General features: G+C 38.6%; 5 protein-coding genes across 5 annotated transcripts in view; 2 read left to right on the forward strand and 3 right to left on the reverse strand.

The window, feature by feature from the left end:
• Window positions 1–699: 699 nt before the first annotated feature.
• cckbrb (cholecystokinin B receptor b) lies at window positions 700–23,971 on the reverse strand. The gene is made up of 5 exons (XM_062432110.1): window positions 23,815–23,971; window positions 10,086–10,337; window positions 6,208–6,469; window positions 3,766–3,893; window positions 700–1,238 (listed from the first exon to the last, which is right to left on the reverse strand). Exons 1-5 carry the CDS (start codon window positions 23,969–23,971, stop codon window positions 700–702), a joined length of 1,338 nt encoding a protein of 445 aa, XP_062288094.1.
• Window positions 23,972–30,583: 6,612 nt separating this feature from the next.
• On the forward strand, window positions 30,584–34,407 carry pdzk1 (PDZ domain containing 1). The gene is made up of 7 exons (XM_062432102.1): window positions 30,584–30,790; window positions 30,904–31,117; window positions 32,349–32,681; window positions 32,775–32,971; window positions 33,056–33,265; window positions 33,347–33,670; window positions 34,351–34,407. Exons 1-7 carry the CDS (start codon window positions 30,584–30,586, stop codon window positions 34,405–34,407), a joined length of 1,542 nt encoding a protein of 513 aa, XP_062288086.1.
• A 580-nt stretch (window positions 34,408–34,987) lies between these two features.
• Window positions 34,988–41,307, reverse strand: si:ch73-390b10.2 (Golgi pH regulator). The gene is made up of 14 exons (XM_062432103.1): window positions 41,085–41,307; window positions 39,997–40,056; window positions 39,412–39,515; window positions 39,219–39,325; window positions 39,007–39,108; window positions 38,714–38,834; window positions 38,469–38,549; window positions 38,269–38,378; window positions 38,068–38,156; window positions 36,619–36,711; window positions 36,356–36,451; window positions 35,954–36,043; window positions 35,784–35,849; window positions 34,988–35,687 (listed from the first exon to the last, which is right to left on the reverse strand). The coding sequence occupies exons 1-14, from the start codon at window positions 41,124–41,126 to the stop codon at window positions 35,481–35,483; spliced, it is 1,368 nt and encodes a 455-aa protein (XP_062288087.1). The 5' UTR covers window positions 41,127–41,307; the 3' UTR covers window positions 34,988–35,480.
• A 3,098-nt stretch (window positions 41,308–44,405) lies between these two features.
• zgc:113337 (uncharacterized protein LOC503741 homolog) lies at window positions 44,406–56,811 on the forward strand. Its single transcript, XM_062432131.1, has 7 exons — window positions 44,406–44,489; window positions 45,103–45,193; window positions 45,314–45,630; window positions 47,300–47,629; window positions 50,169–50,453; window positions 51,552–51,653; window positions 55,325–56,811. The coding sequence occupies exons 2-7, from the start codon at window positions 45,105–45,107 to the stop codon at window positions 55,330–55,332; spliced, it is 1,131 nt and encodes a 376-aa protein (XP_062288115.1). The 5' UTR covers window positions 44,406–44,489; window positions 45,103–45,104; the 3' UTR covers window positions 55,333–56,811.
• A 5,970-nt stretch (window positions 56,812–62,781) lies between these two features.
• The window catches only part of si:ch211-214p13.8 (B- and T-lymphocyte attenuator), a 1,869-nt gene continuing 1,686 nt past the window's right edge, over window positions 62,782–62,964 (reverse strand). Inside the window, exon 6 of the mRNA XM_062432121.1 lies at window positions 62,782–62,964. This exon is cut by the window's right edge and continues 154 nt beyond it. Coding sequence (XP_062288105.1) covers window positions 62,846–62,964 — 119 coding nt within the window. The 3' untranslated portion in view covers window positions 62,782–62,845.

The following is a 62,964-nucleotide window of genomic DNA, read 5'->3' on the forward strand; positions in this document are numbered from 1 at the left end:
ACTTTCTCATTTATCAGTTCTCATTTGGAGGAAGTTCCTAAGTTCTCTGGAGGATTTTTCATCTTTTCAGTCTTTAAACTCCACTTCCCTCAAACCCCTCAGGTTGCAAGTTGCTGTAATTATGGTACCTTTGATGAATGAGACAAATTGATGGTAGACAAATATGATAAAATTTAGAAGCAGGCACTTAGTCCACAATACAATTGAATAAACATCATTAACACAGATACACACCAACAACTGGCAGCAAAATATAAAACACAATTTGAAAATTACATAGCAAATATTCTTCCTATTTTTATAGCTACATAACGACTAAGTTATAAAGACTGATTCCCTCGCATATCAGATAGCTCACTACTCACATTCTCTGCACTACACAACAAACACACACAGACCTTAAGCAAGCACATTTCCTTGGTCCTGTGACAAGAGATAACTGTATATTCTGTTTTTTTTGTGCTTTTTCAATATAGCTATGGAGGTATTTACACTGTAAGACTGGGGTTCATTAAATAATCCCTATATAATTCTACTCATAGTCATAGGTGAAGCTTTTATACTGCTACATTTTATGGCCTGTTTTTCCACTCCACATTACTGTACCTGTATGAGCACAGAATGGGCCTACAGACAAAGGAGGGGTACCATGTTGCCGTAGTAACTGTCTCTTCTGGATTGTGCGTGAATCCATCTGCTTCAGCAGGTTCCCATGGTGCTGACTGTAGTGTAACTGAACTTGGACATGGATGCACCCGTTACCATAACATCCTCCTCGTTGTCCCGTAGCCCGTGACGACGATGACGATGACAAGGTGCAGCACAGCAAGAGAAAGTGGCAAGCAGGGCTTTGCGGAAACGTGTATTCATGAAGCAGTAAATAATCGGGTTGACGCAGGCAGAAGTGTAGCACAACAAATGGATAAAAGCGATGGGTGACCCTGAGAGGGCATGTTTTGCAGAGATGTCATCGAAAGCCCGCCAGGTGTTGACACAGTACAGTGGCATCCAGCACAGAAAGAATAGGAAAACAATGATCACCAGCATGCGGATAACTCGCTTCTTGGCCTCCAGCTTGGCCTCAGATGTGTTGCTGCGTGGCCGGTCTGCCTTGAGCGCCTTGCCAGATGCCGCCATGGTGGACATCTCCATCGAGTGAGGCCGCTGGACATTCATGTAACAACCATCACCATCCTCACTTCCAACAGAAACAGTGGCGGTTAGACCATTCTTCACATCTGTATGGGAAAGCAGAATACACGTCTGAATACACGGATGCTTTATCAGCGAATACAATCCAGACTCATTTAGCCTTCTGCTTTTGTTTTGTTTGTTGTATTTTTTCTCACTGCAAAGCATAATTTTTGCAGCATGCCAGTCTATATTCTGTTTACATCTGCTTTCATCCACGCAAGATCATGTGAGGTGGTGCCTTGCTCCCTCTGGCACGATAATCATAATATTATCTTGCAGTGTGTGATGCACCATTATTTTCAAATCTTGCAGTGTGTGCATGTTTGAGATTAGAGAGAAGAATATCCTTAAAATGTTTCAATGATGCAACCCAATTTCAAAATCAATTAGGATTTTAAAACTCCTCTAGTCTTAGCCCGGCTTCAGGGGAAAATCATGGTCATGGTTTTTAAAAAGTCAGTGTTGACTTATGGTTGAAAACAGGAAAGGAACTGCATTTTGCCATGTTAAAGTCCAATGTTTTAATGACCCATTCATCACCTCATTTCCCTTTTTGCTGCCGTTTAAATTACTACGGATGCTGGAGGGCTTTGACACTTGAACATAAACACATAATTTTGGCACACTTGCTTACACGACTGACTCATTTTTCTTGGAAGCCTGTCTGCCTTGTGGTAGAGATGGGATATTATTATACAGCATATGAATGGATAGTATGTTGAATATGTGACAATGAAACAATCTCTGTTCCTGCATGAACTACTACAAGGACCTTTTTTATCATGGGAAATTGTATAAATTTGACAATTTGTGCCACTGGATTTAAAAATATACATTTGATTAGATAAATCGTATGCTGTCCAACATCCAGGTGAAAAAAACTTCAACCAAAGCATCATGTCTCACATTTCTGACATTGGCCCCTTTGTATGATTCATTTTAGTGAATCACAGCTCTTTAAAGAGCAGCTGCTCACCTTAATGGAAATAAGAGTGACTAGCAATTCTTCCACTGCCACAGAAATCCTCCATCAGGGGAAATTGCAATTTATTGATAAAATGTAATAGTTGTGCTCTTACAGAAGTTAGAGTGCTTAGGCAAGTAAATCTAAAAAAGGAACTGGTACTGTAGAGAAAGTAGATACTATTTGATAACCAAACCTGGATTATTGAATTAAATTAAAGAGGCAATGCTGATATCTCTGTGGGAGTTTTTTAATCTTTCTTTTTTTTCAGATTTCCTGTTTGTTTATTTTACCCTACGCTATTCGTCTCTCAAGCTCTTTTTTTTAGAGAACCTCTTTCACTCTGAGACCAAACAGATGGTGATGTCCAGGCCCGCAGCTGCCAGCCAATTCCATCCTCTAATGGAGCACCAGCAAACACACTCCATGCTGTTGTCATCCCAAACACACTCTCATGTGCACACAAAAGGTTACGTTTCACTTAACCTGCACACATTACAGTGATTGTACAGTGCTAATGGAATTGATGTGATTAAACACAAATTCCTCATCATTCACATACACAATGTGAAATAAAGTGTGACGAACATCTGAACCTCGAATGGTAGTGTGATGAAATTCATTTAGAGACACAGAAAACCCAATGTTGACTCTCATTATAGTGAATGGTCTACATTTCTATCTCACCTTTGTAGTCTTCCGACCACTCAAAGCGCTTTACACTACATGCCAACATTTACTCATTCACACACGCATCCATACACTGGTGGCAGAGGCTGCCATGCAAGGTGCCACCCTGCACATCAGGAGGAGTTTCTGTTCATTCACACACACTCACACACAAATGGCACAGCCTTCAGGAGCAAATTGAGGTTCATCATCCTGCCTAAGGATAATTCTGATGTTTTGTTGACCCATGCATTTACCCTGACCTTCTCCCTGCACACACTTTGTATGGATGTATTATAGGAACCAGATACCGATTTTCTAGCTTCAGCATTGTGTGGCTCAGCCCACAGACTTTACATTGGTATGTAGTTCACCTTTGATGCAAACACTGATTTTATGTTCAAAGATTTTTCATCATAAGAAACCTTAGAAGTCTGTTAACAAGTCTATTGAAAGTGTTGAAAGTGATACTTCCTGAATTGCATTGTTGGTTTTTTGATTTCAAAAATCTACCGAGTCGCAGGTCACTGCTGTGAATTTCAATGATCTGCGCCACCTGTACCAGGCCAGAGCTATGTGAAAAGCTGAGGTCTTCTTACTGAACTCTCAGCATCACCTACACAGTGAGTCTTATTTATTTCCATTAGGGCAGAGATTTTAGCATCTAAGCAGTAGCAGTAAAAGATAAAAGGGGTCTTTTATTCCATCAAGTAGCTTTAGGTCTGTTGCTGGCTGCGGTTGCCACAGAAGTGATACTTGTGTTAACCTGTGTACCTTTTTTTGTATTTAATATAGTTTTTACTCATTCCATGCTGTTATATTATTCATTGACTGCTGTTTGTAACCCAGTATGAATTAAAACTTTACCCTACTCTAATATTTTACCTTTTCAACATGTTTTTTTTCCTAGATGTTTTCCATAGTGTACATACCCTCACCAGTAGAGTCTTTTTTGTGGCCCATCTCAAACTGAATTCCTCTATAAAGCTCCCTGGAGATGAGTCCGTAGGCCACAATCATCACCACCCCTGGAATAGCGAACAGCACCAGCAGTAGCAGAATGTACCTAAAAGAAAGAAGATACAACGTTCAAGCATACACCTGGACATTCACAGTAGCACAAGGATAAATGTGCATGCAGGGACCCATGTGGCCTCAGTTTGTACCTCTGATTGCCATTATTATTACCATTACCTTTGAGTGACAGAGGAGAACTTTTTTTTTTTGCAGAAAAAGAAATGGAAAAATACCGAACACAGTTACTGCACTTCTGAAGCTATTTCCAATATCCTAGAAGACTCCTCTAACCATAAGATGACAAAATATTTAGTCTGCTTTTTTTCTGTCTGTTTTTTTTAAACGTTTTTTTTAACCCATTTCTCAATTATGTTATTGTATTTGTTTATACCAATCTCACAGTCTCTCTATTAGTCTATTATTTCTACTGTTGTATATTTTCATACACAAATGCACATTTTTCATGCAAGCAAGCAGATGTGAAATATCCATGTGCCTGTAAGTGGAGGTGCAAAATGTATTTCTTTGAGTCTTTGAGTCTTGTAAAAATACTTTTCCACAATGATAAGTGTTCATAAACAGTATTTTTTTCAAAGGTTGTAGGGTATTTATTCTTCATAAAAACAAGTGCTTAGCTCTGTGACTCAAATACAATAATACTGTAATACATGAAGTAACTTGGCCCAGTATGCATGCACTCATTGAAACACACATAAGCAAGCCTAAGGTCAGTTGAAACATAATTTTCACGTGTGCACAAATACGGAGTTATCTGAAATTAGCCCAAAGCCTGCTCCCAATCTGAAATAAAAACACATTAAAACATTTGCCTGTTCTCTTCATCTGCCCTAATGTTTCCATGAAAACACCCAATGGACAGAAAGCGAGAGCTGTTGAAAACTGTCCCCAGGCCCAAACATGGAAGTAAATGAGATGTTTCAGTGTAGCGTGCCTTGCTGAAAGTACACAGACACACACATCCCTCAGACACAGATGCAGTTCATATAAAGTTTATTTGATACAAACAGAACGATGTCCCAATGGTAAGCACTAAGAGAGTAAAAAAGATGGATGATCTGACGGCAGGTTTCATGTTAAGTTTCAATTTATGGGCTGTTGTTGACTGGCTTACTCTGGAAATTGAAATGATTATGCTCAGGTGAAGACAAGACAAACACCAACTGTATATATCTGGTTACATTACAACACATCAGAAAGAAACTCAACAAGTGCCCCACTGGTGGTTCTGGTGAGAATCATGGTTCAATTGGATTATCTGCAGCTGGAAGCTCTCGTTAAAAGCTGGTGTGGCATTATAAAAAATAAAAAAAATAAAAACAACACTCTAGTTATTTGGACACTGTGTGTATTTGTGTGGTTTGGAGATGCTCACTAATCTCTATTTGTTCTTCAATTGATTTTGTGCTTTTTAATCTGTTAATGAAATGTGTTGAGCACTGAATGGTTTGATAGGACCTTGGTAGGAGGAGCTTTACAGTGCCAAGGTGATGGCCTAAAGTATTCCTGCACAGTTGAGTGGAGTTAATTATATTTCTAACTGTGCAAGTGACTATTTCGATATCAATGTGGCTTTGGATATGTGCAAAATGTCCTCTCTGTTGGTAAAAAATGATTTAATTTTAATGCCCTTAGCATGTGTAGCACATGTGAAGAGCAGCTACAGATATTGCTCCGTCTACACTATAGACTCTACAGTATGTGTCAATATAAGATGCATTCAGGCACGGCATTGGGTGTAGGTCACTGTAGTTACACAGGTAAAATGAAAAAAAATCAAGTCAAAGCAATAAAAACATTTTCGGGTCTGTTTGGTTTACAGATGTATAGCTCTAGTGAAGCGTGAGCTGTTGCTAGGCCTGACAGCTTTATTGATTCAAATATAAATGTTTCTGTTCTGTCAGATGTATGGGATGGACAACTGAAAAAAACACAGCTATCTTTGTAGACACGATGTAAAGAACAGTACAATTCTATGTTAATCAATCCAGCTATTTGCACAGCTCATGTGTCACATGTACTATACCCAAACCATATTTTTAGTATTCAACTGTGTTTTTCTTCCATTTTACATGTCATTGTGTTTTGAGCTCTGAGGTCTTCCCAAACACAGATGAACTACGCTCAACACTGTACCTGAACACTGCCAGTGTCAACACACAAACAGAGCACTGCCTGTTGCTGCCTGTCTGCCAAACATGCTGCTCACACTACACTTTCTGTGTAGACACGGTATAAGACAAAGAAACAATTTCTCATTATAATGAAAAGTTTCTTTTTCTCATGGTCACAGATAAACTTAAGTTACCTTAAACGACACACAAATAAAACACAAACAGACTCACCAGGTCTGCTCTGCCATTGCGAGGGGCCACTTGTGGCGACACTGGTGAGCAGTGGTGTTGTCGGGACGCTGAAAAGACTCCAGGTGACTGATTATTGGATAGGGGATCATGATGATGATGGCCAGCACCCATGTAGCGGCAATCACCCTGTAAGCATGGGAGCGGGTCTGCCACACCCGTGACTTCAGGGGATTACAGATGGCACTGTAGCGCTCAATTGCAATGGCAACCAGGCTAAATGTAGAGATACTCACTGATATGCCTGTAGAAACACAAAACATTATTTAAAAAGTTAGTAAAGTTAGTATAAGCTGCCGTCTTTTCTCAGATATCTTTTATTTGATGAGGGAAAAGTTATTGCCGCTCTGTGCTCTGAATAGAGTTTGGGACCATAACAAAAAATAAGAAAAACATGTTTATTGATGTGCACGTAATATCTACAATCAAAACTGAGAACAAAATGTGCGGCTCTGCTGAGACGTGCTTACAAATGAATATAGTGTGAGGGAGTGAAGAGGGGATGGTTATCTGAGTCTTGTGGCAGAGGAAATCATGTTGGCTTAGGCCCCTGACGTGATCTGCCATCTCCCTCCTGACAGGGCAAGACGGGAAATTACTCTTTACCTCTCTCATCCACATCCTCAGCGAGGATACAAGCTGTGTGTGTGTGTGTGTGTGTGTGTGTGTGTGTGTGCGTGTGTGTATACCCTGCACTATGTTGTCTGTACCTATGAGGGCAGCTTTAGACTAGACCCTGCTTAAGAAAAAAGAAAACAATCAGCCAACAGTCTCTCCCCTGGGGTTGTGCACTTCCACATGGCATCCTGATGATGGTTCTCCATTCAAAGGTCCTGTGTTTTACTTAATACGCCTTTCTATTCAACTGTCAGATGGCTTCTCTTGTTAATTTAATTGTCTCTAACTTCCACATATATTCATTATTAATTGATACTCTCTGATGCTTCTATATTTGTATACATGCAAGTGCAGGAGAGGATGAAAGTGTTCTATTACATCTGTTTCTTTCAAGGATCTGAGGCTGTTTGTTATGTATTACTTTTTTCATCCTCAATGTTAGGAGTTTTTCTTCTCTTAACTCGCTCTCTTTAATTTCCTTATGTACAGTAAAAGTTAGTTGTGGAAAACCAAGAGTATTATCTACTCTTCTCCACTCTATTAAATTATGAAGGCTAGTTTCAGGCCCATCAGCAACCACATTAAAATGCTTCTCTACATGTTAATGCACCAATTACAGAGTTAATGCATCAATTACAGAGTATAAAGTACTATACTTTTACTGGAAGAAATAGTTAATATTTTGGGATACAACACTTATTCATTTTCGTTATGAGAAGACTGGTACCACTCAAATCTTAGTACAGTCAATATTGCTGGATCTAGCTGCGGGGGAACTTAAAGACCAGATGCTGGTTGGAGGATGTTGTTACCTTCTGACAGAGCCAGTCTAGCTGTTACCCTTGTGTCCAGTTTTTATGTTAAGCTGACCAGCTGCTGGCAGTTGAACGTTAATATTTAATGTTCAAACATGAAAGTGGTATCAGTCCTCACATCTATCTCTTGGTAAGAAAGCAAATGTCAAACTATTTCTTTAAGTAAAGGGTCTGTAAGAGGACCTCTTGTCAAAGATAAACATTTCATCTGTTAAAAAAACTTGACTCTTAAATGATTGATAGCACATATGACACACAAAAAAGCAAATTAAGTCTTGGGTTGACGGATACAGAAGACGATTCACTTTTTGATGCAGATAACAACAAGGAAGAAAACTCATTACATAGAAACACAGATTTTCCTTGATGTGAAGAAGGAGAATTACAATGTTTTCAATGAGACTGCAAACATGGAAACACTTACAGATAAGAGAGTAAGGCACAAACAAATCCCACTGAGGTTCCACACCAGTAAACCTCCCACAGCTGGGAAACATAAATGAAAATGGTCTCTAGATGTAATTTTCTTCAATGGAAATCTATACCTTTTGTAAACTGACAGACAGTAGCCACAGGAGGTTGGAGAGCTTGTTAACATCCTTATTGCCACTTGTTTCGATGGTTGTTGCAGTTCAGTAAGTAAAATAAATCAATGTGGAAGCTGCATCTGAATGGAGTAAAATAGTGGGCCTCCCTTTTCATTTTGGATACAATGTCAATCGCTTCTCAAGGCAATGTGGGATAATTAGACTAAAATGTCATTGTGTTGTGTCAGAGGTTTGAAATTAGGCTATTATGGGACCGCAAGTGATGCACGATTGGCCTGCGATGTGAGGTAAAGGGAAAGATTTTTTTTTTTGAAAATGTTTTTAAAATGTACCAGCAATTAGGGCAATCATTGCCTAACAGTGCCAGGGCAATTCAACAAAAAGTGTAATAGAGAAAATTATGTCAATATGAATTAAATTTTTCATTCATAAACTAACAGTGCATTCTTTTAGTTATAAGATCTTATAGTTATGGCAGCCCTAATTATAAGAAAATGTCTCTGGATTTTCTTTTCTTTGATTAATTCTTATAGTTTTCTGTCTGTAACCTGCACACTCTGCAAAACATTAGCTGAACTGTTTGGGCTTATTATTCCTGAATAAATATACAATAAATGCGATTTGACAACTTTAAACTTCCATTGAAACCATTTAATAAAAGGGTTGGTGTGGTGACCATTTACTATGTTGCCTGATAAATGAAAGCCTGGTGATGCCTGAAAGAGGATCAAGGCAACTGCGAATAAATGGCTACATTTTTATATCAAATCAAAGAGTGATATCAATAACACAACATTCTCTAAAGTTTTCAAGGACTTTGAGCTGGCATACATTATTCTGTGTCTTACCAATAATTCTGAACCTTTCCCAACATTTCTTTTCATATATTCACTCAAATTCACATCAATAAACTTACTAGATCAGATGAATAGATCTAAGCCTACTGATTTATTAGATCAGATGTAAATGGAATTTCACAGCAAAATCCAATAAAAAAATTCTAAAGGTCACAGAAAAATGATGATTCCTTACATTATACAGAAGATATTGTGTTCTATCAAAAAAGGATTTCAATAGCCATTGCCACAGTACACCTTAATACTATCATATCAAAATTTTATTGAAACAGTTGTATTTGTCTTCTTCAGACAGATTAGTTGTAAATGTAAAGGGCACCATCTTCAGATATTGACTGGTTTTACCTAATAAAAAAAACAAATCCTCTAAAAGACGCCTTTCCCCTAGGTAAAAATTCTCTGTGACTCATTGAATTACCTGCAACATATATATAGTTTAATCAATCTACTAAAATACCCCCAGTTGTATGATTTATCTTTGTACATTTACTACAAATCTTAAATAAATCAATGAATGTAAGAATATCATTAGATGTATAGTGATATTTAGTTTTGCTTTGTTATTTTAATTTTACTAATTTTATTACAGAACTTTATTCAATTCTTCAGTATTTACATCTATGTGAAAGAAAGTAAAACAACACTTGTACTCCCTTTATGAAAACACGTCGATTAAAATTGGTTGTCATGAATATTTTATGGGCAAATAATGCTTTGAAAAAGGTATCTGACTGAGCAATGTGAATTTTGCAGAGATGTACAGAGGCTTACATATACACAGTAATTTACTGCTCTCTATAGAGTAAACCACTGAGTGACTGTTCTATAGTACATGAGTGGATATGAGGGCGATTTTGGACACAGCACAGGTATTAATACCTGAGTGATGGTAATCTTTTGTTCTACATTGTTTTCTCCTTCAAATTTGATAATGTATTCTGCTTTCTCATCACTTGTCATCCCTGGTTCTTGACACCCTCTAAATTCCCCCCTCCTTCCCTCACTACCCTCCCTTCTCTCACCCATGAGGTAAGACACAATCTTGCACATGGCAGCTCCGAAGATGAAGTCCTTGAGGATGCTCGGGATGAGGGTGAAGGGCATGCAGAAAGCAGCCATCATCAGATCACTGACAGCAAGTGACAGCAGGAAGGTGTTGGTAACGGTGCGCATGCGCTTATTGACCGTCAGCACCACGATGATCAGCAGGTTGCCGAACACACTCAGGAAGAAGATGAGCGAGTAGAGCAGGATCCGAAGTGTGTGGTCCTCATCTAGTAAAAAAAAGACAGCAGCAGAGAATATGTTACAGTGTGAAGACCTTTGTTCTTGTTAACCAATTCATCAGTTCTGTTCTACATAATGATCAATACAACCACGCTGTCTTTATTGATCCAAACAGACCTAATAGTGTTATGTATAACCATGCGTGTGTGTGTGTGTGTGTGTGTGTGTGTGTGTGTGTGTGTGTGTGTGTGTGTGTGTGTGTGTGTCTTGCACATAAGTTATACTACAGCTTGATCAGGAACAGCATGTTGTCATGTTCTTACTGCTGCTCTTTAGTCAGCTTGCAGCTGTGGAGCAGCCCAATGTTTTCCTTAAAAATGATGCAATACTAGACTTTGACATAATCATCATAATCATAACCATAACCATGATCATAATCATGATCATAAAGACTAACATTATGCTAGTAAAACAAAAATTACATCAGCTGTTGGTGACGGACTGCACATCACAGCTACGATAAAATCATGAAATAATAATGAAGGAATTGATGCGTTTTATGGAGGTCAGTATCAAATCAGTATCAAATAATCAAATACCAAATAACAAACACTGAGGAGTCCACATACAGTACTAACACAAACACAATACACACAGTACAGTGTCTCCATCTGTCTATCTGCAGTTTAGCAGTGAAAAATAATGTAATATTCCTGTGACCTGGGAAAATTAGCATTCACCAGTGTCTCCTATGTCTGAAATGTGCATTACATGGTCACCTTTCTTAGATATTGTACCTTTGTACATGTAATATTAACAAGTACAGTAAAAAAAAAAAAAAAGAGTGTTGTGAATTCAGCATGGCTATAGTATGAGAGGAACTTGCTGTTCCTAATACACACATGATGTATATGCCTCAACCTGCTGCTAATTTGTGTCCAACTATGTCTCTGTTGTTACCAGCTGGGGACAGAAAGAGCCTAGTTGTATTGATGTTTCTCCATGTTTATTTTTTTAGAGCCATAAAACGCATCAATTCCTTCAAATGTAAATGGTTTCAAGATCTGACAGTATGCTGAATCACACCTGAAAATGTCTGCCTGACAGCAGGTATTTATTTCTACAAACCTTTTAGATTATTTACTTTATTTATAATTCAAGTGCAATCAAGGGAATTCAACATTTACTTTAACCATTCTCAAAGTAGAGTCCTTCAGTCCTACAGTACAAAATACTGTACAGGACAAAATTACTGGTGCCTGTAGCCCAAAGCCTTTCTGTGCCCTCGGCCATTAGCAGCTTCACTGGATCATATCCTGTAAAGTCCATGTTATCTGCTTTCTCCGTTATCTCCACCTCACCCCCTGCTTAGACATAACACTTTTTAACGGGTTACTTACTGTGTAGGTATACTGAGGATTAGAGGCACCATCCACACCCCATCCGCAGTACACAATTGCATCACACACATAAACCCATACTTCATCGACAGTTGTAGTAGCATGCACAACCAAACACACTCAAGCCTTAATCCCCTGAAAATGCACCACAAACAACTCCTCAAAGACACCTATAAATTACCAACACTAAAAACTAAAGATACACCAAGAGACAGTTCAGTTCCCTGCAAAACACAGGCCAAATTGATTGCTATCTTTGTCTTTCTTATTCTCTTTTCACTCACTGAACTTGATCTTTTTTTTTTTATTTTACCATTTTCCATTTCAGGAGTCCTCTGTGGTTTGCCTTCTCTGCTTCTCCTTCCACTCTCAATTAAAAGTTTACAAAACAGAAAGCAGCAGCAAAGTCAGCCACACAGTTTTATTTGTTAAGAATAGGAGGTAATTTCACCATCACTGATTCTAATTCTAATGTTTTCTAAATGATCAGTACCTTTGAGACCACAAAACGTAACATATTCCCTTGGTCTTTGTCATTTCTGTTGGCTGATTGGCTAGGCTGATTTACACTTACACACTGTAAATTCTGCACAGCTGGCAAGAGTACATAATCTGAACTCCACTCATCTGACTGTGTATCAGAAAGCAGTACAAGGTTGAAGTTGAGCCATAAAAATCTAAATACTGGCACGAAGTTAAAGAACATCAAAGATATGATTTGACTTCTCCTAATGCACATGTTAGATACCTCTGCAGATCACTGCCAGCTCTAAGTGGTCTGCACTATAAGCTCCAAATGGGCAAGGCTTGAAATAGGAGTTAGAGAAATTACAGTGTCTGTGATACTTCTTAACTCAAATCGTGGTGAAACATTCATGTGGTCTATTCAAGCAACTGTAAGCAATGCTAATGGTACAAATGCACTCAATCAGATAGACTTGAGTGTGTATCACGTAAATGTAAAGGTTTGCACTAAGCTTATTTAAATGAGTTCAATCACAATCGTTGTTAGCCATGTAAAGAAAATTACTGAAGGGAAATATAGCAGTAGCATTAATGAGACATGTTGAGACATGAGAGAAAAACACCAGTGGTAACAGGAATGAAAAGTTTTTAAATAGTGTAAGTAAGAATAAATAAAGTCAGCTAAAATGAGTTACACTAGTTATTGTGAAATGGAGCTCATGCACCAACAGCAGTATAAAGTTGATGAAGTAGTTGACTAAAACACACAAGCCTTGTTTCCACTGTCTCTTCAATGACAACTTGCTTCCATTGGAGTGTCCCGCATACTTTGCTGCTACTAGCCCCTCCCATTTGGAGCAGCCCGGCCCCAAAACACTTGAAAGGCAACAATCGGCACTCCTTACATGAGAGGTCCTGGCTCCATGAGAGTATGTGGTTCATATATGATGAGTGGAGCCAAGTTGATTTAATGCTGTTGCGTCCACTCAGCCATTGTGAAATGTTTTAGTATCACTTGTAGGTTTAGTGATGGATTCAGGCTACGCTTGGTCAGCAAAAGTCAGTAAGTCAGACTCTCTCTGTCTCTCAGACACAGATACACACACACGCACACACACACACACACACACACACACACACACACACACACACACACACACACACACACACACACACACACACACACACACACACACACACACACACACACACACACACACACACACATACACACAGTGTTCCCATCTAATGACATGTAGCTCCACCATCTGTCTCACATACTCACTATGCAAATATAAAGCAGCATCCTCCAATATGGGGGGAACTGTTCTGCAGACAGAACACCGGGGTTTCTTCATAATCAAAGAAATGGCAGCAACTAAAAGTGTTTCATTAGATGATAGTGCATTCAAGAGAATAATGAAAATGTGCAGCCTGTTGATTGGTGAGAGAAATGAACCAACTCTGCTTAAATAATGTCTCTCTCTCTCCTTCCTAATATTATACTGGCTTCTGTCTAATCGAAGCCAATTAGCTTTCCTGTGTTAGCTGGCTGTGTGGGAAACACTGATAACTCCCTCAGCACATTTACCAGTTTCTTCAGGCAGGTATTTCCAATAGCTGCTCATGAACAGAACAGAAACATTCGTATTACTCACCCCACTCAGATTATTATTTCTGTTTCATAAAGTATAGCACTCTTATATTGTGGTCTTTTGTATCACGGCCTCACTAGACTGATTAATACAGATGTACGAGAAAACATGACTGTTAAATCCTGAAATTAATATTTTTGGCATATGACCCATGTTTGACCTGTTGTTAGACACACAGATGGGTCTGCAGTTTCTCTACAGGCTTTTATAGTGAGCGTACTTAAGCAGGATGCAGTTCATCATCTAGTACTTCTTGTAAATATTTCTTAAAGAGACAAACTAATCTGGGTGGTGAACATTTATAGTGATAGTATAAATATCATTAGTGTGCAGCTAGTATCGGTATTTGATCAATTTGAAAATATGTATATCTGTATCATATCTGTATGTAGATGCAAGTGTTTTGATTTCCATCTAAATTGTTTACCACTGTTACAGGAGAAGCAAGTGGTGTCTCGTGTTTAAGTGGAAGACATAAATAATAACTGTTTTCTCAAAATACACACACACACACACACCGAACACACACACACACACACACACACACACGGGTCATTTCAGAATTGCGGGTACATTTCAAGTTATACTTTCAAGAATACTTTAAATTTAACACTTCCAGCATTTGCCAAGCTTAAACATGTAAGATTTCAAATATTTAATCTGAAAATCATCGTACTAACAGTAACATCAGTCAACTCTGTTACAGACAAATTAGGGTAGATATTTATAGTACTGAAATGTAATACATTTTAAAACTATGTCTTCCCTAAGAGAAATTTTGTCTTTACATCCACTAATTCAACTTTAAGTTTTCTAAAATAAAGACTTTTTTTCAGGAGTAAAAACATTGACACATTTAATTGGAAAGTTGCCATTACAGTTTGCATTTTCTCTAAATATAGCTCCAAAAGTGAATGAAATGCACGGAGAATGTTAGTTATGATACAACTTCTGGTTAATTTGTCAACAATAAAACATATTTAATGATCATTTTTTGAAACAAAACTTCAAAGAAACAGAGTTGACGGTGATGTGAACAGAGTTGACATGAATAACAGAGTTGACAAACCATGCGTAAAAGACCAAAAACAGTAACATTTACAAGCATAGTTTTCTGAAAAGTCAATGTGAATCAAACACTCATGAGATGTCATACTTTTCTTGAGCTCACGGTAGTGGTTGTATTGTGTTTTAATGTTGAATTGATGCCTTGTGAAGACTCTCAGCTGTTTCTGGAACATTTCAATCATATCTCCTAGAGAACTCTCCATCATCTTTTTCACAGTCATTCGGACTGGTTGTGATTCTTTCTGACTTTCTTTTCATTTTCTTTGTTTTTCTTCCTCCTTTCTCCCAGTTCAGTTGTCCACTGAACAAATCTTACTGGAGCCTCAGCATCATAGTCATGGTTGAGGTGATAGACATTGCTTCTGCATTTTGGACATTCGTCGTACATGCATTCTTTGCTTGCAGGATCACAGCATATTGAGTCGGCAATGACTTCCAAGTCAGTCGTCTCAAGAAGTTGAAGTGTATGAAGCCTCTGCACAAGGAAGGATAAGTTTTCATGCACTTTACATAGACAGGTTTCTCTGTCAGATACGGATGGATGAACAACCCAAAAAGGACACATGCATCAGAAAAGTGTGTATGACAGCTGAATTGATGGACATTCAAGAAGAAATTTACGATGAAGATTTTTTAAGGTGTCATTTAGAAATCTTTTCTGCATTTTTACTTTACTCCTAGTTATGGTTTGTTTTTTTCCCGCAGTTAAGCGGCTGACATCATCTCTTATGAAAAATTCCTGTACCTCCTTTTGGAGCTTGCTTTGAGATGATTGGTATTTTCGTCTTTGAAAAGTCAGTCCACTTTTTGTCTGACCACATCGCTTTCTTGAAAAACCAAGTACAGTCTGTGTTGTTTTCTGTAGTTTGTAATGTTTAATGATCTTTCCTGACACAATTCGTGATATCATCTGACGCATTCTCTCGTCTTTAGTGTCTTTTTATTTTTGTCTGATATTACTCGTCAATGCATGATGAAAAAGGAGAGTTCTTTGAATCTCTACAGGGACTCTATGTCTTCCTATCTGTTTTCGTGTTTTTGAGCGAGGGGATTCAGTCACACGTGACAGTCTCTGGAGGCGTTTCTGGTATTTTTGGACAGCAGTCGTTTGTTTTTTCAGCAAAGTCTTTAACCTTTGTGTCGTGTTTGTTTCTCCCCCCCTTACTTTGGTGCTCCCGGTCAAATTTGACCGGCCTGTTTTAACTGCCCTTACATTAACACAAAAACCATTGATCGTCACCAAATTGTATTTAACTCCCTTTTAACCTGTAAACAATGTCTCAGACTACTGGTTACATGAATAACTGCAGTGAATAGACACAGAAATTGAAAGTTGTATTCCAAAATTAACATTTATTGTAGAAAAATCAAAACAGAGACCAAATTCACAGAACATCAGAACATCAACATGAACACAGTGTGTATGTGTGTAGGTGTGTTTGTGTGTGCGTGTGGTGGTGGTGGTGGATTTGCGGTTGTGTACTATCTGATGAATGAACACAATCTAGGGTCACCCATTCATTTCCTATGGCGGTCATTTTTGACCGGGAACACCACAGGTGTTACAAAGTTGACTAAACAACTCAAAATTCAATGAAAGTAGTGATCAGCAATTCTATATGTTCAAATGCCTAGTGTGGAGGATATCATAAGTCCTTGAGACAATAAAATGTAAAACACAATATTTATGATTGATCGAAATGGAAATCAGTCAGATTTGACCCGAACACGACAGGAAGGTTAATCTTTCAATTTCTCTGTATAATTTGGAGTTCTCCCGTTTTATTCTTTTCCTTCCTGACCGCCTTTGTCTGAAATGATAAAAATAAATTGCTTACAAATTACATAGCCTGCCATTATTTTTTATATTAATGAGTTTTTAAAGAAATTAATATTTATTAATATTATTTTATCATATATTACATACTATCATGTTAACCGTTACTAATAATCAAAGAACTACACTTCTCACTGTATCTATAACTTTGCCTACTGAACTGTAATTATAGACTCATTGATCTATGCAGGCACCTAACCATTCACAAATCTAACCTGGATGTCTGTGGTTCAGGGTCTGGTTCAGGACTTGGTGGTGGTGTTTCAAAAGTTCTCTGCCTTCCTGCTCTGCACCTCTGCTGAGCCTCTCTCCAATACCTCTGCTTATGCCTCTGCTCCCTTTCACTCAGATTAGCCACTGTGCTGGTTAACCCTGCATTTCTCCTTTTCTTCCATCTCTCCCTGTCTTTTTCCAAGTTTGCTGCCCTCCTTATAGGGTCAGCATTTCGCTGTGCCCTATACTGCCGTTGCCTTTCTGCTGCTGACACCTTCATCTTCTCCTACCTAGAACAAAAATAATAACATTTTCCTGACCTGGAAAGCAATATCAGAAATCTTACCTTTACAATAAAACTACCTAGAACCCACAATAAATGTATAAACTAAAACAAAATGCTTAGAAGTGATTGGGAACATCTGACTCTGTTAGTCACCGTCAACTCTGTTATCATCAAAATCTTGACACATGTAACAGAGTTGACGATAACAGAGTTGACATTTTCAACCATTTTGTGCCTTAACTCCAAGTGCTAGCTTAAAACCAGATACCACATGTCATGAATAAAACTATAATTTTATGAATTTTCATCATATAATTGTTTTAAAAAAAATGACGGACAGATTCACTAGAATATCATAGTAACAGATTTGACATATAATTAATCTACTGCTGGTGTATTCTCAACATTTTGTACAAATTAATGAGAGAGAAAGTTTAACATACATTAGTTCCCTCCAAATCTTTTCTGCAAGAGGAAGTGACATCACTGGGTACAAGTCACATGTTTTTATTTGAATGCTGTAGGTTTTTTTAATGTGTTTTGTAACAGAGATAACAGAGTTGACCTGTTGATAGGGACAGATAAAAAATATATATTTTTAATGTTGAAATCCTGTGTATTACAGAAAATAAATACTCTGTGCAATTGATTGTATGAGTATTTATAGGATTAGCACAAAAAACTGTGAATTATACTTAATAATTTCATGTTAATTCAAGTTGAACGTGTGAATAACGAGCTGAAGACAATTGGTGGGGTGGGAATCATTTAATGAATATTTTACATATAAAATGTGCCCAAAATACACACCTAACATTATTATTGGTGAACATTCAATATAATTAGCAATCATATTCAAAACAGATCCAGGAAAGATTTTTCTAGGGGGAAATAACCAAAGTTTTTTCTAGGAGACGCGAAATGTACCCACAATTCTGAAATGACACACACACACACACACACACACACACACACACACACACACACACACACAACACACACACACACTGAAAAAACTAAGTGATACACACCCAAGGATGTCTAAAGCTGCTACGATCAACTTGTTTATATTACAACAGATGAATGAATGAATTAAAACAATGTGAAAGACTCGGCTCATAGCAACAAACCCGCAGAGAATTATCACCAACTGTGCCATCCCCTCACCTCTACAGAGATTTTTTAGCATCTTCTGGCTTTTTGTTTTGGGTGGCTGTTTTGGTTCGCTCTTATTAGCATATTTTTTAGACACAGCTATTTTCAGCTAATGAAAACTGTACACCACCTGCTCAGCACTTAACAGCAGGCAGACACAATTAGCAACTAGCAGGTGAAAGTATTGGAGCATTTAGCGGCTGAAGAGTCAGATATTTCCTTCAGGAGTTGGTGGAGACCAAAACAGAGCTAGAAGGAAGGTCAGTATTGGACCAACATTCCACATAAGCACATTTACAAATGAATGCTAGACTTGACACTCAATTGCTGTGTGTGTGTGTGTGTGTGTGTGTGTGTGTGTGTGTGTGTGTGTGTGTGTGTGTGTGTGTGTGTGTGTGTTGTGTGTGTGTGTGTGTGTGTGTGTGTGTGTGTGCAGTGCCCATATCTGACCATTGGCTTTTGCACACAGTCTCCCCCCCCCCCCCCCCCCCCCCCCCCCCCCCCCCAGATATGTTATTTGTCCCTGTAGGAATATTATACAAATATTATACAGCGCCTGACAGGACACGCTATTGTAAGCAAACTACAGCTTTGTATTTTTTTCACTGTATGACAGTAGTTGTTGATAATATTTCTGGTCAACATACTGCTTCCTTCAACAAACTGAGCCAGCAGGTTATAAAGTCTATTTAATATGATTTATCACTCATGTCCTCTTCTTTTTATAGTTGTAAAATTGCTCATTTTTACAAACACACAGTCCAGATCAGGTCAGCTGTTAAGATGAATTTGTCCTGAATAATACCATGCATCTGCTGCCCCTGTTGTGACAGAAAGGAATTGGACATTATCAGACACGCATTTCACTTTGAGGCTGATTGTCCTCACATAATTGGTTAAATAAACCATTGTAAGAAAATACTAATTTGACAGTGTTTGACAATGGAGCGCAAATGTTTCCCTTTGGAGACTGATGGATCTTTAATTTGAAGATTTACCAAAAAAAAGTGATCACGGGTCATGATATTAGTCACTGATATGACTGGTACAGGAGCAATGTGCATGCGTCTGGTGTGTGTGTGTGTGTGTGTGTGTGTGTGTGTGTGTGTGTGTGTGTGTGTGTGTGTGTGTGTGTGTGTGTGTTTGTGTGTGTGTGTGTGTGTGTGTGTGCAGTGCCCATATCTGACCATTGGCTTTTGCACACAGTCTTCTCACTGTTTACAGACTAGAGGCATTGTGAGCATGGTATGTATGGGACAAAATTACTCTGTAGCATCTTCCAAAGGTTTTCTGCTTGTTATTATGTGAAATCATTTTGACAGGTCAGACAAACAAAAAACAAATCACTTACTCGGTTTATATGCCATTTGTATCTTACTAGAGTCAACTAAATATCTATCTCAGTAATGTATTTATGTTTTGATATGTCACATACATACCGAATGATGTATAATGCATGTTACAAATATTCACAGTTTAGTTCAAATGTGTAAATGCAGACTTCATTAGAAACTTTTCGCCGTTTTGTGTAACATGAGTTGCAATACATTATTACTATTATTTTACACACAATTAAAGACTTAGATGTGAAAGGCTGTTATAAGATATGTAGTGAAATGGTAATGAGGTTTGTATTCCATTTTTTTATTCCAACCATGAATGTTTAAGGCTTCATCTGTTTTTCTCATTCAGTAAATCAGACATCATATTGACTATGAATTACCTTCCCCCTCTCTCTGTCAAATACATATGCAGCATGTGTCACTTCCTATCCCAGTTGGCCCTGGTGTTACTGCACCTATCATGGAAAAGCCTTTTCTACTCCTGTAATACTGATGTATTGGTAAATGTCACAGCTAGTGGCTAATCCAGCCCGGTAAATGTCAGCTGCGGTGAGCCTTGCCACTAAGCCAACTGCACTCTAGAACATTTGATGAAGGCACTGAATGCAACTGCTTTCTGTTGACAGACTACAATGCGCGATCAGCGGGGGCCTCTGGTCACGCTGATTGGCGCACAGTACAGGCATTTATTAAACACCTCAGCTCTCAACAGGCAGAGTGAGACGACAGGGTGTGAGCGAGATAGTAAAATATCCACAAACAGCAGAGGTGGGGGCAGATGGTGGGGACATGAAAATCAGCGGATGGTATTCCCTTTTTTTTTTTTGGAAAGTCAGCTATGCGAAAGTGACTAATAACCCTGCTTTTTGTTGCTGTCATCAACGTCTCCAAAATATTGCCATCCTACTGTTGTATGACGAATTGCACTGCAATCAACCAGCATCCTAGATAACTCAAACACATTTTTATTGACTCTAGAAATAGATTCTCACTCACCTGCAGTATACAAGGTGTGACTGGCATCCTGTAAAGCCACTTTAACCCACATCAACACTAGAGCAGGGGTGTCAAGTCATGTGCAGTAGAGCACTCGTATGCAGTCTGCAAGTTATTGTTCCAAATCAAAGACACCTGAGCTGCATTCAGTGTGAGAACATTACATGCAGTCCAGGTTTTTCCTTGCTTTGAGATGTGTTTGTTCCTGTTTGTTGGATTTGTCAAGGGGTGGTTGCCACTATTCATGAAAAATCTCTCAAAGCAGCAAAGCATTTAAACACTGAAATGTTTACATGGGCTGCACGCCACCTGTCTGTAATCCCACCTTTCTGTTATTTAACTAATTGTAGTTTCACATCCTAAGCCTGGTGAAACTTTTAATGTCAGGCTAATTACTCCAATTCAGCAACGCTCCTGCAGAGCCACAGAAAACATTATTCAACAGTTTTCACTGACTTAAAGACTTGTAAACTGATCTTGGTGTATAGAAATGTGTGGGGTTCCCTTTAAACAAACATTTTGCTGTTTTCAACTTGATGAGCTGCACACATTGTCCACCATAGCAACTATCACCCATAGCACATTCAATACATTGTGGCAGACCTGAACATTAGGGGAGAACGGGGTTCGTTGTCACTCGGGTTGGTTGTCACATTCATCAGATCTCGGTCCCTAGAGGGCACTGTTAAAACGTTTTGGTACTGAAAGTTTCAGAATATAGTTGAGCTGTTACTTCAGAGGTAATTGCTGGAGTAAACTGTTTTTCATGTGAAAATGTAAATATCCAACTCTTCAGTGTTTCTCTTCTAGGCTTTTACACAAGTAGTTTATAATAAAACAATAATTACCATTAAAAAGTGTGAAGAGAGAGCGATAGGTAGGTAGGTTTTTTTTCTTAGCTACGCCAAAACATGTGATTGTTAGCTTTGTTGGTATCAAAAAATCCCAGTTGGGGATGCTTGTCACATTCTCTTCGGGGTTGGTTGTCACATATTGGCATATACATATATAGTGTGTGATAAATCTAGTTCTTTCTTTCTTTTAACATAGCAAAATGACCAGGAACTTTGTCAGGAAGACAAACAAGAGCCAGACTCCTCCAGATGTAAAACTCAACAGTCAGAGAGATGAAAATGTGCAATATTGTTATCTAAAGACAAAAAATGCACTTATAGAAATGATTTGTCCTGTTTATGTTCTCTTGGGGCAGGAGATGTGTTAGGTTGTTTTACTTCCATGAAACTAAACATTTTAAATATTTTGTTAGACTGTCAGCATTTTTTATTTTTCTCCATTACAATAACACAGGGACAACCAACCCCACGGTGGGGACGATTATCACAAGCGCACAATACATATTTGACGGTCCATATCTTTAGAACAGATGAAGGAGAGTAAGACCACTCTATTCCTACCTGACACTTTAGGCTTCAATTACAAATTAAAAGGGAATCTATTCAGTATACACTTTATGAGGAATTCAAAGGAAAGTAAAAAGTGACTACCAACCCTGTTCTCCCCTACTCAGGTAATTTCACTGTCAGCCAGAGAGGAAAAATGAATTGGTTAAATCCCCTTGGTAAGAGCAACAACCTGTCTGCTGTGAGAAGTCTGTGGCTTATTGTTTTGACATCTTCAGTCTGGAAAAAAATGAGTGCGACAGAATCTGACTGTGACACAACTCAATCTGCTTCATAAGTACAGAGTGTCAAAGCGATGGACAGAGGAGAGGAGATGAGGACAAATCAGCGAATGTAATGGAGAAGTTTCTGGGGTGAAGGAGGGAGTAATAAAGGTGACAGCTGCTGTAGGGTCTGATGTCCTCATTCTTCTCGTCAGAAGATGGGTGTGTGGTCTTTTTCGAAGATATGGTGGGAACAATAAATACAGAGAAATAATGCCATGAAAAGTCTAGTTGGAAGGAAGCAATAATCTGTGAGTGAAACAGCATGTGGAGCATTATTATTAGTTAATAGTGCAGAATAAAACTGCTTTAACTTCCAATTTAAATATGCTGCTGCAGTTCTATGCAGACACGAGACACGTCGCTCTTTATCTGTGTTTGTCCTGAGTGGCTTTTTCATTTTCAGTGCACCAATTTAGCCCAGTATAATGGGTCATACTCATGCCTACAGGGTGCTTGAAATTACTAATCACAGACATTTGTAGATGTTGTCCGGTAAGGAGTGACTGAAATCATTCTGAATATAATGTAGTATTTGTGAACTGGTTGTGTGAACACTCACCATGATAATGTTCAGTCTCTGTAGAGCCTGTTACACACATGCATCCCCACACACCTCATGAACACACATGGAAACACTGACAAACAACTGTAAAGGGATGAACGTGTTGATGAGTAGGGTTGATTGATAAAGTAGCATGTGGAGACACGACTGAGATATGGAGTGCTGACACACATGTTCTGTCTTGTTCACACATTTGCCTCAGAGGGCTTTTGAAAACTGCACCATATGCAGCCCGCTCCATCCTCAGACCCTCAATTTGCATGAAATGCTTTGAAATGTTCGGAAACCAGAAATAAATATTAAAAATAAAATCAGCAGATTGCAACAGCATGACCATGACATGGTCCAAATATGACACCATTTTAATGGATAAATTCTGGCTGTCTGGCTTAAAATAAAGAAAACCACAACACAGCTTTCTGTTGAAAAGAAAGGTCGATGCATCAGGATATCATAAACCAAGTGAATGATTAAAACCTGATCTGCTCTATATTAACATAAATTGCAATGGTGTAAACCACTTAGTTTATTGCCCTCAGTAAAGTTATTCAACTGTATAAGCCTTTAATTATGATTAATGACTGGGAAATTAAGAGAAAATTAAGAGATTAAAACCATATAATAGAGGGAAAAACATAAATAGTCAGTTTATTTTGCTTTCAGTTTAGAGTTTACATACCAAAAATAATTGGGCATTTGTATTTCAAAGGAATGCTACAATTAACCAGCTGGAGGTCAAGTAATTCAGGTTTATTTGTAACGTCACAAAGTGTTTCACAGTAAAAAGCAACATACAAAATGAGGATATAGTTGCAACTTTGAATGAACCTCTACTTGATATAATAAATGCCCCTCACCTCTCTGTCTCACACGCTGAGGGATGAGAATTGTGGACGTGTTGCTGCAGGTGATGTTTGATGTCCCCATGCTCCCGTTAACGGCTCCTTTTTGCTGCGCAAAAGTCTGCGCTCCGAAGCACTCGGAAGATGTCTCATTTTGCGCATAAAAATCCATGTCTTTGATTTATGTTGTCACTGATGTTACAAAAAGTTCAAATCAGACCTTCTGTCAGTTTTAATCTGAGCAGCCAAAGTGGTAAAATAACAGAACTTTGCATCTATAGTCCATCATGCGAAGGAGGCAATGTATCGCTTCCCAACCTCCAAAACGAAAAAACAGTAGTTGGCTTATTTAGTCGTTAATTGTGTCACCTTTACTCCAGATGTGTGTCTTTCTGTGGCATCAAACGCGTTAATGAAGGGTTGGTGCGCGCCTTTGAGAGGAGGAGTGCGGCGCACTGCTGCGCCTTTGCCAAGTGAACCGCATGGAGAGAGCGAGTGAGCGCAGAGTGGAGAGGGCGAAAGTCATATAGGGTGAGAGAGAGAGAGAGAGAGAGAGAGAGAGAGAGAGAGAGAGAGAGAGAGAGAGAGAGAGAGAGAGAGAGAGAGAGAGAGAGAGAGAGAGAGAGAGAGAGAGAGAGAGAGAGAGAGAGAGAGAGGTGGACAACGACACAACTGTGTGGCATATTTTCCTTGCTTTTTTGGGTGACAGCATCACAACAATCTGCCATGTTATCTGATTCCAAACTATCATCTATTGTGATAGACCTTTATTTTTCAAGAGGTAAACTTATCACAACTATAGCAGGTAACAAAAATAGAGATCCATTTTGGAAACTTAACTGAACAAGACCAGGGAGAAATCTGTTTGAATACAGGGAGAGAGTATAGTGCACTCAGTCTGTGCTCCAGTTTGGAAGAAAAGCGGTCCATGCTTGCTGACAGATTTGTAAGATTTGCAAACAAAATCAGGTGCCACTTTAACTCGGCTTTAATGACTATAGATACAAGCACCCCGCTGATAAAAGCACCTGTGGTGGTTTTAAATGCGCAGCGTCGCCCTCATGTGGTTTGTGAACGCATTCCTTGTTTCTATCAGGTGGTTGAAGCATCAGTATTAAATTAGAAATGTTATATTCATGTCTCATTCCTGTGTAATTATAGGGCCTGAACTTGGTGGGAATCTGTAAATCTACAGTCAGTGAAGGTTACTTGAAACAAATCCTCATCATATCTTGCTCGTTATCATCATCATAATTACCAGCTGTAGGCTACCAACCCTCCCGATGAAGAATCTAATTAAAGCCTGTGATATTACAATGTCTGTAAAGGATCTTCCACATACATGTTCTGTGTATTCCTGTAACTCCCTCCCTCCCTCTGGCTGATTGTAAAACTACTATCTGTCGTCACTTAGCCTTTTTGCCCACGCAGCAACATTTATGGATGATGTTGGACCTTCTGTGTGAGCTATAGAACAGTAGCAACAGTGCTACTATAAAGGAAAGCTTCAAGGAGAGAGGAGTTTAGTTGGCTTTAGTTTTATTCTTTTATTATTTTTTTCAATTTGAGTAATTGTTCTATTTTGAGTAATTATAACAGCTTTAATGCACTTTTTTATACTTACGTAATTCCAGTAGCCCCAATTTTTCAAAACTCTGACTACAGTTAGAACTGGCAGCCTAATTACAGTTTCAGTGACTCACTAAAATCTGTCTAATTTCATCTTGGTGATAAATTGCCCCGACCTCACTGTGCTCGTGTGTTGTCCAAAGACACAACAGAACAGATGGATGTCAATGTGCTTCATTGTTTTGGTGGATGAGCAAACAATGCGTGCAAACATTGCGAGGAAGAGGAGTAAAAATACCAATAAGTTCATAGATGTGCTCCGTGTTCTGATTACAATTTGATTATATCAGTGGAGCTACATCTTCAGACATTCTGACTCCACATTTTTATTATCGTGTATAGAAATGTTCTTAGTAATGTTTAATATATTTCATAATGACAGAATACTAATCTAATCTACTGATTTTATTATTGTCATAATTGTAAAAATCCTTTGGCAAAGTCATCTCCATCAAACTTTATATTAAAGTAATATGTTTTAGTCAGGTTGGGCAGTGGCACCATTCATTTTCTTGTACTGAACTAGAGGTGTGTTATGGAATATGTTCCTCCAGTGGGCCTTCCCTGGACAGGTTCCATGCTTGTTTTGTATAGTACAAGGAATGGAGACACCATTTATTCTGTCGCCTGTACATTTGGGAGGCCGAAATGTCGCTGTTTTCTGAGGCATGTTATTGCTGTGGAGAGCTGGGACCGAACACTTAAATGACTACTACAAAAAAACAGGGGCCATTATTCCGTGGGGCTACCTCTAATCTTTCTCCTGGTCTAATTAGCTGGCTTAGGCAGGTCATGTGCAAAGCCACTTAACGCAGATAAACAAGCCATGTGACGATACCAATCAAGATGAAGAGAGAGAGAGTAGTGCTCCCTGTTGAGAGCGGTAATCACAAACTGGCATGGCATGTTGATTACTGATGCTCCACTGCTGATGAAGGCATGTTGGAGATAAACACTGCTGGTGTGGCACTTTACAGTACTGTGTCTTCTGCTGCTACAGTATATGCATACTTTGTTGCCGTTACCATAAATACCACTAAGATTATGTTTCAGATCAAATAAAAACTAGAGGTTTCATCAATCAAAGCAGTCAGCATCACGGAAATACATTCAGCTATTTTTTTTTTCTCGGCAAACACAAAGTGATGACAGAGGGTAATGGATAGTGAACGCATCAGTGCTAAGCCAAGCTGAAAAGGATTTCTGTTTCCTTCCACTCACTTCATCTCCCCTCTGCTTGTGGCTCCTGGATCCCTGGGATCGATTGTTCAAACATGGCTCCAGACGAGTGAGTGGCTGCAGTGTTAAAAGTGTGTATGTATGTGTTGACATGGGTGAGGGGTTGGAGCAGGGCAGAGTGTACCAGAGTGTGTATACAGGCAGTGAGAATGACGCCCCTCAAACTTGCACAAATTTTTCCATTTGCTGCTGTTATTTCCGATTTGCAACACAGTCCTGCACCCCCATGTTCTTCCCTTAAGTGCTATCTAAAAACACACTGACTGCTGTTCAGTTACTGTATTGTTTGTATCACCAATTCTATGTGCTGTACACCATGAGCGTAGTGTAAAGTGACGTGATACACACTGTAAACCTGTACATGAACAGTTATGCATGATCATGTCGATATATATTACCGCTGGTTGCAGTAAAGCTCTGTTAAAGGCAGCAGTTTGCCAAAAAGAGGAGGGGGCGAAACAGTGATGTACCTAATGCAGGTTTCAAAACACTGACTGAAAGCCTGTGAAAGTGTTTTATGAAGAAGGAAGCTCTCACAGATACTGCAGTTGATCCAAGTGTTGCTAATCTGAATACTTTACATATTATCAGGTAAATCAATATATTGTTGGCTCATATTTGTAAGGTCATCAAATGTTTTTCAACTGAATGTTTATCTGTGATATAGATAGTGACTACACGCATTAGATGAATGCAATTACTTCCTGAAATGTTTTAAAGTAGAAATATAAAGAAAATGGAAATATAAAAATAACACAAAAGTACTTAAAAACTGTGCAAGTATTTGAGTAAATATTCTGTGTTACTGTCTTGTGTACAGTCACTAAAGTTACTGTCATGTTAAAAAAAAGAAGCTTCATCAACATGTCAACATTTCAGAAACTATGAACTATGTTGTCAAACTCAAAATGAAATGTTTTATCAGTGTATCCAGAGTAAATAAACATCACCTGACCAACATAACATATCTTGGATGCATTGTGTGAGACTGTCCAGTGGTCATCTTCAAAACAACAGTAGATGGCAGCATTATGTTTGGCAAAGCCCCACTAGTGCTCCAGCAGACTGACACCTTGTGGGGTTATAATGTGACTTCTTTCTTCTGACCCTGTCTATTTAATGTCAAAATCATTGTTATGAAATAGCTGCTGATGGCTGAGTGTACCAAAACATTACTGTGTCAATTAATGGCTTTCCTCTAATTGATAATTACAGTCTCCTTGGAGACGATTAGAAACTAAAGATAATATAAAAAATCATTTTAATTGAATTCAGAGCAGAATTATTAAACACAGCTACTATACAAAAATCTCTTGCTGTAGACATCAGCATGTCTGAGCACAGTAATGAATCAACCTTTACTGTTTGCTGATTTGTTGAGCCTGGCTTTGCTTGAGTTTTTGTCACCTTTGTCCCATCCCGAGGACAGCAGTATCATAATTAACCTTTTATGACCAAGGGACTCTCCCATAGTTACAGGCCACAGCAGCCATAAACCTGGCAGACTAAACCACACAAACAGAAACCCCTGAAATCTGGTAACTCTATATATGATGTTTTAAAAAGTAAAATTAATCATTTAATTGACCTAGGTAGCAGGGGGTTTTGAGTAGACTTCCATGCAGAGTAAACCACAGTTTGTTTGTTTTTTCATTTTGGTTTGTATCCCTTTTGTTGTTGTGTTATGGTTGTTATGTGTGTTTTAATTGTTTATACCTTGCTGAAAAAACTGTAATAAAGATTTAATGAGGTGAACTGAAACATACAATATAAAAGTATTACAGCATCTAAATAAGAAGTTTTATAATAAATAGTTTTAAGAAAAACTGAACATTATAATCTTCATGAAGGAAGGATCCACTGCAGGGGTGTTGTGTTAGACTGCATACATTTAAGCCACGTACACCTAATAAAATGGTAAGTTATTTTAAAACAGGTGCCAAATATTCCCAAGGTGTGTACATTCCAAAAACACGGTAACAGTCAAGACATTTTTTATTTTTGTTTTGTATACCATTAACACCTAAAAGGTCATTTTTCCTATTTCAAGTGAGTGTAAAGTATTTTTTAATTAAAATGTTACTAATAAGATTTATGCAAATGAGTATTACACAATATGTATTTCCCTTGACGTAGTTCTGACTGTAATGATTCTTGACAGTGCTGATTGCCACCTGCGTCATGTACTTTTGACCACCCAACAGATGACTGCTTCACAGTTGCATCTTCTCCCTCGCAAATGGTCTCTTGAGGAATTCCTGACATGAGCCATAGTTAAATAACTCAGCCTTTAGGCTCACCTTTGGCCTGTCAAAGTCCTCTCAGAGGGAGGGAGAGGGGGATGGGGGAAGGAGCGAGGAGGAGACAGACAGGTTGAAGATACAGGATATATCAGCTAAGCAGTGACAGGTGAGCTCTTCCTTTGGACCAGGACATTAGGCTGAGACGATCTGGTGAGTTTGATTTCAATGATTTCAAATGACATGACTATATAACATATAGAGCCTCTTCAAATAACAGAAATGTGCGGCATCACATACAGCCGTGGTTGGGGTCAAGATTTCCACAAGATCAGAGACCTTTCTAATCTTTTCCATTTTTGAACAATTACCAGATAGTTTTGAAATGTGTTTGTTATCTTAAGTCTATTGTAATTGATACAGGATTCCCTTGCTTGAGTTGCCAAATGTTAAGGATTTGATAAAAACAGTATTAAACCATGCTCTAGTAAAAGATAGTGTTATTATACACACATCACATGAGAACGCAAAGCTGTTGGATAATAGCATCGATGAAAAAGTAACGACTGCACATTCACCCCAAAACACTAATTCCTTCAAGTTTTGGGATCTTATTCAGATGTTTGCTAGATTATTTTCACTTGACTATGGGAATACATTTGTGGCAACCCTGTTGCATCACTGTTGTTGTTGAGGTTCTGTGTCTCTCTCTTCCCCTACCTCTTTCTTTCTCAACCCAACTAGTCAAGATAGATGGCCGCCCACGTAGAGCCTGGTTCTGCTCGAGGTTTCTTCCCATTGAAAGGGAATTTTTCCTTGCATCTGTCAAGTGCTTGTTCATGGGGGAATGTTAGGTCCTTGCAAACTAAAGAGTATGTGTAGACCTTCTCTATAAGAAACATGCCCTGAGATTAGTATTGTTGCAGTAGTGAATATTTGTCATGATGGACACAACTTCTTAAATATAACATTACAAACTGATTTTTTCATATTTTTTCAAGGTCAAAGTGGGTTACAATATTTTGTGCCTTTGCTGTTATTTCCTTGTCATACACACACATCAGAGCACACACACCTGTCCTTACATACACCTCCTTTATGACCTTTCCATATGGAAATAACAGTCTTAAAGAGGATTACAGAGACGTTTCTAACTGTACATTCAAAGTCCAAGATGACTTTTAAAATCACGTCCATCATCATGTTCAGCTTTGACTCACTATTAACCATTAACTTTCACTAGAGCGCTGACATGGAAGATTAACTCTCTATCTGAAGCTATCAGCACTTCTATGGCTATTTAGTATTAAAGGAATATATTTGTGCTGAAGGGGGACAGTTATGACTGACAAAAAGGGGTTCATGCGTGTGGGGGTAGGGGTGGGGTGGGGGGCAGAGAACTTTGAAGGTTATAAATAAATTCAGCAACTGCAGGCTCTGTTTTACTGGAGCATGAACAATCATAGCACGTATTTCTTCCACTTCTCTATCTTTGTCTTTCACAGTCTTATCACACCAAGATTTCTAGGATTGTAGGTTTTTCTGCGTACTTTGTCTGAGTTGATATAAATTAACTTGCAGTATTTAAAAGTAAATGTAAAAACTACAAACTGCAAACTGCGGTCCCAACAGTCAAAAATGCCAAAGGACTCACCACATTTCTTTCATAACAGGAAATGGCCGGGTACAAGCCAAAGGTGATTTCTCTAACCAAGAGGCCAGGTCAGACATTTGGCTTCTACTTAAGGGTGGAGCATGGCGAGGATGGCCATCTGATCCGCAGCCTGGATATGGGAGGTCCAGCTGAACTAGCTGGCATGAAAGATGGAGACCGGATCCTACGAGTTAATGGAGCATTTGTTGATGGACTGTCCCATTCAGAGGTAAGCATGATGTGGAATTGCTGCAGTGCAATAAAAACTCTTACACTGATGGTTTTATCCTGTGACCTGGCCTTTTTAACTCTTCGGCAACTGTATGCATTCCCCTGGGACAGGTGGTGGACCTGGTGAGAAATGGCGGGGCAACCGTCGCCTTCCACACCTTGGATGAAGCTTCCTACAAGCAAGCAAAAGCTCAAGGAGTAAACCTGTCTGATCCTAACAATGCACCTGTTGTCAACGGTGTGGCCAAACACGCACTGAAACCTAAACTCTGCTACTTGGCCAAATCCAGCTCAGGCTACGGGTTTTCTCTTCGCTCGGTCAATGGTGAGTTGATGCATCACAGTTTGGGAAAATGTTTTTTAAAAAGTAAACCTGAAAAAACATACATTACAACATACAAATACGTATTCAACTTATCTACACTGTTAAATTATAAGAGTTTTGTTGCATTTGTCACTGGCAATTGTAATCCTAGATTTACTGTCCTTGAAGCACTAAATTCTTTTGGTATCACTTTTATAAAGACACCCTTTAAAGGGAATTTATACTCATAACTATTGCTGTTTTTGATCATTTATAAAGCAGTAATAGTAGCAGTAGTGCATTAATTCATCAGGAAAACTCCTCCAGTGGACTGTTTGACCTCTGACCTTCTAAAATACACTGCAGTGACACTCTATTTTAAAGTTGTTTAACTGACAGAAAACACTTTGTTTTAAATTGGTGGATTTGTGTGTCAAACTATATACTAGGTTGTTTTCTTAAAAACTCAATAATGAGCACATTTCCTACCAAATGACATAACCCTATCAAAATGCCCAACAATTAACTATTACAAAGCAGCTACTTTTAGGAAATTATTTAAAAACTGAATACATTTATAGTTTGACACAAAAAATATATACAGTGTCAATTAAAGAATCGTTAAAAGTCGAATTCACTAAGATATTTTGCAAATTAACAACTAAAAATGAGGCCAAATACAAGGAATAGCAACTAAATTAAACCAAACCAACTTTTTTTCTTTATTTTCATAATTTGTACCAATTTGCACCAACCTCTCTGCAAAATGTCCCAAAAGTTAATCATTAAATATCTGCAAATGACTCCCCAAAACTCCAGGAAATGTGTACACAATCAAAGAACCTGTAAAATAAAGTGTTACTACTGCTGCTTATTATACATGTATTGACATTTGTAGCAGTAGAGTTGATGGATCATTGTGAAAACCAATTATTGATAACATTAACATTTATAACTACAGACATCCCTACACAAACCCAACAACAATCCATGTATTTTGGTTCAGTTGTTCTGCAGCGTTACTAGAGGTAAGAGGTCAAACCGTCCATTGACCATCCATTGTCATTCTGGAGGATAAATACGGATTTTTCACACCCTGCCAAATGAAAAGTTGTTCTTATTAATGGCTTGTAACTGATCTATAAATAACTATTATTTAATTATATTAAGCAGCCATATGACGAGAACTGCCTCTGAAAACTCTTCTAAAAAACATTGGTTTATGCTTTATCTTCTGTAACATTTCCTTTAGGTCAGCAGGGTTTGTTCATGACAGAGGTGCTGTCAGGAAATGTGGCAGACAGGGCAGGGGTCAAAGCAAACGACCGTCTGCTTGAAGTCAATGGGGAGGACGTGGAGGACTCCACGCACAAACAAGTGGTGGAAAAGATCAAGCAGTCAGGCAGTAGCCTCATGTTCCTATTGATTGACGAAGAAGCAGACAGGTACTACCAGATCAAGCGCATCAAAGTAGGAGCGTCATCAGCTACAGTCAAGTACCTCCCTCACAAGCCACGGATCGTTGACATGACCAAAGGATCTGATGGGTATGGTTTTCTGCTGAGAGAGGAGCCAAACCAAACAGGCAAGGCTATAATCAATTAACTGCTATGTTCGCTAATATTAAACTACAGAGAGGAGGCTGTGTTTTGACAGTGTATTCATTGACACCATGCAGGACATCTCATCAGGGACATAGATAGAGGCAGTCCAGCAGAAAGGGCAGGTCTGAAGGACATGGACAGGCTGGTGGCTGTGGACGGCAAGGAGGTGGATGGCTGCAGCCATGACCAGGTGGTCGACAGAATCAGGCAGAGTGGCAACAAGTGCTGCCTCCTAGTGGTGGATAAGGACACGGACCAAATGTATAAGCAGGTGAGGCTGGGTGCCACAGTCAACCTTTGGTGGTTTCAGTTTAGAGCGAAAACAATCTATAATGTTATGTTTTGTCCCACACAGGGAAGAGTGTCTCCTATGCTTTTCTGGGAGGAAAGGAACGACTCACTCTCTCCACCTAGTTACACAGAGGCTGTCAAATTACCACCCACACCTGTCCAGGAGACAGAAGAAGAGCTCAAGCCTAAACTGTGTAAGATGGAAAAGACCTCAGCTGGCTATGGCTTTCACCTAAACGGCATCCAGGGTGTGTGTGGTCAGTACATTAAAGAGGTGAGACACAAAAATGTCCATTTCATAACCATTTTCATTTTCAATCAACTTGTTAAAGATCTTGGATGTACTTTGTTTCAGGTGGTGAGGGGTGGAATGGCTGAAAAGGCAGGTCTGGAGGACGATGACATTGTGGTGGAAGTGAACAGAGTGAATGTGGAGCAGAGCAGCCATGACGAGGTGGTGGGTATAATCCGCAACGGTGGCAGCTCTCTAGAGATGCTGGTGGCTAAAAAGAGCATCTACGACCAACTTAAAGCTAAAGGAGTGCCCATCACACGCCAGCTCCTCGGAGAAGCATCCTATGTTGAAGTCCACTCTGCAGAAACTCCAGAGGCCTGTGAGGAGGTGGAATATGAGGAGGTGGAAAGACCAGAAACTCCTAATGAACGAGCAAGAGAGAGGGTGAGCAGAGCTTTTTGTCCGGCTGTAGAGATGGCAATGTTGGTCTGTCAAACCTTTGTCAAGACTGAAATATCTCAGTAACTACTGCTATTAAATTTTGTCATGGATGTAATTTAGGAACTGGATCCTATGATGGTGCCTAGTCACTCAAATGAACACATTTGCCAAAAAAGTTTTCTTGCTTCTGAGTTTGCTTACGTGTTGTACAGACCACTGCACATGCATAGTAGTGTTTCCCCAACTGATGCCACCCACAAGTTTGTGCTCATCACAACTGTCAACAGTTTTACAGATGAAATTGCTTTTCAGGCCACAGGGTTGGTAGCAACATTCACACCACCCTCATGATGAAGTGTAATAACTTTGGTGGCTTAACTTTTCATGTTTTGCCATTCTCATTTATGCTAATAAGCAAATGTTAGCATGGTAACACACTCAACTAAGACAATGAATATGATCTCTGCTGAACATCAGCACACTAGCATTGTCATTGTTTGAATGCTGACATTAGCATTAAGCTCAAAACATTACTGTGCCAAAGTAGAGCATCAAAGAACCATTAGTATTTAAGTAGTAATACATCTTCATTAAGTACAATACTCAAGATGTATATCATAATGTCAGTCCCTCTTGATGTTCTGTTGCTAATATAATTGTGATTTTATTTTCTCTCCTCGCAGACCCCATCTGTGTCATCATCATCTTCATCGAATGACAGTGAAGACGAGAGACTTTGATAAGCCACCCTGAGAACGCGTTTCCTGAACTGGCCGTTTCAATCTAATGTTGATCCATCATACTTTTTTGAAAGAATCAACTTTATGGGCTTTCACACATCCAATTAAGAGCACAGAAGAGACAAGGAAGAGTACAGAACAAAATAGTAGTAATAATTCACCTTTCAATCAGAATAGTTTCATCCACTGTATAAGCACTGAGAACTAAAATACTGATATTATATCTGAATACTTTTGTCTTTCTTTGTAGATTGCTTATGAGCCTGTGCAATAACCAGAATATTATCTTTCCTATACTGAGATTACCAATGTCACTAAGATTACAACTACATGCCCCAGAACTAAGGCCAACACTAATAATGTTGCTAAATGTTGTTAAATACGGTGGCCTTTTCTGGGGTTTCTGTCTCTATGTTAACACTGCTGCCTTTATTTTATTTAAATTGAATTCTACTTTGTTTTTTTGTCCTTTTAGACGTACCATTCAAAAAACTGATATATTTACCTTGTTTGTTGTTTGTAATTTCTGAAATAAATGTAAATGAATGACACATTCCATGAACAGAAATAAATGAACACATACCATCAGAATTCTGTTTTTACTGTATAGATATTTGTTTATGTTCCAAATTTAATGAAAATGTATCATTTCTTTATACTGTAGAATCCATTTACACCTCAGTGGGAGTGAAGCAGGGATGTGCTGTGAACAGTACAGCTCCAGTGTGTTCAGACAGACTAAAAGAAAATAACATTTTGGCCAAAAGATTGAACATTTTAGAGCAAAGAGAACAAAGTGTTTACATTTAGCAAAGTACATTTACATTTCTAATATCAACTTTTCTTCTGTAAACACTTAAATTCAATATAGTCCACTTTCAAAGCTGTTACCTGATGTGCTCCAATAGATTCCCCTCCATTCAACAATTAGCCATTCCTGATTCAGGAAAAGGCAGTCCAGATAATTATATCCTTTATTTTAAAAAAAATTATACCTGGATATCAATACATTTCAGATTACAAGTCCCACTGTGGGTCAGAAGTCATGTCCCGGTGGGAAAAGATGTAGAAGATCAGAGGGCCATGTGTTTTTCTGGTGACTGCTTGTGTGCAAGATAGAGGAAGAGGATGCTAGATAGGGCGCTGACAAGGAAGATGACATCAAACCAGCGGTGGTAGAAGTTGAACTGCAGCTCTCCGAGCACCTCTGACACAATGGAGCGATACTCCAGAGGCATGCTCATTCGCATCAGCAGTACCGATGACACAAAATACATCCCCTAAAATCATGAAACACAAACAGAGAAATCTCTGACTAAACTGCTGTGTGGAGGCCAAACTGTGTAATAAGACAAACATAAAGCAAAGACACTCACCATAATCTGAGCGAGGACAAGCACGATAACATTGGAAGACTTGCTGCTCGATATTGCGTAGAAAAACTACAAAAGAAGATAAATATACAAAATATGTACCATCCAAAAAAACTAAAATATTTACGTCAAGCTCTCTAGCCATTTCAACATGTTTCATGAGAAAGTTTTACCTTTGTGAGGGTGATGAGTAAGCCTCGTATGGACGTAACAATTATTATTCCCACTAAGATGAAGGAGATGTGTTGGGACCAAAACTTAACCTGACACGGGGAGAAAGATCAAAAAAGAAAATGTAAAGCAAAGTAAGTAAGAAGGAAATGAGAGTAGGGAAAGAGGTTGACAACTTTCAATTAATTATTTATTGATTTAAATTAAAACATTTAAACAATACAAGTTGATGTGGAAAAGATTAAAAGCGGCCAGTGCAGAGAAATTACATGTGACTCTATTTCTGCAGGTCTGTGTGTGCGTGTGTGTGTATGTGTGTGTTTGTGTGTGTGTGTGTGTGTGTGTGTGTGTGTGTGTGTGTGTGTCTGTGTTTAATAAAAGAGAGAAAGAAAATAGGATCTTACGTCAAACTGGATGCCCAAGTAGTTGACTGTAATTTCAATACCCCTCGTCACTGGATCCGTCTTTCCAACCCGATCAAACACAATGTTTATAGTGGCCTATGACAGACAGAACAGGACTTAAAATTAAGCAAACTCCTTTTAAATCTTACACAATTAAAAACAAAACAAAACTTAATTATGTAACTAATTAAAAACCAAAGCACTGCAATATCCATGAGTTTGAGTAAAAGACATAATGCCAGAAAATGACTAAATGTTCCCACCATGAAGATTTTCCAAACACAATAGATGGAAAAGAAATAGCCGAGGAAGTTGAAGTATTTCCCCTGGAATGTCTTTGAGTACTCAATTCGCTCCTAAAGATAAAGAAGTGATAAAGATAAGAAGGGTTAGATAAGAAAGAATTAGATAATCATTTACCATATACACTCAATAGGGTAATCAAAATGGGCGGAGTGAGTATAGATAAAAATCTATCTATGGGTGCATCTGTAATTGCAGTCAGAGACGCACTGCAGGCTAGTGGTTCCCAGTGGCAGAGTCCTCCTGGTTTTAATTTAAACCATTAAATCAGACACTGATATAAACAGCGCTGCACTGCAATAGACTATCTAACCTGCATAATCTATGTGATAATCAAGAGTAGACCTGCTATCAAGAGCACTTTCTGATAACAGATGTGTATTTTGAGTTTAGGCGTACCATTTATCAAATAGCAATGTAATGTGAAATGAGTATTTCTTGATAACAAACGCACACAGACTGAACACTGAACTCTATAACACTATGGAACATTTTTTGGCTCTTATCTCATTGTTTTGTTTTTATGTCAGTTTACTGCATGATTGAGTCATCAATCAACGCCTGCGGGCAGTCATTTTTATCAAACAAGCTCTGATTAACCTACTGGACACTTCCTACCCAGCACCAAAAAGAAGACTGAACGTCCAGCAAACTCTAAAAATCCAAATACTTATCTCAGGAAATTGTCAGGAAACTTAAATTCATGTGAATCTGCTATGGAATGATAATGTTGCTCTGTGCACTCTGGGTAATTTGAACTGTTTGCAGCCACTTTAGCCATACATTTTATAACCTGAAGAATATTAATGCAGCAGCTAGACATCACTCTGCTCTTGGTTACCTTTGTGAGACAGAAAGGATGTAATGTTATATTCCCCTCACGCTGACCACCACATGATGTGTGCTCTTAACTACCTCTTAATCTTTACACTGGCTCAGGATACCATCAGCAGCACTCCCCCACCCCTTTTTGCCCATTGCAAACAAACAAGCAACTGTCCCTGTGCCAAGGTTAACAGCTAATAAAGCCTATAAAAAAACACATAAAACTATCACTATTGATTGAGGATGAATGCCGAAAACAAAAACAAATATCAGTCTGAATGCTGATATTCTGTTTGAATTTAAATTGATAAAGCCACATGTGCATTTACAACTAACTAATCAGAAAGTCAGTGTTGAAAACCTGCTTTTCACTCCTTTTCTCAAACTGAAAATCCTACGCAGTCAATATAATAAACTAGTTTTTCAACCTTAACTTGCAGGAATCTTGTGATGGATTCAAGCAGCCAGATTTTCCACATTTGAAAAAGTTTGTTTTCAATCCAATCCTGTGTTTCCTCCTTAGATGTGTCAAACACGGTACACCTGTGTGTGCATTTGTGTGCAAGTGTATTCACATATGTTACCTTAGTGGATTGTAGGTCTACAGTCTCAAGGAAGAGTTGTCGACTCAGCTCCTCTAGAGCATCGACCTCCTGCTGGATCAGAGAGAGGTCTAGATGGAAGAAGTCAAGGCTGACATCTGTTACAAATACTGTAGGTTATGTGCACATAGATAACCTGTAACAACTTCTTGCCATCTGTTTAAGTATTAGTGTAAAGGATACTTTCGCTGCCTGTTTGTGTGGAGGTAACACTTTTTATCATGCCCCAGAATCCAGTCTGTTTGTTCTGATCTTCCCCACGTTGGTACATCTGCCTCCGTGTCATTGCAATTCTACACATGAAATACAAGCACACTGTCATTTCACAGTGATTTGTTTGAATTCATTAGTTTTATTAATTCATTTATTTTTAATTAACTCACCGTTTCTTCTTGCTGACAATCATGTCCATAGTCTGGAGCAATCGTCTCTCCAAAGCAAGGATGTCACTTTCTGTTACATTTCTGTGAACATAACAAAGTAGGAAGCATGAAGACAATGGAAGCATGTGGTTGAGTGCTGCCATGTGAACAGAGATACACTTGAGTATAGAATTACTAAAGCATTAGCTCGCTGTGTGGTACAGCTTCTGAAGGTTATTTCAGAGAAAGCCCACGGCTGAGCTTACCTGAGAAAATAAGACATATACGTGTAGGGACAGTTGACAGCACCAAAGCCAGACAGCAGAGCCATGAGAGTGACTCCGATCACACCAACACGACTGATTAGCTGCTCAATGGACAGGATGCCTGAAGAAAAGATAACAACATACTGAAAAAAGCTACTTTTTTTGCTTTTAAAAAAATCGGACTCTCGCATTATAACAAACAAGACACCCATAAATGCACAATGTTTCAAATATTCATTGTAGACTGGCATAAAGGTGCCTACTGCAAAGTGAGGAGAAGGATGCACACTCACCATGTTTTGGACTAAGGATGGGAAATGGATCCCCCAACTTCCAGAAGAAATACATGAAGGTAAACCACACCATACAGGCAAAAAGGAGCCTCTGTCTCTGCACTGCACACAAACACATAGCAGACAGCTTTGTGACATACTGTGGGAAATAACATCTGTCAAATCAGCATCAGCTATTTTAGTGACAGAGTTTTCATATTTCCTGCACTTACACAGACGTATGTTGCTGACAACAAAGTAACCAATGTAGAAAGGCACCACGAAGATTAGAACCAGCAGGATCACGTACAAATTCAGCTTCCAGTGGAAATACCTGGAGCTGTGGTAAAGTCATGGAGCTTAAAATTCCTGATCAGCACTAAGCAGCAATGAAAGACAGTTACATTACACACAAAATGTACTTACCTAGTACTTAAGGCACCCAGAATCTCAAAGATGATGAGCTCAAACATGGTACATGAAAATGCAAAGGTGACCGAGAAAACCACCTGAACAACATACTGACGCACCTGTCAATAAACACAAAAACCTTTACTACAGAGGAAATCCAGTGACTGATAGACAGTAAACCTACAGCTCAACTAATGATGATAAGGTGAATATGCATATGTAATATGGTACTAATTAAGAGGAAAATATTAATATCCATAAGAGCAATCTCAAGTTAAAGTCAAGTAAATATGAATCATTTGTTCATTGTTGAAGTCTTTATTCTCCATATATGTGACTATAATACATTTTCACATTTACACACATTCTGCTGAACTGATGTGAACTGACTGAAAGACTCCTCTAGGATATCCTAGCAATTAATTGCAACAGTATCATATGAACATTGCCTTTATTTATTATTAATTATTAGAGAATTATGGACCAGTGAAATAAAGTTTTGTGTTTTTCTTATTGGAATTATCACAATGTCTGTGTGAGTAGGCAGCAACCCCATCTTAGTGGTTATTTGTAAGTGAATGATTTGCAGTAACACTGTACCTCATAGTCTTTGAAAAGTTGCCGCATAAAGAATAACCATCCAAATCCAAAGAACAGCACCTGTGTTGGATTAAATGGAAGTTATTTGGAGTATAGAAAGAAGGGAAAGATTACATTGTCAGTCACATTTGCAATTAAGAAATGTTCATCATAAATGTCTGACTGTCTGAGTGTACATACACCATACACATATAGAATAGATGCACAGCAATGCTAGTCACCCCTGTATTTTTCCAGTTGGCCCCTAGTTCTCATCCACATCACACAAGGTTTATGTCCTCTCTTTTGCAATAAACCTGTATAGGTCTTCAGCTAAAATGTGAATCAGATGTGTATGCAGATGAAGCAAGGTCTTTATGGAGCCTTCCTACACTCAAATGTATGTTTTTGTTCTTGTTCCTTCAGTTGGATGTTTGAGCTTCATTGGGCTGAATGGTGTATGTGCAGAGTTTGACACTTCACATTTATCTGCTGAAAGTGTAAAGTTTATCTGTGCTAACCGAAATCCAATTTTAAGGGACGGGTCTAAGAGCATGATTATGGACATCACAACTAGTTTGGAGGCTAACTCGGGTCCAATATTCAATTTAAGTGTGATGTGGAAACTTGAAGCCATCAGTGCACAAACACTGAGAATGGGCTTTACAGGGAAGTGGGAGACATCCCGTGTTCAACACTAACTTTTGAAATGAAATAATATTAGTATAAATGCTTATTGTTAATGAGTGAGAATGAGGAAATGCTATTTTAAGGATTTTAGCCAGATAACTGACCATTTCAGACGCAAATGATTATTCAAAATAGAGCATTTTATAAACTAAATCTTAAAACAAATCTGGAGGGAATCTTTAAATGTGTGTTGTTCTGGGTTGTGAAATTATTAATTAACATTGAATCCCACACCGTGGTATTCGTGGATGAAAAGTGGCCCAAACTTACAAGTCCACATACTTTTCCAACCCTGTTACATTTAGCTAGAAGTCATCTAACTACAAAGCTAGCTACATAACATTTAAATTACTGGATATTTTTGTCCAGAGGAAAAAAATGTCTTTACAGTTTATTCAAAATAAACCAACTCAACAAACCTGAGAGGTGAACATGATGACAGAGTCCACCAGAAACGACATGATGTGGTCTATTTAACAGCCTTTAGTCCGCTAAAATATCGATGTGCCACTCTATCAGGGTGAAGGCCACTTTCAGATCATGCTGACATGCAAAAACAGCCAGTCTTGAACATGAAAGCCTTTTTTTTATCCTAATAATCGGCTCAATTTCATTTTTGAAGCTGTCAAGTTTCTACGGCAGAGCACGTACGTCATCCAAATGAGTCCGACAAGCACACTTCCGCCGCACGACTGTGACGTTATACAAAAATAAACTCTGAACGGTAGATAAATATATTTATATATTTTTTTATACTTTCAAATGTTTTAAATATATTAGTAATTAATAGTTAATCGTGAAATTAGGCACTTCTTTGAACGCTGTGAGGATTTCGAGGAGTTGTCGTAATTATCAAGTTTACCTGCAGAGGGAGACAAACCAACACAAAGTTGAAGTTTTTCTGCCAATATTCATATTCATTCAGCAACTACTGGCACTCAGTCATGAGGTCAATCTGTAGTGAAGGTATCAAATTATTATTAAGTCATTATCATTATAATTCGTGAATGATTATTAGGTAGAAGTTCATTAGTACGTTTATTTGAAATGTTTTATAAAGACAATACTCTCCAAATCAGCTGAAATGAAAATGTGTTTGTCAAGCGATGAAGAGGCATTGAAAATAAGGAAGCAATCCTAACTAAAGGAAGCAACATTTGAAATGTTGAATCCATCTAGTCACTTATTGAAGATTTAATTGGAATAACAACTGTGTGAGAGGACAACTGGGACATATTTTCTCCCAGTGTGAATCTGTGCAGGAATTCTGGCTCTCATTTTATATCTGGCTTCAATTTAAAGATATATTGTGGCACCCTTTAAAAGTGATGTACATTCAAGTTGGAGCAGCTACTTAGTAAGAAAAACTTGGATTTGGACATATCAGAAGGAATTTATTATTGTTTACAGCTGATAAAAATCATGGTTATAAACCATGGAAGAAGAAAATAATAGATTTTTAGATAACCAAGGTGTTTGTTTGGTCTGTGGATCTGTAGTGGCTATTCCCTATACTTTAGCCACTACTGGCGGCTAATGGCTCAGATTGTTCAGACGTGTACTCAGTTTTCCTTTTTATTTCCTTTACATAAACTATACAATAAAACAAAACAAAAAATAGCCCTTTTTCCTGAGCACAGTCAAAACACTTTTGTCTCTTACCATCAGCACACCTGTGATTATTGGCATGACCTTATAAATGTGTACTGTCGGCTATTATCATGTCCCCCCTAGTGTTTGGGATGAGAACCATTTTTCTTGTTAGGAATGAGTATTGAAAAACAAAAAACAAGTGGTTGATTTTCATTTTAAAATACAAAAGTGTACATTGCAATACAAGCTGTTTTTCTTTTTCTTGGTCAAAAAGGGATGAGCAGAAATTCAAAACAATTTTTTCTCTTTTCATATTTAGAATAAAAAAAATAAGATCATTGGCAAACAGAAACAAAAAATGTACCCGTTTTCTCATATTCTGAGACCGAATGTCGTCATCAATGCAAGAGCGCAAAAAAGATTTAAAAAATGTTTAAATACTGTCCATGTCTGGGAAAAGTAGTTTAACACTAAGCGCCGCAACAGTCTGACAGACCGTCATATGTATCTTTCAAAGAGAATGGCTGCAGGTGGCGCCAAATCATGAACACAGAAAACAAAACACGCTCCCTAACCCAACAGATCTCTACTGACTCACTACATCTGAAAATACTGATGAAAAAAGTTGAGATAAGTGAAATAAAATGTTTTGGCCATTATCACCAGACACCATTATCAGGACCTGTTGAATTTGATCAAGCCTCACAGTGTGTCTTATCTGGGGCAGATAATAATGTGTGTCAACCTGTGCATTGCCTTTGACTCCCTAGTTCACATGACCAATCTGACAATCCAATCTGAAATCTGCACTTTCAAATATAAATGTATTGATCTTATTTCTCATCTTAATACTTACCCAATACCTGAATATTTACAACATATCCTTTAATACTTTTAGATATAACCTAATACTTACCTTTTCATTTACCATTTCAGAAAATGCGTACAGTGTACTTAAAAGTTGATGACCTGAATACTTGAATGTACTTTTAGATCCACCCTAATACTTACCTCAGAATACTCCTCCCTATTATACTACTGATGATGTGTCCTAAAATACAATAAGAGTGATTAATCAGATCTTAAAATAGGATAGGAAATTGGACTTTCCCTAAAACACCTCTTGGAAGTAAAGGTTAGACAAAAGAAATCAAGAGGAAATAATTAAAAGACACAAACAAATTGGATATATGGGACAGATAATAATATATAATAAGTATATTAGCCCATACAACATCAACAACAACAACAACAACCCCCCTTGCAGTCAGTAGCGAACACAGCATTCACACATGCTGCCCCCGGGGTTCAGCTAATACAGTTTAATACTATTCAACTTAAATCTTGCTGTATCTTTATGAAACCTTGTGACAATTAGCTGCAGTTGCACTTTTAGAGGTTACTACGATGTATTTGGGAGGTTTGATGTATTCCTGTGCGGATACAAAAGATGTATTTTATCAGTTTGTCTTATATAACTGTAAATATCTGTGCCACATATTTATTTCTACGTTAATATAGAAAGGTAAATTATTTTGACTTGCCTGGTTGAGTTGATATATTGCTTTGGTTGATTTTGATAATTATCCTGAACCACCATCTGTTTTTGCACCCTGTTATCATCATCATCATCATCACCACATACTTTTAACACCTTCAGCGTTGTGAAAAAAAACCCCAACAGACCAGGGTCACCATGTTGCCTCTGGAATGAGTTGGCTTATTTGCCTGAAACAGCACTGATAACAAAGCTCCTCTGTCTGCTATGTTTGTGTGTGGTGGTGTCTGCCAGATAGCTTCTTGTAAACAACAGTTCAGTCACTTGAATAAACAATACAAATACTAACTGCTGTAAATTAGTTGTTGCCACTAGTTGCCAGTACATCATGTCTACCTTGCTAAAAGTATTGTAGTCTAATAGTAGTTGAAGTCCAACCGAGTCCAACACACCTTATTTTCTGCTTGTATTGGTTAAGTAATCCCCACTGAGTGACACTAGAGGGTGCTGTGAGTCCAGTTCAGTGCAGTGAGTTGGAGTGTGGTGCTGCAGCTGGTTGCTGTGAGTTGCTGCGCAGAATAGAAAACACTCGGATGAGTAAAAAAAAGTTTCTCGCTGGTGCTGGAGTGATGTTTCAAAAGACTGCTGGATCATACGGACGGGCGAGATGTTGCTGAGGTAGAATACCCCCAACTGTTGGCTTTTTCCCTTTTACATTACGACACAAGTAGAGGTGAGTGTCTCATTTCATGTCTATATTTTATACTGAATGACAGGGAATAGAGAATGTGGCAGATCATTGAGTTCTCTTCATTAACTGCAGAAGTTCTCATTTAATCAAAAGCAATGTTAGACTTTTCTTTATATCACTGCTTTGTAATTTGATAGCTTTACTAGTTTTGTTTTTTATTTATTTTATTATAAGTAATTCTATTACATTTGGATTCAATCTGGAGTTAGTCCAGTCTTTAATGTGGCAGAAAAACTGACTGACTTTTTGAATATATAGTTTAGATAAATTTGAGAAGCAATAATATGTTATTTTATTTCTGATCTGCAGATATATATGAGTGGGAGGCAATAGCTCTTAGTTCACTTATTGCACCAAACTGAATATCTTTCTGAGCGTTTTAATGCAATTAAAGCTGTTGGACAGTGACCACAGCGGCCGAATTGGCTCTTTGAGTAGGGTGAAAATTGTGTTAGCTGGTCAACATTCTTTATCTTTGTAATCAGTCTTGGATCATCAGTTGTTTGAACAATGATGGAGTTTAAAATCATGTTCGGCTGTGTTATGAAATGTATCCACATCTCAGTGCCACTCCTTATTCTCCCTGTTAAATGAGCAATGAAGAAGAAGATGATGATCCAGGCCTCCTGTAGGAAAGGTCTGCAGGTGTGTTTTCTCCTTATGATGGTAGGAAAACTACAGGGTAAGTATACCGTGTATAAAAATTAAAATAGTGATATGGAAAAACTCATATCAAGAATTAATATCTTTTTTTTTCCCTCTTTCATACACGGTATGATTAACATATTTATGCTTGCTTCAGGCAGGATAACAGCCCCAGAGCGTCTGGTAGCTCCAGTGGAGAAGCCTTTCACTCTGACCTGCAGTGTAACAAGGGAACGAGGTGAATCTCTGAGGCAAGTACGTTGGCTGGATGTCCAGAACCAGACCCTGCTGAGCTACCAGCCCGGTAATAGAGACAGTGTGAGTGGACAGCAGCATGTGGAGCTTGCCACCTCCCCGAAGGACACCTCAGCTATCACTATCCGCAGGGTGGGCTTCCGAGACGAAGGCTGCTACACCTGCATCTTTGACATGCATCCATCCGGTTCAAAGCAAGGACAGACGTGCCTCACTGTCACCGGTGAGTAAGACCATTAATGATGACTGCTTTGATTTAATGAATAATGATCCATTTTCTGTAAATAAAGAACAAATACTGTACTGTATAAGTTACAGCTCAGACAAGACAGAGAGTCCATATAACTCTGCTGGGTTCAGTTAAGCTTCATACAGTTTTAGTAATGGGACTAACAGTTTGTATTCCTCTATAAGCCTCATTGAACATGGAAACAATTGAAATTGCAGCTGGTAAATGTGATAATGAAACAGGCACATATTAGGGAGACTAGAGAGGGATTATTAAGACCACACATTATTACAGAAACACATAAACATACACAATCTACTCTAAACCAGTAAGCTTTATATTTTTGACACTATAAACCCTCTTTGAAAAATGCTTTTGGGATAATTAATGCTACAATACCATAGTTGTTGAAATGGATGAGGTAATGCAATAATAATGCTAATAATCTGGCCTAATAATTACAAGTTTGTTATAAAGCATAAGTAAGAACACATATTTTAGATAGCAATTAGTTGGTGTTCTTATACATTGTGACTTTAAAAATGTTTCTGTCCTCAGCTCATCAGTGCTGCAAGTGATCAATAGTGAGGAGTCAGGGGACAAAACCAGGTGCTGTGAGAGAGCTACTGTAGAAATGCAGTGACAAAGTTTTTAAAAGTAGTTGTCGTTCTCTTAGCAGGGAGCAAAAAAAACAAAGACGTGGTTCTTGGACATGTGTTCAACTGTGACATGAGGGAGTTTGATGAAACACAAGTTATAAGCCTGTAGACAGGAAGTGACTCTACTTTTCTGATGCAGTTATTAGGGTCATGAGCGGGCCCAGGTTGAGTTATGATCAAGTTACACAGAAGAGCTCAGAAGCCCAAATCAGATCAGAGGGCAGCAGCTCAGAGAAGAGTTTCTGCTCCAAGCTGCTTCAGATATATGATCTGGAGGCCTCCTGGATGCCTCCCTGTGAGGGGGGTCAGATCCAGAGTGATTACAGATCCAATTTAGCCTGGACATGCCTTAGGATGCACGAGAATCAGGCTGTTTCTTAGTTTGCAACTCAGCTCCCATTGGATACAGAGTCAATTTCCTTCACATTAACCAGTTTTTAAGTTTGAATTTTGAGACATTTGCTAGAATAAATGTTTAATATTAAGTAGCTCCCTACAAAAATGCTCACTTGACAGTTTTTCATCTGAATTCAAATTTCACCCTTTCTGCTGCTGTTGGACTTTCATTGTTTAACTCGCTTTGGATGCCTGCCTATTGCACCCACCCATTAAAATTAAACAAAAAACAACTCTCTAGTAGACCTCAGGGACAGTTACTCCTCTCCACAACCTGCATATTTATCTTTTGGGGGATTTACTGGTAAAATATGTGAATGCAGATGTCCCTAAGCCCCATCCAACCTCTGAACACAAGTTGATGAGTCTGGTGAGGCTCAGCCAGTCATGTTAATAAAGAGCTGTGGAGCAGAGAGAGAAGGGGAGGCTCATTCTACTAACCAGAAACAGCTGCTGCAGATTCCAGTGACTGGTTTCTGTTTGGGTGCCTCATATTTCTGAATATTTGCATTGCCCTGTTTTTCACCTTCTGTCTCCCTGTTGTTTACCTTTTCTTTTCTCCTCATCCATCATTCTTGTGCTGGACGATGGGTTCGTTTTACTCCTAGCGCACATCAGTGCTGACAGCAATAAAACAGCAGTGAGCGGCAAGATGGCCTCCCTCTCCTGCTCCTACGCTTTGCCTGAGAAGGTGCAGCAGATCACATGGAAACACACTTCTGCGGAGGGTGCCTCCTCAGAGGTGGCTTCCTTTGCAAAGCGGAGCGACCCCATGATAGAGCCGCCATATCAGGGGAGGGTTTGGCTCAGTGCCTCCCTGTCTGATAGTCAGCTCACCATCCAGCCTGTGGCTGTCCAGGACGAGGGCTGCTACACCTGCCTGTACAACACACATTCCGAAGGGCTGAAGAGCTCCACTGTGTGCCTCTCCACCTATGGTAAACATCTGTTTCTCAAACAGCCATTAATACTGATTATTTTATGTTACATATGTTCCAAAAGTATGGCCCACATAGAAATGAAAGTAGTTTTGAAATCTTGAACTCTACCCTGGAGGAATTGAGTTATTGAATGATAACAAAACTTCTCTTTCTCAAAAAAAACATAAGTTGTTCGGATGTGCAGTTTTGTAGTGTTGTAGTGAGTGAATACATCTTACAGATAATGTATGTGAGAGCTACACTGGTAGCACTTTGTGGTAAAAATAAAATGTGAGCGCAAGGAGGCCCGGATTTGTGTCTACAGGAAAGACAGGTATGGCTTGGATTTAGAGAGGAATGTTGATCTTTTCTTCCTGATCGTAGCTGCAAATGTTTTCATGATACAGCAAGGCTAAGCTTTCGGTTGATTTGTGAACACACAAAGACAGGCGAGTGTGTCCATGTGAAGAATGGACCATTCGAAAGAATGATGGAGGCAGGGAGTGAGGTACTGATGCATGACTGTGGCAGTGTTTGCAGCAGACAGTGATTCCCTCTGTGCTTTGTCTCGCTCTCTCTTTTTGCTCATTGGCTTTCCCACTTTTCTCCCGCTGCCTTTCTCTCATAGTTATCCCAACAAACACATGTGCTTTTGTTTGAAATTGAACTGTACAGTACAGTAGGTGTTTCTAGCAGTGAGGCATGATTAGCATTAATGTTTTTTTCATGCTGTTTGTTGCTGCCTGCAGTCTTCCACCTCGATCTCACTCTGGATGATGTGATGCCCCTCTTTTACTCCCATTCTCCCACATAAACAGTGTTAGCTCATACACGTGCATGCACACTAACATATTTATTCTTGTCATTTACTGACAGAATTGACTATTTTTTCTCAAGCTTGGAAATGTCAAAGAAAGTTCAATACGCTTCTATAAAAGTTGTAACATTTGTAATGATTCATTAAAAAATTATACAAAAGTGCATTTAAAGTAGTTAAATTACAGGCGCACTTTAAACAAGTATGTAAGTTGTAGTCAAAAATCAGTAACCTGAAAATGATACAGTAATTCAGTTGCTTTGTAGAAATTGGCCATCATGCTATAAATGAAGCAGTGGGTTCAACTCTGCATGAGATAAAGTGACATTAGTTTCAGGCTCTGCTATGTCATACAAAATGTCAGTGGTGGAAAAAATATTTAGATCTTTTACTTAAGTGTATAATACAACCATATAAAAATATTAATCACTCATGTGAGAAAATTATGTAAACTGTACTTAATAGTATCAAAAGTAGTAGCACTAATGCAGAAAAATGTTCCTTGTTTATTTTACTTGATTATCAAGTATAATATTTCACATGATATGCTTTTACTGATATATTTGTGAGTTTTAATATGTTTTTATGTTAATCTTGTAGTTGGTCATGGTGGAGCTTAAATTTCTTCATCGTTATATGCCATTAGGTTTAATGTCCCAAAATGCCCCAGTAGCCCATTTGTGGTTTGGATCCTGCAGCAGACCATTGTTGCATGACACCGCCTGTTTCTAACTCCCTTCCCTTCCTTCACTGTCAGTTTAATAAAGGCATAAAAAGCCCCAAAATGATGTATAAAAAATTGAAATACTCAAGCTAAGTACCTCAAAATTGTATTTAAACACAGTACTTGTAAATCTCCTTAGTTGCAAAATGTTAAATTAAAAGAATCTTTTGTCAGGTGTTGCATTTTTGTTTAATTACCTAATGTATGTGCTTTAAATACATTAGATATATGCATGGGTAACTGTTTAAATTGTACACCAGAATGAATATAATAATACCTTCACATTTGTAAAGATAAGCCATTTACATTACATCACAGTAGTACAGAATGATACAACACTAAATGAAGTTAAAACAATTGAAAAACAGTGGAATTTAATTATCGACAACAGCCCAGATTCTTTCAGATTTCACACCAGCTTTCTGCTCGTTTGCAGGACATTATGGTTTGGATTGTTTTCAGATTGTTCATGTTGTGGTTTGTCCCACCCCAAAGTCTGATACAATCCAGACTGATGATGGGTGAAGTTCACCAGTGAGAACTATGAGAAGCCGCTGAAACGATGAGGGCCAAATATCTGTGGCTAAATGTGTTCTTGCCAACAAAAATGTTCTCAGTTCCAGTTCCAGTTCCTTGCTCCGCCAGGGGAACAGAGAATTGAAAACAGCCAGAGATTTACTTATGGATCTTAAGTGTGCAGGAATTCACATACCTTAGCTGATCCAAAGGCTTGGAAATTCTTCCCGGGTATCATCCTAGCAACTTGTCCCCAGACGCTTAGAAGATACATGAACACAAACTAAACTAAAATATAAAATTTGGCAAGTTTTTTGATTAAAATAATACAATCCATATGCCCTTTCTCCCACAGCATCCCCCCCCCCCTATTTTTAACTTTGTGTTTCATCATCCTTTGATATTATTTACAGAGCTTGCAGGCATGTGCACGTCACATAGCAGAAGTAAACAGTGTGTCATGATGGCTCTAATTTACTGTATCTGCTTTTTTCTTCCAGTGCTGCCTAAACCTCAGGTGAGCTACAAGACCACCGCTCCAGGTGTGATTGAAGCCAACTGCACCTCTTTGTCGCGACCCCCGGCAGAGATCGTGTGGAACGTGGAGAGGGATAACCGCACCATGGGCCCGCCTGTGACCACACATCTCCCACAGGGCGATGGGACCACTCTGGTGATCAGCACGCTGACTGTCCGATCAGGGCTGCTGAAAGACGTGTCCGTCAAATGCTTGGTGCATCACAAAGGGCTTGAGTCACCAATTGCTGTATCCATGAACACTAAAAGTGAGTTGGTTTCAAAACTTCACCTTAAAAGTTTTATTAGCAGTTTTATCAAAAAGTTTTATCCTGGCATACACCACACCTACTATATTTCATCATTACTTGAGATGTTTCTTTTTTGAAAGACCACCAAGAATGAGAGAGCAGATGTTGTTCACGTGTGAAGTAAGAACATCTAAAAACATTTACAGGTGCTGGATCAAGAGTTATTTGGAGCTACTTAGTATATTGTGCATCAAATTACCCTGTATAATTTCTGAAACATATTTTTGTTAAACTAAAACAAAAATCTCTACTGGTTTTAATAGAGATAATAGTAGCTGCGGCTACCTGCACACTTTTCTTTTCATTCTGATTGAAAATATTCCTGTTGATAATTTCAGGTCAGCAGTTTGCATTCCATGTGATTGGGGTGACCAGATGAGAATTGGTGACATTCAAGACAGAGGAGTTGGGGTGGGCGTGGTCACGTGGCCACAGTGTCCACATTCGTTAGGCCTCTATATCAGTGATGGGACAAATATGCACAGAAAGAATACATTTATTCCAACCAGAGAGAAACGTTGGTTTACATGGTTATTAGGCTCTAATTTTTTCTTATTGAAAGGATTATTAAATTCTTTGGGATCGGGCCAGATTGGGTCAGCTTACTTCCGAGTGAGGTGGTTACATGAGGTATTTTTATTCTGATTTGGCTAATATTCCGATTATTGATGGAATATTAGGGTCCATGTAAATGCATCAACTGAGCAGTTGGTAAATGGGTCCTAATGTATGAGATAGTCATGGCTTTAGTTTTCTGATAGCCTTTATTTAAGATTGGTTTCATGGGTCAGGAGTGCAAACACTACAGAAACCAGACAGTAACACTATACATTAAATCTCAAATCAAATCAATCATAGTCCATCAAAGAGACACAGTGTTCCGACCAGCACAAGCCTCACAGGACACAGTCACACAAAACCCAACACGTTTTGCTTCTCGTGACATTTATTTTGGCCTCTGCAAAGCTTTAAGTTATATACTGTTTTAAGAAGAGACCCCTTTACTCAGGTATGGCAGATGATTAAGCTTTTCATCTCTGTTTTTCTCTCTCGCAGTTGGGACGGCTCTCACCATCCTGATCTCAGTCACTACAGTGGCAGCTCTGTTGGTCATGTCCCTCTGCTTCTGTCTTTGGAAGTGTTTCTTGCGCAAAGAAGGTGAGTGTTTGAGTCATGCCTATTGCCTGTATTCATGTTTGTCTATTATGTTTGTTTACGCTCCTGTACACCAGATGGCATTTGTCTACAAAAACTTTTGGCCATTTAGAAACTGATGTGTAGAGGACAGAAAACTCTTTCTTAAAAAGGTGGAGAATCAATTTTAAAGACACAGTGAAATATCAGGTAGAGAATTTCTATCTTCAGTAAATTGATGTGTGAAACACAATACATTGGCATCATAGTAACGAGGCGAGATTTAAATCAAATCATTCACATATGATTGGCTGGCTCAAAAGTACACATCAAATATAAGGGAATGATGAAGAGCTGTAGATGACTGTTGGTCTCCACCCACACCTCCCTCAACTGCTTTGTTGTAAATTACACCCTGACCCTAATTCTTTGGAAATGGGAATGTTTTGGCCATCTGAAGTCGAAACACACACCTTCTGCTAACGGTCCAATGCTTTGTTGTGTGATGGACAGGTTAGCTAGTCACCTCATCATATTTAATTAGATAAATTATCGATAATTAGTATATGTAATGTTTAAAACAAGTTTCAGTTCATGTGTTTAGTGTTTTGGTACACTCTCACCGCTCTCATTGCGTTTTTTCCCCGGCTGCAGCAGGCAGCTGTTTACAGAGAAAAGGCTCTAAAAAACGACTGTACACTATCTGCTCAGCACCAAGCAGCAAACAGACATAGTTGGCAACTGGCTGGTGAACATTTAGCAGCTAAAGAGCTGGATATTTCCTTTAGGAGTTAGTAGAGAGCAAAATCAGAGCTAAAAGATAAGTTAATGAATATTAGACTTACATTCAACAGGTGAACAGAACTATGACTCCAAATGATTGATAATGTTGCTCCATAACTGATGTCTGAATAAGCAACTGTTTGCAAACAGGTTCAAATATCAACTTTAAAGATGATAAAAGACAAGAAGTTTGTGATTTTGTAGCATGTTTAAAGATCACTGTATGTGTATATTTTACCTTTCTTGAAGCTAACGTTGGTTTTCTGCCTTATTTGGAAAAAGCTTTTCCACCATCATAAACTAAGACATCATTTATAGGTCAATGATTTACATTCTGGAGCCCCTTTTTTTCACAATATGTTTATTGTAATTTTTTTTATTTTCTCCCCACAAGACACATACAGTAACACAGTGACAGTTCAACATTTTGACCAAGGGTACATACATCATATTTAGCACACACGTATACACTCACATACACACACATAACCTTCATCATCTTTAAATAAAACAAAATACAATAATCTACAATATATATATATATATATATACATAGTATTTTTTTTTTCTCTCCCTTTACAATTTCTTTTAGTTGAAGCCAATATTACCATCTGTAATAATGTTCATGTAAGCTAAATAAAGTCATTCCGCTTGCCCATAGCAATATAAGTTAGTCTCTCCAGCCCAATACAGGTAGATAACTCTTTTATCCACATTCCCATTGATGGAGCATCTTTTGGGCCCCTTTTTTTTAGTTTCAGCAAACTGCCAAGGTACAGTATCTATGACACAGTGAAAATGATTAATGGTCCATTTCAGTGTACTGCAAAGGACTCAACTGTAAACAAGGGTTTTGCTATTAAAAAGGGGTCAGAAAGGCAAGTCTCAGAGGGGAGAAATGTGTCCTGTCTCAGTTAAGCGCTGGGATTTCATGAAATAAGTCATAGTATGCACATTTCTCATATCTGCTGATTTGATAAAGGAGACGTCAAAGCAGGTTATAAGCATGAACTAAAGTTAATCCTGCAGAAATACATATGTTTATATTAACAGTGGATCAAATTACTATGTATAATGTGAAATAATTACTGATGAACTCGTACATTATCAACTGATTGCAGAGCCACTCTACAGAGCCTGTTCATAGCTACAGTATAAAGACCCAGATATCTAATCTGAAGTTAACAGAACTCCAAATGTATGCTAATGATGCTCAACAACTGCTTGTTTTGTATCTTCACTAAAACAACATTTTAAGGTGATTTTGTGTTTTTGGCTTTTTTTTGCTGCCCCTAGTGGAAACGTTTTTAATGCCACAAAACATAATCATGACATTAGCTAACTTTTTTTTGACCTCACAAACTGGTTGAAATATATGCTGTTTGTGATGGCAGAAGAGGATCTTTAACTATTTATTTGAAACTATTTCAGAAAATGATAGCATGCTCTAACCACAATATGTTGCAATTGTTACAGTTTTACAGTGGATTAATGGGGGCCCCAAGTGTCTGATATTTAATAATAATAGATAAATATTCACTTCGATAAATTGTGTGAAATATATAAATGAACCAATACATTCTGAAATAATTTAAGAAATCATTAAAAGTACACTTGTTTTAAATAAATGTTACATACATTAAGTGACGTTAAATAATATAATTTAATGTCACTTGCAGCCTGGCTGTTCATAAGCCAGTCATCAACAATTAGATTTGTCTTTTCTCCTGTTGTCTTCACAGGTCATTTTTTTATTTTTTCAATGTATTTATATATTATTAAATTAATTTTCTCACTTTTGCAACATATCAAGGTAATTACAACTTTGGTGACATATTGTTAAGGTGTTTTTCAGGTAAACTGACTTGTTTAATTAGCTACTCAGATGACAGTGAGCTTTAAAAAAGTTAAATAAAAAAATCCCAAGCCTCTCTCCTTAAATTAAAAAATATATATGCATTATTTTAATAATGCATGGTGTATAATAAGATTATCTTCATATGAACCCAAGTTGTCATTATGTGATTTCAGGTTATCTCTATACTGGCACCAGTGATGATGTATTGATGACTTATGAAAAATATTACAGCTATTTTATCTCACATAAATATAGAATAAAATGTATTGGTTCGTTTATATATTTTACATATTTTTTTCATATGCTTATTCACTTAATTTACTATCTTCCAGATTTATATATATTGAATGCATTGAATATTGAATATAGATACACAGTAACAGAAGGACATCATGCTTTCATGCACATGAGACCACAACTCTATGTCAACTTCATTTTTATTCTACCTGCACTCCTTCTGCACTTTACCTGCATTTCCTGTTGTCTGTCTCACACTGAATCCTCAACAGATAACTGAGACAAGATCTGGACTGATGAGGTCTGGTGGTTAATAGTTAGAGCATTTTATAAAGTGCAGAAACTGATGTTTTGACATTGAACACAGTGCAGCTATATGGATTAAATGAATCACATTGCTATAATAACGCCCAGAACCTAAACCTGACGTATCCGCTGCCACTTCTTACTCTGATGAAAACTTGGTTTGTTTTTGTTGAAATGTTATTTGCTGCAGCCTATTTAAAAGCCTTAACTGTGTATAACCACTGTAACAATGACAATATGATGCTTTTAAATCCTACAGGTGAAAAATTATATTTCGTCACACTAGAGTTTAGCTACTGAATGTGCTACATCTCTGTATGTGTTTCTTTGCAAAATTGAACATTTAAAGGTCTGGAGGGGGATCTAAACCAGCTTTCTATACCAAGTCAGATTTTAGATGAACTTTTTCTATGTAATGGAATATGTAAATCAGAGAACATTTCAATGTTATAATGCATTCTTCCACTTTGTGTCATTACTTCTCTCACTCTCTCTATGCATTTCTTTTCAGCTGATTAATCTTTCAGATGAGACCAGAGTCTGAAAAGAAGAGGTTGTGGAACCTTGCTGAATTGTTTTTCTGCATCATCATCATCGTCTTGGTACAAAGGGAAGATGTTCAAACCTCTATAGGATATCCAATACAATCCTATTTATGACCACCAACCGTACAACGACATTCATCTCTGAATCTGCGTCTGACTCTTATATAATCTGCAGGCTGTCCTCACATGAAGTCAATGAAGAAATGTTGAGTGGATTTTTTTTTTTCTCTGGCTCTGTAATTGATTCAGCTGACGGTTGCACATTCCACAGCAAACAGCAAAGTCACTGTATGGCAAATTAAAGTGCAGTGAGTATGCTTTTACAGTATATTACATGTCCCCAAAACACTCCTGTTTGTTTCTGCCTTTCACCTGGTCTGTAAATAACACAGCTAATTGGCACCATGAGCTTAAGGTTCTACTTCTCAGTCGAAGGCCTCCGTCACTTTTGTGTATTTATCAACGCTGGGTGGAGTCCTAGGTAGCCTTCAGTAGATCAACTAAAAGGGCTGCATACTTATGTCTTATTTGTGAAATAGCAATTGCAACTTTTCTACATGTTTCAAAGTGTGTTTTGTGAGAAAGGCAGAGAGAGAAAGTGTGTGTATGTGTGTGCGTGTGTGTGTGTGTGTGTGTGTGTGTATGCATATTTTTTCAGAGGTTAAATTCCACAGTCAGATAGCTTGAATCAATTCCATGAGGACGCAGCGCTGAAACCTCTGTGGTGCCTCTTAAAGGAATGCGTGTCTTGTTGCCAGTCTACATGGTAGAGTCCAGTGTGTGTGTGTGTGTGTGTGTGTGTGTGTGTGTGTGTGTGTGTGTGTGTGTGTGTGTGTGTGTGTGTGCGTGCGTGCGTGCATGGGTGCGTGGGTGTGTGTGAACTCAGGTTCAAAATTACTTAAGGGCTGCAGGTTAAAATCCCTGCAGAGCCAGTCTGCTCCTCTAATTGTCCTTGAACAAAAACCTAAAACCCCTCGCTACTCACTTGTACATCACTCTGGATCAAAGTGGCACCTAAATGCCTAAAACACAGTATAATGTAAAGATGCTTACACATATATCACGTTTGCATGTGTACAGGGGCATTTAAAAACTGAAGCTTTATGCTGATATAATCTTGTATATCAAAGCATATGATTTGAATCTGTCAGTTATTTACTTTGTCAGTATTATCAGACTTCAAGCTCAGTGCTCAATCAGGCACATCATATTTACTCCCCATTAACATAATTTTAGATAGCTTTCCTCTGAGCTCAGAGCTTAGCTTTCATTTGAAAACTGTTGAAGTGTTTTTTTTCCAAATAAATGGAAATGTGCCACATCACCCAGCCCTGTACAGATCAACTGTAGTCCAGTTAAAAACAAAGAAAATATGAAAAGGTACATTATTGCCAACTATGTGAAGTTGATGTAATAAATACAACAAACATAATAATAAAAATATTAAAAAATACATGTTTCTGTATCTTTATCAATGTATAGCTTTTTCAGCATGGCTTTGTACCTCTTACATTGGATTCAGAAAAACATGAAATTCCTTTCTGATGTGCCAAACCTGGCTGCCAGATGCTCATTTTTGGGTGCTTTTTTCATCCTACGCCAGAATAGTTATGGTGGACCTTGCAGAGAAAAAAAGAAAAAAAAATCACAGACACACACACATATGTTGCACGTTCAAGCACAGAGCCTTCAGCACAGGCTATTTCTATTTTGATCTATTGATAAACTCATTCAAATTCATAACATACAGTATTTATTAGTTCTGTTAGACTAGTCTTTGTGGATTTAACTCAGTGCAAGTGTATGTATATATGGTATAAATGTAGATCATATTAAAGTCAGAATAAATATTAGATGGTTTGCTTAAAGGATGTGTTGATAAAACAGGGCCTGGCTTCATAAGCACTGCAGAAAAAACATATTCAACTGACACATACCATTTCACTTTACTTGACACGGTTATTAGAAATAAAAGCAGTCGAATAACCTTGAACCAGTTTTAATTCCCACACACAAAAGGTCACTTAAAAACACTCAGATTTTTAAAATATGAAACACATGACTATCCACATCATAAATCGGGCTGAATCAGAATCAGAATCAATTTTATTGTCACTTCCAGATACACTTTCAGCATACAAAGAAGCGAAAGGCTGTTCTCAACCGATCAGTCATTTCCACATTAAAAACAAACAAAGACATTTAATACATAAAAACATAAAATCATGAAAAGAGCAGCCTTTAAAGTAAAGTGCTGATGTGCTTACTTGTGTTTATGGTCCTGAAGTTTGAAGACATCAGGACTGGAGGTGTTCACATACAGTGTATTGTGCTACATCAAAAACAGCATAGACACTGTCACTGTGGACAAACGCATCCGGGTCTACCCCAACCAGAAGCCCTGGATGAGCCGGGAGGTCCAGCAGCTGCTGAAGTAGAGGTTGACACCACCAGGGACAGCATCACCATACCCCATGGTCCGCAGCAGCTTAAACCTCACAGTAGAGGAGCATGAGGTGAGGTGCACGCTGCGGGCCGTCAACCCGAGGAAGGCTGCGGGACCTGATGGCGTCCCTGGACGGGTGCTGAGGGACTGTGCTGACGAGCTGGCTGGAGTCTTCACAAGGATTTTCAACCTGTCTCTGGAACAGTCCACTGTCCCACCCTGCCTAAAGTCCTCCACCATAGTCCCCTTGCCCAAAAAACCACACATTTCCAGCCTCAACAACTACCGGCCAGTAGCACTCACGCCAGTGGTGATGAAGTGTTTTGAAAAACTGGTCCGGAGTCACATCACAGCAACCCTGCCCCGAAGCCTTGACCCCCACCAGTTTGCCAACAGAGCGAACCGATCCACGGAGAACACCGTGGCCACAGCACTCCATGCTGCACTGTCACACTTGGAGCAGCAGGGGAGCTATGTGCGGATGCTCTTCGTGGACTAGAGTTCTGCGTTCAACACCATCCTCCCACACAAACTGGTGGTGAAACTGGGCGACCTGGGGCTTTCACACTCCACCTGCATGTGGATACATAGCTTCCTCTCGGGCCGCAGACAGAGGGTCAGAGTGGGCCATCATACATCCTCAGCCCTGAGCCTCAGTACTGGCTCCGTACTGAGCCCCGTGCTCTACTCCCTCTATACACATGACTGTGCCCCTGTCCACAGTAGCAACACCATTGTGAAGTTTGCTGATGACACCACAGTGGTGGGGCTCATCTCTGGGGGGGATGAGTCTGCCTACAGGGACGAGGTGGAGCGGCTGACAGCATGGTGCAGGGGCAACAACCTGCTCCTTAACACCGCAAAGACCAAGGAGCTCATAATAGACTACAGGAGAAAGAAAACGGACACTCCACCACTAATCATCAGCGGGGACTGTGTGGAGAGGGTGGCAGACTTCCACTTCCTGGGAGTCCACATTGGGGAGGGCCTGACCTAGAGCGCCAATACCTCTGAGCTGCTGAAAAAGGCCCAGCAGAGACTTAACTTCCTGAGAATATTCAGGAAGAACAACATCACAAAGAAACTGCTGGTGTCCTTCTACCGAGCCTCCATCGAGAGCATTCTAACATTAACATACTGCATCTGTGTATGGTTCACCAGCTGCACAGTGGCTCAGGGGAAAGCGCTCCAGAGGCTGCCCTCTACCCACAATGGAAGAACTACACAGTTCCCGCTGTATCAAAAAAGCGCAGAACATTATAAAGGACTCTTCTCACCCTGGACACTCTCTGTTCGAACTGTTGCCATCAGGCAGACGATTCAGATCAGTCAAAACAAGGACAAACAGATTTAAACACAGTTTTTATCCTACAGCTATCACTACACTCAATGCTGCAAATTAATACTGTTTACAACTGACTGTGCAATAGAGCCGTGCAATGACCAAATGTATGTTTTTATATACAGTATTTATTTAACTTTAATTTTCTTGTTTTGTTTTATTTCATTTATTTTATGAATGATGATGCACTGACTGGCGAGCACTTTTAAATTTCGTTGTACTGGTGACAATGACAATAAAGATCTATCTATCTATTTTGTGTAAAGAGGACAGGTAGTGCTTAAGCATTCATTTTTTGTGATAATGCTGCAGACATCCATAGTTTTAAAGTTGATTTCTGAGCACATGCATGCAGCACTCTTACACACCTTCATCAGAAGGTTTTTAAGCTGCAGTGCTACACACACTATTAAGTGACCTCAGGTTTGATCTAATCCTGCCTGTTTCAAACTTTTCTGCATGCTTTATGTTGTGAGAATGTGCATGTGTTTGTTAGATGTTAAGTTTCATTGTCAGAGTCAATCTATTCCCTCAAGACCCAACTCGGCAACCTGATTTGTCCCCCTGAAAGAATTGTGTGTTGAAAAATTAACCTGCAGCTCTAAATGCCTGAAGTATACCGTAAAAGGCTTCACATTTCATTTCACTTCCCTCTGCTTGGTTATTCAAAACAAAACATGTTGGTATTCATTCTCACTCTACATTAAGCAAATACCCCTCATATTTCTTAAATTTGAAAAACATGGCTGTCCACATGATCCATACTTCATTGTAATAATCCTTCAGAGAGTTGTATTTCAAGCATTCAGAAGATAATATACAGCATTCCTTCTTGTTAAGTTTTGCAGACTCAGGCCACACACGCTCACAGTAACCTCAGGTTGGATCTAATCAGGCCTGTCTCAAACACTGCCTTTGCACAAAAGCCCCCACGCTCTCCATCCTCTACCATCTGAACCGGGGCTTTGTCCACCAGAGGAAAAACACAATCACTTATGTGTGTTTGTGTTAGAGAGCCAGTGAGAGAGAATATAAGACTAGAGCTTGTGTGTGGGCTGTAACTACCAGACACTGTTGTTGAGATGAAAAATTTCCACTCAAGAGACAGAATAGAAGTTCACAGACGTCGTCCACACGATAAAGTTCATGATCTATGTCCACCTTCCTCTTCTGAGTATGCATTCCTGCAAGTGTACTGTGAGAAATATAAAAGCTGGGTCACATTATTCAGTAGCATTTCTTGACAATTTATATGAAAGGTCCTTTTGTGAGCATCTGTAAATGGATTACAGCGACAGAGTTCACCAATCAGGCTGAGGGAACACTGTGCTCCTCTGGATATCATCTAAAGAAAAGTGAAAAATCAGCATGTTTGTCAATATGACATACTGTGTGTGTTCAGCATGAGGAGCAGTGATTGGGTTTGGATGGTCAAAGGGTTAGATAAGGTGAGCTGGGTAACATGGGAACAGAAATCCCTGCTATTCTTATCTTAGGTTGTTGTCATATTGCAGATTGAGATGAAATGTTGAGACAGCAATCTAGATAAAAATATAAGGGGAAATCATCAGGGAATTATTATCAGGGAAATTAGTCTGAGGTCCATAACAGTATTTACAAAATGGATTTGACCAGGGAGCAACACAACAGCAACAGTCACAGCTGACCTGGGAAAACTGAACATAATACTTGAAAAAAAAAATCTAATCTGTTTTTTATTCGCCTGTTAGTAATCTAATCAGTTTCACAAAACGGAAATGTAGGTTATTGTTCTTGAGTAATCCCCACACATATCAGCAAGATTTTGCCATAGTCCTAATGGTTAGTTGTGGGCAATAAGAGCTTCACATTCCAAATTTAAGGCCTGAGAAAGCAAAATTATTAGCACTTAGCTTTAACTGTTCTGAAAAATAGCCGTAGGAAGGTTTGGTTTAGATTTTGTACAGAATAAATGAGCTATTACATTATTGTTATTATTATTGTTGTTGTTTCCCCTTTTAGCAGATGAATGTGAAAACTGCCTTCTGGGAGCCCACATTGCCACTGCTTCAATATTATCTAGGATTCCTGAATGTTGAACTGTGCATTTACTGGTTATTATATTATGTGCAAGTTCCTGAACTTTAAAACCTTTAGAACCTTTAAAGTTGGTTTTGGTTAAATCTACTTTCCTCTCCTCTCTTTGTGCTTATTACAGTTAACTTTAAATTATGGCCTATCAGTACTGCTTTTTCCTGTATGGTATTCAACTTGCTGAGTATGTGACCACCACAATGAGAACACCACAACCCAATCTACATTTTCTCAGTAAGCCATCGTTTTGTGGCGGAGCAGAGGCAAAGGTTGTGCTACTGGTGTGAATGTCTTTCGAGACCTCCTCTAACTTCCTATGCTTAAACTAGCCCACGTTGGTGTGACCGACAGCCCAGGTGTGCATTTCCTCCAGTGTCAGCACAAAACACTGAGGTCTGTATGTGAGATAAAACAGTGGTCTAGTAATATATGTTTGCCTATAATTATCATTTGCTTTTATTAAAATATTGAAATAATCATCTCAACTAAAGGGATACAGGTAGAAATATAAAACAAAAATACCACATTTATTCACCTTAAAGCACAAAATATTTCTGCAGTCACAAGTGAAAACAAAAGTATATACACTTCCTTTACTACAGCCTTCTACTTTCAGACAGAGGTTTGTTAAAGTATTGAGTGAATCTGCACATGACAAATCTACTTATCCTCTCCCTTTTTTATACCACTGCCAAAGTTTTAGCCAACAAAGTTAAATAAGTAAAGAAAAAAAAAACAGTTCCAAGTCACGTAAATGAAATTACTATGGGTAGAAAAATAGCAAGAAAAATAACAAGAAATGAATGTTAGAACCCGAGCGAATAAAAAACAAAGCTGCTTTTGCTCTAGCCAGGTTAATTTAAAATAAATGTACTTTGCATCTATGTGACCACAAGCCTCCCTCTTCTGCAGTGTGGTTGATCGCTTATCTCCTTTGCCTGTTCCATGACACCTTCATACTTGTGTACTGTACATTTTTCAACCAACATTTTCATCTGTACGAGTCCATGACCAATCAAAAATGTTCAAGACACATTGATGGAGGCATACTCCGGATTGGCATACTCCGGAGTGCTCTCTGGCAGGCATCCGGGACTGTTTATGGTTGATGGCAGCATACACTGCATGGTCTGACACTTGACTTTTATCTGCTGTATGTGGCACAGTAGGCTGGTTTCCATTGGTCATCAGGGAAGGTGGTGTGCCTGCAGTAGTTGGAGAGTGGTGCATGGCAGAAGTGGAAGGAACACTCCCCTTATAGTCCTCGGGTAGCGTATGAATGGATATTTCCTATGACATCAAAAGACCAGAACAAGACCCAGTGATCAAATGAAACATTCTCATATTTGTATTCTTTCAAATCACATCTGTACAGGCCATCATCGCGAGTGGAAATCCATTTGAAAGTCAAAAAAGATGTCAGTTCCTTGACATCATTGTCGGTCTGTGTTATTTCCACATTCCTTCTGTTGTTTATTCGTTGACATTGAATTGTGTCAGTTAGTTTACACCAGGAGACATTGAGCGACTCTTTTTTGCCTGTTCCATGACACCTACATACTTGTGTACTGTACATTTTTCAACCAACATTTTCATCTGTACGAGTCCATGACCAATCAAAAATGTTCAAGACACATTGATGGAGGCGTACTCCGGATTGTCATGCTTAGTCGAGGTCCTCTGCTCTCTGGCAGGCATCCGGGACTGTTTATGGTTGATGGCGGCATACACTGCATGGTCTGACA

Source organism: Scomber scombrus, chromosome 13, assembly GCF_963691925.1.
Source record: "Scomber scombrus chromosome 13, fScoSco1.1, whole genome shotgun sequence".
Classification (NCBI taxonomy): Eukaryota; Metazoa; Chordata; class Actinopteri; order Scombriformes; family Scombridae; genus Scomber; species Scomber scombrus.

Excerpts from the sequence above, each read along its gene's own strand:
- si:ch73-390b10.2 (XM_062432103.1), bottom strand. The coding sequence starts at position 41,126 with ATGTCGTTTCTGGTGGACTCTGTCATCATGTTCACCTCTCAG. Across the intron at positions 39,326-39,411 it reads CTGGGTGCCTTAAGTACTAG|CTCCAGGTATTTCCACTGGA; the intron begins GTAAGTACATTT and ends ACTTTACCACAG. Across the intron at positions 38,157-38,268 it reads CACACAAACAGGCAGCGAAA|ACCTCTCTCTGATCCAGCAG; the intron begins GTATCCTTTACA and ends TCTTCCATCTAG.
- zgc:113337 (XM_062432131.1), top strand. The coding sequence starts at position 45,105 with ATGAAGAAGAAGATGATGATCCAGGCCTCCTGTAGGAAAGGTCTGCAG. Across the intron at positions 45,631-47,299 it reads GACGTGCCTCACTGTCACCG|CGCACATCAGTGCTGACAGC; the intron begins GTGAGTAAGACC and ends TTTTACTCCTAG. Across the intron at positions 47,630-50,168 it reads TGTGTGCCTCTCCACCTATG|TGCTGCCTAAACCTCAGGTG; the intron begins GTAAACATCTGT and ends TTTTTCTTCCAG.
- pdzk1 (XM_062432102.1), top strand. The coding sequence starts at position 30,584 with ATGGCCGGGTACAAGCCAAAGGTGATTTCTCTAACCAAGAGGCCAGGT. Across the intron at positions 32,972-33,055 it reads CGGACCAAATGTATAAGCAG|GGAAGAGTGTCTCCTATGCT; the intron begins GTGAGGCTGGGT and ends TGTCCCACACAG. Across the intron at positions 33,266-33,346 it reads GTGGTCAGTACATTAAAGAG|GTGGTGAGGGGTGGAATGGC; the intron begins GTGAGACACAAA and ends ACTTTGTTTCAG.
- cckbrb (XM_062432110.1), bottom strand. The coding sequence starts at position 23,971 with ATGGATTTTTATGCGCAAAATGAGACATCTTCCGAGTGCTTCGGAGCG. Across the intron at positions 6,470-10,085 it reads GATTGTGTCTTACCTCATGG|GCATATCAGTGAGTATCTCT; the intron begins GTGAGAGAAGGG and ends GTGTTTCTACAG. Across the intron at positions 3,894-6,207 it reads GCAATGGCAGAGCAGACCTG|GTACATTCTGCTACTGCTGG; the intron begins GTGAGTCTGTTT and ends TCTTTCTTTTAG.